This window comes from Diadema antillarum, unplaced genomic scaffold (assembly GCF_040938485.1).
Source record: "Diadema antillarum isolate AM-2024a unplaced genomic scaffold, OU_Dant_1.0 seq00000275_RagTag, whole genome shotgun sequence".
Lineage (NCBI taxonomy): Eukaryota > Metazoa > Echinodermata > Echinoidea > Diadematoida > Diadematidae > Diadema > Diadema antillarum.
The window spans coordinates 50,510-121,943 of NW_027271307.1; the positions used below are offsets into that span (position 1 = coordinate 50,510).

The 71,434-nt window shown below is 38.4% G+C and overlaps 1 protein-coding gene across 1 annotated transcript; it reads left to right on the top strand.

Moving 5' to 3' along the window:
• Positions 1 to 28,978: 28,978 nt before the first annotated feature.
• On the top strand, positions 28,979 to 60,736 carry LOC139729959 (PR domain zinc finger protein 13-like). Its single transcript, XM_071640877.1, has 3 exons — positions 28,979 to 29,227; positions 42,364 to 42,604; positions 59,241 to 60,736. The coding sequence occupies exons 1-3, from the start codon at positions 28,979 to 28,981 to the stop codon at positions 60,734 to 60,736; spliced, it is 1,986 nt and encodes a 661-aa protein (XP_071496978.1).
• Positions 60,737 to 71,434: the final 10,698 nt, after the last annotated feature.

Genomic DNA, 71,434 nt, shown 5'->3' on the forward strand with positions numbered 1-71,434 from the left:
AATGTACGATTTAGCGTTTCCGCTGGTATTGTGATGTCCGTGTTTTGTTTTGTTTTTTCACATGGATGAGGGAATTTATGTTGAACGAAACTTCTTCAAATAACATAAAGGGTAAATCTTAGGCTTTCACGAAAAAGTTAAAACCATTCCTTGTCAAAGTCTTATGACACCTTTCAACTCACAGTACGACTAGCTGAAGGCTAGGTGATGCAATTCCCATATTTTTTATTCTGTTATTTTTTCTTCTTGTTGTTTGTCTGTTATTTTTTTCTAACCGCCGCTACAAGGCCTGGTTCGAGGACCAGCCTGTTTGACGATGAAGTGCAGTAACCAAGGATAGGTAAACGCGACGAACAAAATGGGCAATTAAATTGCGGGAACACGCGCCAATGTTTTACCCGGCAATAGAAAATGGGAGGGCTGGGGGAAGGAAGGGGCGGGGCCGGTGCGCGGGACCGGGTAGATGGTGGATTTATGCTCCTCAGAAATCTGTCAAATGCAAGCAGTGCGCGTCGAATGCAAGCGGTGTCATATAGGGATGATTTAGAATGTATCATGTATCCAGTTAATGTCGTGGCAGATCTGCCCGCCCCGTCAGTGTCAGTGTTTGGTGTCACTTCACACACTAACACGTACACACATGGCGCGGATACAGTCATATTATTGTGAGTTAATGGCATCCTTGATAGGCTATGCTTAGCTATCAACTGTTACACTCCCCCCCCCCCCCCTCTCCCTTGCGATACCCGATAATGTGCAAGGATATAGACGTTAACACGTCCATTATAGGGGCCGAGGGTTGACATGATATTGGAGCAACTTAATTATACCAGCATCTGTTTCATTGCGTGTGATAATTTCCCTACATATTTTGTCTATCTCCATTATTCAGAATACCAATAAGTTGTTCAATTTGTCTGTTATTACTGCAGACTGATAAGCGATTTTCTACGCCATGAAGGTGTTATTGAAATATTGTTTGTTTGGATTTATTCTGCTTCGCAAGACAAACCAAATTCAATTATATTGCTGTAGAGAATTAAGCACAGCATAAATAGATTACAAAGGAGCAAACAGAAGTACAATCTCATGTAATACTACAACATGATTATATCATAAAGCATTTCTGGTTGTATAAATCATAAATGACGGTACATTTAATTCATCGAGCAAGCAGGAGATCGTCAGCATAAGCATGGCTTGACTGGCTTATGGCCTCATTTGGAATTAAGCTCAGGTTTGCTGCTCACAAAAAGGTAGGTTTTTGCGATATTATAGTATCTAGAATGCAGAGAAAGATGTAAGGTATACTGTGCGCCTGCGCGTGAAGTATGTGCACAGTTCCAGCCAATGCGAACAGGTGTTGACGATCAAGAGTTGCCATGTATACCGCCCATTCAATCGTATATATTTTATATGTTGAATTATGGTCGATCATTTCACAGAGAGAAGGGGGAGATGGCGGTACAAGCTCTAACTTTCCTTCGAAGATAACGATTTAACATGACTGAGGTAAAAAAAAAAAAAAACATTGTCACTTCTATTGTAAACAGTATGATCATGTATATCATGCGACAGTTTGTAGTCACCAAATGCGAAGAATTTTCTCAAAATCGAGTACCAGACATGATTCTAGTTAGAACTCTTGGTACCAACCTACCTTGTTGCGTCATGATTAATGGAATACCTTAAATATACTCCAAGTTTCTATTTTGTGGGGTTACCCCACCGTGGGGTTACCCCGGTCTTAAGAATTGATTCTTGGTATAATGTACTAGGAATTCATTTCGCCGATGATCGAGGATCGAACTATTTTAAGGAAATCACAATCGTTTCAAAGTTTGTTTAACCTTAGCCCAAGAAAGAGAAAACGCATAATAAAGCAATTTTTCCTATGCACACGAGCGGAATTTTATTGCAAATTTAAGAACCCACGGTGACTGAAGTTTTGCGTGTGGCCTTCTGTCGTTAAGCTATTGAATTAAATTTCTGCATTCTGAGTGTGTCGACGTCTCTATTCTAAAACGAAGATTGCTTTTCTTATTGTCGAACCATCCTATAGCGCCTTGGAATAAAATGATACAAAAACGCAACATCTCAACACGCTCTGTCATAAGGAGAATCGAAAGTAACGTCGCACAATGGCATCGGGAAATTAAGTTCTCCTTAACATGATGAATGATGTTACGTCCTAGGCATGATCATTGTCGCATCCCTTTTTCTTCTTCTTTTCCTTCTTTTTTTTCCGCGCGAATGTTTGATCTTCTCGCGCTATGATCGTCTTGGGCCTAGGGCGGTGTCACGTGCACAAGGATGGAAGCCATTTATCAAAATAGATACGACAGACGATTAGCAAAGATAATCTACCGTTCTTTATGCTATTTGTTTTTGGCGGGCTGGCCGAGTTCCACTCGAGTGAAAATCGTCACGTGCGTCTTTGCGTCCTAATGCATCGCAGCTCAGTCCGGTCTTTCTACATCTCCATCAAGCCAGGGATGTACGCCTTTTCTCCACTTTGCTGGAGGAGAGAGGGATAAAGAGGGAGGGAAAGAGAGGGAGAGAGCTGCTAAAAAGTCAAATGCATGTTCAAGGCAACTTCAGCACATATGGGTTTATTGGGTAACAGTCAGGCCCGTGGATTCTGAGAGGCTAGCTCCGGCGCTGTTATCCCCCGAACCATCTGGCGAGGAGTTCGTGCCGATGTACGTCGAGAAATCGACAGCAAACTGCGTCCTGTCTTCCCCCACTGGCTTCCAACGAGCATAATTGATGCCAGTGTCGGAAGAGGAGGGGGAAAAAAGGAGTGAGAAATGGCAAGTCCCCTCGGGGTAAATTAGCGACGAATTACCCTCACATATGCCGGGTTTACGAGACTGAAGTAAGCTCTGGTAGGAGGCCGGCTACTTCAGCACGATTCGCTCTCGCGAGGCGCGAAGTGTCGAGAGTTCGTCGCGCTCCGACGAAGACGAGTTAGACGAAAGGAGAGATGGTTTCTTCGCAATATCTCCAGAGGGCAGCTACTCGCCCAGCAACAAAGGTGATAGCATTACCTGAAACGTTTGGAAAACCATAATCCCTCCTGCTAACTCATTTTTGGCTTCTCTGGTTGTGCAAAACTGCCGATCAATTATTATTAGCACACCAGAGAATTAGATGAAAAACCTGCCACGGTCTTCCCGCTTCGTGCCGGCGAGGGTAACGGGGTGACGATGCCTAAGCTGACAAGACATTCTATAAGATTTTCGTTAAATATTTCGAACAGGCGACATTTTTCTCCCCCATTATGATTCGATTATGACATCATACTCTGTCACGCTCTCGTTTTTCTCGCCAAGTAGAAAAAGAGCTGGTATTAAACTCGCTTGCGAGTGCTGTTTTTGAAGGATCAGATTTCAAGATTTAACAAATCCTGTCAAAATCCGTCGTTTGTTTTTCGCACTTGGCAAATCATTATCCTCAAAACCTTAGCTTTCCGAAGGAAAACCAAATGTGACACTGTGGCAAGCTTAACCCCGTTGTAGGAAACCGATATATCCCAAATTATGAATTTATACATTAAAAAAGGTTCAGCTCCTTGAGTAACAAATTTAATCAAATTTGCTTAAAACTCACAAAGCTGGCAGATTCGTGTTTATGTTTTTAGTAAGTTTGATCTCCAAGCTAATGATTCTGTTTTCGTCATGTGTTTAGTAACATTGTGTAATTACAGCAAACTTAAAAGGTTTAAATAACAGATTATACATCATTTTTGTAATGCAGAACCTGAATAACCGTGATTTCATTGTTCAATTCTTATAGTGCAGCAATATCCCAGCTGAGACGACGTCCTGTAGTCTGCATCAAAATAATATGTGCCTTTGTCAGCATCTGAATAATGGTTATTGGTTTTCCTTCGTGTTTTTTTTTTCCATTCCTACCAATCTTTGCACTTATGACAATATTCAAAGTTCCTGCATGATTAATTATCACTTTGCACAACCGTATAATTCTTTCGAAAGATCTTAAACATCAAGTGTGTTTCACAAGGCTACTAGATACTGAAACCTCTGAGTGACGTATTTTCGGTTGTAAACGTTCCCCTTTCTTTTATATAGCCTCAGTTGAATTTCAGCTAGTCTTAAGATAGATGGAAGATTCTGAGAAGTCTAGGAGATATATCCTTCGAGACAGACGCCAGACGCAAGATCTGAGATAACAATGCAAACATAATTACATCATACAAAGTACATTGCTAACAAAGTGCGTTGTATGCCCCAACGTCTTTTACGCCCATACCGACCTTTGACGGAAAAAGGTCTTCTAATGAAGCCATGACACGACCATTACACTGGTCACGCGTTATCACTTTCGATGGGCAGCGGGTGCGGGTGGGATGGAATCGATTATCCTATTTGATGTGCTGTCTATCCCACAGCTGACGTCACAAGGGGATAAAATCAATTCTTATTAAGAGTTTTAACAGACTGTGCAAATGAACTCTTTGCACAAATCCTCGTTATCTATTTTTAGATTCCAAATCTATAATGCACATCATAGAATAATTTCAAACATTCACAGTGGCTCCTCGTATAAGCAAATTTAAGTTTACTCAAGATATCATAAATCACATTGAAAGTGATTATCCAAATACGAATGAAGATCATGGTGGATTCGGGTGTATTGCACTGTCTTTGGGTTTATATTTTTCTCTCCTCTTCTTCTTCTTTTTTTTTTGTCTTTGAGGACTTCAAAAAAAAAACCGAAGAAAGGCATTGCACTATTATAGGAATGTAGAGTGTAAATTATCATACTGAGTCCAATGGTCGGGGGAAGTGGTGAACGGCAAGTACACATATACACACACTCATCAAAATCGTTCTGTTACAACAAAGAAAAACACGTTTCGGCTCAAACAAAGATGATAGAGGGGGAAAATACACATTAGATATCTCTTTGTTAAGAACAACAACAACAACAAAATCCTAAACCAACGAAAACTCATGATCTTTGGGATTCTTCTTTCAAGCTCATCTCCTTTCAACCAGCATTGTCCGCGGACCCCAAGCAATGGCAGCAAGACCCGGTAAAGACCGGCCCCTTTTGCTTGTCAGTCCCCCCCCCCCCCCCCCCCACACACGCACACACACAGAAAGATTAACAAAAAAGCAACAAAATGAACGAAGACGTTCCACGGAATCTGCGCAGAGTCACTTGCAAGTTCTCATGCGATGATACAGTAAGCAAGGTCACACATTGTCACACATGATTCATAATGATTATAATAATAATGGTCCCCCCTCAAAGTTCTCTCAATCAAAGCAACTTAGAATATTACACTCAACATGGAGTTGTTAAGTTGCTCTTGTTCAATCCGGGATATATCGTTTCCAAGGAACTTTTATATCGGTGTCATTTGTATGTTTTTATCGAGTGTCTATTTTTATCTAACAATCGGATATCCTATAGATAATAGATTAAAATATAATGGGAGTTATTAGCGCTTTTGCTGTTGCTTCGATTTTGATTTTTTTGGGACATAGATAATCAAGATTATATGCCATGCCGTCTGAAAAAAAGAACGAAACGGTCAGCGGCTTCCGTGCAAAGTCAAATAGGACTTTTCGGCATACATACGTTTATGCCAAGAGAGCAACAGTGCAGTAATTAGGGGAATAAACACGTAAGGGATTGATAAATAAAGACGTTCTGAATACGAATGAATGAATGAATGAATGAATGAATGAATGAATGAATGAATGAATGAATGAATGAATGAATGAATGAATGAGTGAATGAATGAATGAGTGAATGAATGAATGAATGAATGAATGAATGAATGAGTGAATGAATGAATGAATGAATGAATGAGTGAATGAATGAATGAATGAATGAAGCAAAGAAAAGAGATGAGAAAAGGAAGAAGAAAACGACGAGAAAAAGAAAAGAAAGCAGACAGACAATAAAACACGAACAACAGAATTCTATTTGAACAAAGGATATCAGACATCGTTAAATATTTGAGAGTGAGAGTACTTCTTACTCTGCATAAACGTAGGCTGTAGGGATAGCGAAGATTGAGCATCGCGTAAAATTTGACTAGCTTTTTAGTCTTCCGCTCGAAGCTCCCCTTTCGCCAAAGGCTCCCTCAGTGGGCAGCCAACAAAGGCGAATCCCAGGATGATAGAGGGCGCTTCACGGCGCCTGATTTGCACTTTCAATATGACGTATCCCCAATGTCCTTTCTCCACGTTTTCAGGTATAGTGTCATACTCTTGTATACGACGAAGTGACCGCCATATTTACCCACTTGTGGCTATTTGTGCGCGTTCAAACCCAAAAACATATTCATGGCGAGGCGAAAACACTGCAGCAACACGTTAAGCAGCACGCCCCCTCGGGGACATTGTTACCCTTTTTCCCAACCAACTTTTGGCTGCCATCAAAGCGTTTAATTCCATTTTAACAAGGAAGGAATCGGCGATTTGGATTTAAGAGAGAGAAAAAAATAAAGCTGTTCTGTCAATACGCTTCGCGAGAAAGCAGGCGAAGTCTGCAGGAGGGAACATTGTCGACGTGGTGTTAGAGTCCTGAAGATGTTTAGTGACACCCTTCAGCCAGCCTCGTTTCCGGAGTTTGAGGGGCGCGTCGATCCCTGTCGATGGGTCTTTCACAGCCTGGGCCCAAACTCAAGCGGTGTTCTTAACACCCAGCAGATTTTTAATATCCTTTGATAAAATGGTTCTGTTTTACCCCATGTATAGTCGTAGGAGGTGATTCAAGCGAAATATCCTTCAAATGATCTAAAGTTTCTGTTTTTTTTATCCCATGCATAGTGGTAGTAGGTGTTTCAATCCTTTAAAAAGAAGAAGAAGAAGAAGAAGAAGAAGAAGAAGAAGAAGAAGTATTGGTTTTCTCCTTATATAGCGACTATTCAGATATGCTCCCGTATCAGGAGCAAGACGAACAATTTCCAATGTGTTTAATCCTTCATATTATATCATTCTATATCTCCAGATCTTGTCACAATATCATTTGGGGAAGAAGGCTTTATCTAAAAACAAATTGAACGTCAGTTTCGACATGTCACTCCCACACCATCCAGTCAGTAACTTTTGATAGCACACAGGCAATTATCAACCCTCTACACCCCCATTGATCAAATTGAGTCCCACGTGATATTATCCTGACATTGATAAATTAAAAACAACAACATATACACACAGTCACAAACACCACAAACATCTTCCTCATGGAAACAACAATGACAATAATCATGAAATCCTTAGATGTTGTTGTTTCATTCATTCATTTCATTCATACTGAATATTGTATTTAATGATGCTGTCAAAATACTGGTAATGTTCTATACTATAATATTCCGAAGGTTTGTTTATCCGAAAATGAAATAAGGCTCGTTATTCCGAATATTCGTTATTCCGAAACTCATAAGTTCCCTATACTTAGGTATTCGTTAATCCGAAAATTTTGTAGCGTTATTCCGAAGGTTCTTTATAATTCCGAAGGTCCATTATTCCGAGGGTTCGTTAATCCAAAAATGAAAAGAAAGTGCTTAAGGAACCTTGGGATTGAATCGCGAAACTTATTTCGTTTTTGGATTAACGAACCTTCGAAATAACTACTTTTATATTATATAGATTAGCGATCGCGATTTCGGGATAACTAACACTATCTCATTTTCGGATTATCTGATCTTCGGAATAATGAACGGTGACCTCAGAATACTACAATGTTAGACTTTAAAACAAATTTCAGGACACTCATTCCACCCTCAGCTCTTCATAGCAACAAGATGTTCAGCTACCGTGCTTCGATTAGTTGCATAAATGAACTGATATCTTAAAAAAAAATGCTTCCTTCCCCCTTCCCTAATGCGAACCAGCAATTCGAAAAGAACTCTGCGCATATCATTGTACAGTGTTGTACCTAATGCTCATACTATACTGTCGTTGTGGTTGTTGTTTTAAAAGAGATGAACTTCAGATTAAAACCAAACATAACAAATACATTGTACAACACGCGCTGCTGACAGAGAGACTGGTCCCTAGATGTTGCCAAAGAATCATTGAGTCGTCGTGGTCGTAGAAAATGAACTCTGTATGACATTGTAAGTGTAATTTATCAAGGTGAATATGATTGAAAACAAAAAAAGAAACCAACTCCCTATGACGGTCTTATAGCGAAAAGATGGCAGGGTAATGAGTAATTGGAAATTTGAATTCAGTTTTGAGGTTAAAGCCTAACCACAGGAGGTCTCGAGTTCCCCGCCTCTAAAATAGTGGCTATAGGCGAAGATCCAACGTTCTCGTGTGCGTGTCTCCCATCTCAGACTTGGGTCGCCGCCCCGTCCGCTCAACGGACCACCGCAGCCCAGCACGCCGAGAGTAAAAATAGAGAGATGTGGTCTCATGCGGCCATCTAGCACTGTCAGTGTGACTTCAGCGGAAGGTCGGCCGTCACTTTTGACGAACTTTTGACTCCTCACCATCATGACCATTTTTCAAGGGAGAAATGATTATCAATTTCCGATAATTAATAAGGTATATGTTTCGTAAATAGACACATTATTGGTTTGATAACTTTTATTTGCTGAGTCGAATCCCTATAATAGCTCTCTCCCTCTCTCTCTCCTTGAAATAGAGACTGCAGGTTTTGTATGGATTGATCTTCATACATCTGATACAACATAACATGCAAAACAAAATTTATTTCATTTTTCAACAAAACACAAATTAACAAAGTATGCAGATAAGACGACAATACAATGACGTCATTTTGCCAAATATCATTCTTTTGAAAGCCACATAGCAGGCATCCCTGAGGTATATTATACTATGATCAATATAGCAGTGTTTTTGCCAGTGGAAAGACATTTTTTAAAACACACACACGCACACACAAATCCGATGACCCGACGCTTTCATTCACACGGTTCCAAAATGCACCTGCTGTCTGTGAGTGAATATTGTATTCAGCACCTGTGATGATCAGGATTTTCGACACTGAATACACATCGCTATTGTGTGTGGGTTTTTTTCACACAATGCAATTATCTTTTTTTAGTAGATGTTGATTTTTTTTAATCCGTACACAAGCAGTCGCTGATTCGTTCCTTTTGTGTAGTATGTATTCTCTCTTTCTATTTTAATAATTTCAATTCAATTCAATTCAAATTTTATTTCATTTTTCGAAAAGAACACAGACATTTCACTTTCTTTGGTAACAGAGAATAAGGTTGCATAATCAAAACAAAGTAAACTGAGAAAATTGTAATTGCGTAACCTTGGAGTAACAATATTTTGTCATGAGAACTGAAGTGATAAAGACGAAATAACAGTACGCAACCATCGAAAAATGGAGGGACCCACTAAAAAGACAAAGCTTGTAGAATATGGGCCCCTTGGGTACAGAATGTCAAATAGAAAAATAAACGGATGCACAAAGGGAAGAAAAGGCTGCGAAAAAGTCTGAAAAAAAAGTCCGGAAGCCCACGAAGAAGACAGAGTAACAAACAGACACACATACACACGCGAATAAACATTAAACGAGACTGGGACGACGAAACTAATAAAGGGAGACCAAGAGACAAGACAGAATGAGAAAAGACTAACATAACAGGAAGACAATACAACGGACAGAAAGGAATTACAGATCCAGCGATCCTCGACAGAAATATATCAAAAAAAAAATAATGGGATGCATGAAAGGGACATGGAAATAAAGAGAAATAGATGCAGAAGTAATATGAATGAAATCAAATCTACTCTACAAGTGTCTTAGGACATCAGGGACGAGAAAATACGTGACAGTATATCATTTATAATGCAAGTTCTTCAAAAAGGAATTCCAATAAGCCAATAGGCTAATTCAATTCTGTGGGATCATAAAATTGCAATAGAAAGGACTTTAATCTCCTATTGAATGAATCTATAGCGGGCAGTTTTATATCATTGTTCAAAAAATTCCAATAAGTTGGGCCAGAATGAATAAGTGTGTTCTTAGCAAAAATCGTTCGTAAAAGAGGTAAATGAAATTCAATGGAACGTCGAGTGGGATACTCATGGAATGATCTTAGAAACATAGAATCGAAAATGGACGGTAGTCATCGGTAGTGAGTTGTTGCTGTACATGTACATAAATTGCCCATGTAAATTGCATGTAAATCAAACACAATTCAGCCATTGGGCTGTCAAATTTTGATAATAGATAAACCTATGCAATTCAATTCAATTCAATTCAGTTAAATTCAATTCAATTCAATTCAATTCATTTCATTTCCATTCCATTTCATTCAATTCCATTCCATTCAATTCCATTCCATTCAATTCAATTCAATTCATTTCCATTCCATTCCATTCCATTCAATTCAATTCCATTCAATTCAATTCAATTCAATTCAGTTCAATTCATTTCCATTCCATTCCATTCCATTCAATTCAGTTCAATTCAATGCTATATCGATCTATCTCTCCATGTTGGCACGATCAGGAGATGGATGCCGATAGGTACGACACTGAGAATGATGAATAACATTTCCCTTTCTCAGATTCCTCCCTGCCATTTTGGTGGCATTATACAAGCGATCAATTAATTAGACCCACTCCACGTAATAAATTTCGTCGATCTTCACCAATTTCACTACATTCTATGTCGTTGTAAATAGTCATATGAATCCTTACGCGTAACTGTTTGATATGAAACATTGGAACCTCTTTTTGACGGTCATTATCATGTAATAGTTATCACCTATCAGTGTCATGATTGCACTACCGGTATCCATCTAAGAAGAAGCACAGTGGCATAGTGCAGTGCTTCTTTATATTCTAGATTCTATATTGTTATTACATGGTGAGTTGGCTCAATCGGTAGCGCGTCTGCCTCACGATCCTAAGGGCCCGGGTTCGAACCCGAGTCTGGACTGAGCAATGTTGTGTGTAAACATACCGTCTCCTCTAGCAAGAGGCAAAACACTCTGTCCCTCGGATAGGACATAAAATGGAGGTCCCGTGTATGAAAGAGTCACAAGTCATACACGTAAAAGATCCCGCTTCATTCATTCATCGCAAAGAGCAGGGTGTTTAACCCGGTGAAGTGGTCCCACCTCACATCCAACTGGACCCCATGGAAGACCAGCTTAACTTAGCTGAATATGGGCTATCCAGCCATCTTCTCAGATGGAAAATGAACTAACAAACATGGTATTGCGAATGTATTCCTGTCAACGTCTCGCTGAAGAACAGTTTTAGCTGATTTGATTTATCGTTTGAGAAACTGAATCATCTGAAACTTTGACAGAACCCCTTATTTGGTCCTGTACAAGCTTCAGCACGACCACCTGGTCTTCCTCCCCTCCGATGGAAAGACCAACGTCACTGTGATACAGGATCAACCCTATACTGAGCCTTGAAAACCATGCAAGGGACAGGAGAGGTTGGAGTGAGCTCACCCGGAGGAGCGCAAAGGGACACACCGTCCTCCGCCTTTAAGTCAGTAAGTCAGTCCCGCTTCACCAATTTAAATCTATCAGAACCGTGATATCTCTGATATGATATGGTCGTTGTTATCAAAATCAATTTGAAAAGCAATCACTCATGAATACAACTGTGTATTCCTTCGTTTTTGTGGAAGTTTGTAAATGGAATATACGTTCTCTGTCCTTGGCGACGTGATTATTGAATGTAATGTTCTATCATAATACATGAGGGAGACATATATATATATATATATATATATATATATATATATATATATAAATACATAATTATATATACATATATATATAAATATATATATATACATAATTATATATACATACATATGATTATATATATATATATATATATATATAATGTGTGTGTGTGCGTGTCTGTGTGTGTTGTGTGTGTGTTGGAGAGAGAGAGAGAGAAAGGGGAGGCCAATGAGATATGGACAAATGGTTCTGTGTGTCCACGTTATGAATATGTCATAGTATTCTTTAATGTACATTACTGTGTTGTCTTTCCATTACAATGCTCTGTTGTGAAGCTAAATTGTTTACGTTACCGTCAGATCGATCAGTGCAGCTTTCAAAATCACGGTAGATTTTTTTCTCTCTTTCATCTTTTGCTTTTTTTCCCCTGTAATCTGTCAGTAAAAGACAAGTCCACTTGTGCGATAATTTCTCCCTTTCTCGGCGAAAAAAAAAGAAGAATAAAAGGAAATCCAATAGCCCCAAGGATCGCAAACTCCACTTGGCGGGAAGAACAAACACGCCAACAGGTGACGCTAGATTCAGCGAGTGTCTGCGACAAAGGGCAGATTCTCCCGTCCGCGCTCATCTCGGGGACACGTCGCCACCACCTCCACCTCCTCATCCTCCTTCCTACTCCTCCCGCATCCCGCGCGTCCCAGAGTTAAAGACTCTCATCTTAGCCTGCATCGCAGGTGGGTCGATTCCCACTCGCTTCCTCATGGACGAGTCTCACGCAGGAGACAGTTTTGCGATCCTCGTATCTGATGGAAACAAAAGATGATTTAGTGTACCGAGGTCTCAAACATCAAAAAATCTTGGTTGCTCCTCTCCATGGCTATAATAATAAGATGCTTATTTCAAGACAATTTGAGCTCTTTCTTTTTCGATGCCATGAATATATTCCCTCCAAAAGTAAAGTAGCTGCAACTTTACGCGTCGACAATAAATCATAATTTTGAGGGGCAAACGGTTTCTTGAAATCAGAACGCATGCTGCCTGTTTATATGATTATGAAATCGTGACTGAGCGGGATACTGTAAGATCACAGGACGCAAACAGTCTGCACTAGCTCACTTTTTATGCAGTCTCCTACTTTGTATTCATTTGCGTTCGTTCTGCTTTTTAGGTGTTCTCCATTATTCGTTGTGATTAATCAGATTCCCTCTTGTATCTCCCGAACGTCGTTAGAAGTCATAATGGCGACTTTCTTTCAGTCTATAACAAACACTCTCATTAGGATTGGATGCCGCACACAACCATGGCACATTATGATATGGTGGTTCAGACATAACGTCTATTGGCCAAAATCGAGCGACCTTGCTTATTTCGTTTTCATGTGCATGGGGGCATTGTGGAATAGTTGATACGACCCTTGACTTTCAATCATTGGAAGTCCCGACTCTCGAATCCTGTCAAGTGCCTACGTGCTTGGACAAGATGTTTTTACCGGGGTCATCCCACGAGACCGACACCCATGAGTCATACAGCCCACGAGTTCGTCATTGAAAACAGGTCCATGAGTCATACACCTCACGAGTCATACAGCCCATGAGTTCGACACTAGGTAAAAACAGTCCATGAGTTCGACAGATACAACATGGGGCTTAATGTGTCGGTCTCGCGGGCCTTGTTAGCGTAGTGTCGAACTAATGGGCTGTATGACTCGTGAGCTGTATAACTCATGGGCTGTATGACTCGTGAGCTGTATGACTCGTGGGCTGTATGACTCGTAGGTGTCGGTCTCGTGACGTGCACCCGTTTTTACCCACCATGCCCCTCTCTACCCAGGTGTATAAATGGGCACCTGTCAACAATAGGGTATTGATAATGGCAGAGCCCACTGGTAGAGCAATGACAACACTGAAGAGACTACCCTGGGTACAGAAAACGATATTGCTATTATTCATGAGAGCACTGTGGTATACATGGGTGGGCTCCTAAAAGAAAGCTCCTGGTTTCGAATCCCGACTGGAGTACACATTATCGGACAACCTTTGTGTTGTCCCACTATCCCTCTCGACTCAGCTATAATGAGTGGATACGTGACAGCGACTAATATTTTAAACCATTGAAATAGAGTCATCAGGTAGAATAATTCTGACATAATACGGATTATCAAGGTGTAAGTCTATACCCGTATAGGACTAAACAAAAAACAACTATTAGCATCATTTGGGACAGAAAATGCGTTTCACGAGTCACCATTATCATTTTATGTATTTCATACAGTTATAGGTTATGACAGTGACGATTGTTATCTATGTTCTTAATCATTTAGCTAACTGTAATCGTGTTTCATTAGCATATTGTCATCTTTGTCCAATATCATCACCCCGTATTGAGAAAAGAATGGATTAGCCGGTCCATGTCGATAGCACACAAGGATGCAGTTGAGGACAACTGAACAACAGGAAAATATAGCAACCTATCATAAAACAAATTATGTGATTGGTACCAATCCCTATAGCTGATTTTCGTTTACACACAAACTTCTAATTTTAACGAAATAAGCAATTACCGGTAAATGTCTAGAAATTTAATAACTTCATGTTCTGACGCTGGCTGTGTATCTTATTAAAACCAACAATAGAAAATCTAGCGAAGAAGGAAAAAGCAGAAGGGAAGAAAAAAAAAAGAGGAAGAAAATTACCCAAAGAAGAAGAAGAAGAAGAAGAAAACGATGACGAACAAGAAGAGAAAGGCATAACTTGCATCAAATTATAATCATTCTAATCAAGATGATGTAAAATATTGAACACTGAAACATATTGCTTCGTAGTAATCGCTGCATGCTATGTAAGACACGTATTAGGCACCGTGTTTTGCCGAAACAAGATTTTTCTGCCCTGGGCAACCCGTTAAGTTAAATACACATTAACGCCATGCAGCTAAATTTATGGTGTTATTCTTATCCGAGTAAATTGATTTTTAAGGACCTGTTAGGCTGTACAGAATGTTTTCATAGTCCATGTATGTAGGTGTGTACACTTTCCTTTTAGCATTGTTGTGGGAGAAAACAGAAAGTGTAGGGAGGGAGACGCATTAGAAAGTAATTTGGTCCCTTTGTCTAAAAAAAAGACCTTAAACTGGCCACATTATGGAGCATATGGCCTAAATATGGTGTTGGTAACACGAAATTCATTCGAGGGAAACTTACCAAAATTTGTTCTGAGTGATTGCTTTCGTATATAGTAGCAATTTTACGCTATTCATAGGCCTAAATTATGACCAAATTTAGAGCGCCCGTCAAAAGAAACAAAAATGATTATTGTCGTCTTGGTGTTTGCAAGAAAATTTATTGTCATCTAAACGCTACCCATAAAAAACGGACAAAAAAGAGGTGCAAAAGAAGATTTGTGTTTGTTTTTCGTCTTTTATCTCCTCTTCGTTAAAATACATTTTGACAGGTGGTCTTTAATTTCTGTCCTATATCTTTTTTATTCGCCACACATCATCCATAAGTTATTTGGTAATACAAATCTGCGCTGATGATTAAAAAAAAAACCTTAAAGGAAGCTTATTTTTGACAAATTCGAAGCTTCAAATATCACAATGTCGTAAATGGAAGCATATCTTCTTCTTCTTTTTTTTCGTGGAATTTGTGTGCCTCCACGTAATGATAACGTTATCACATGCATGCATATCCTCAGAAAAAAAAATGATGCGAAAGAAGAGTATTAAGACTCCAGCTGGCTGCAATTTTACTATACACATCTACCATGTTTGAAGGTAAATAGACAAACAGGAAGCTTTGTTTCTAAAGTGGCATGTATCCGAGTTATTCTTACTTTGATGAAATAACTAATGAGAGCAAGAAACACCTCCCGCAGGAGCTGGGGGGAATTGCAACCTTGTATCATTAATTTATATCATGAAGGTAACATTCGACATGAAAGGATATCAGCTTGTTATACAAAGATTCGTTAATCCGAAAATTTAAAAAAAAATTGTTATTTTTAAGGTTCGTTAATCCGAAAATTGTAAAAAAAAAAGGGGGGTCATTATTTAGAAGGTTCGTTAATTCGATAATGAGATAAGATTCGTTACTCCGAAAATGAAATGAAGGTGCGTATTAACAAGCCTTCGGAATTAAGAACCTTATCTCGTTTTCGGACAAGTCGGATTAACGAACCTTCGGAATAACGAACTTTCGGGAATAACTGAGAACCGACACGCCGCACCATACGACTTCAGATAATAATGCGTCAGTATTAACAAGACAAAAGAAAAACGAACAAAATATGCTTGCCTCAAGTTGTTCATCTTAGAGGAATCACCATCAGCAATTGACTACGGCCTTTACTTGGCACGAGAAAGGTGTATTCATCGGTTGTGGTGGAGTCTTCCACGGCGTTTCTGCTTTCAAGATGGTTTGGTGCGAAAGAAGATTGGAACAGCAGCAGCTTGAAATAACTGGTATTGAAGTTAGGTGTGTTTGTCCCGGCCGGCTGCGTCGGGAAAAATAGAAATCACGACGTTCGGAGATTTTCCCGGTCCGAAAGGAAAAGCAACAGGTGAAAATAATTGGTATTAATAAATTTGATGTGTTTGTCCCTACCCTCGTCGGGATCAAATGCCAATCCCGACGTTCGGAGTTTTTACGTAATATACCGACTGGCCTCAAGAATTTTGATGAAGTTGTTCTTGTTGCTTGACCTTTAGGGTATCACTTCTTGGTATATTCATCTCGCAGAAAAGAGATAACTTTGGAACTAAAAATGTGATGGTGTAGGAAGTGAATTTGATATTGAAATGACTATACCATGTATACAGAAGACGATGTCTTATACGTGTCTCGACTTTCGAAGGATTTCCCTCAGTATCCGAATGCCCTAGTAAATATTTCCGAGGGAATATTCAAGCAGATAGATTGATACGACATCCTGGCATCCAAGCAAAACTATGTCAGTTTTTATGTCTTCTTTTAATCCGCAAATTTTAATGTCCTTCCGTTACGGTGATATGGATAAGTGAGCTCTTCTTTGAGATATGCGAAGGTGAGAACAGAGACAGAGTACTAATAACCGACTGTTACAAAGTGATATGAGTGGCGATTACAAAGAATTTTACATTCAATTTACGCAACCTTTACCTAACCTTAGAAAATATTTTGAGGTTGTAAGAATAGAGAGAAAAGAGCGTGTGAATGGAGTTTATTATATGCAAAATCTTATACAGATATGTTTTGAAATTCCCTAAATAGGGATGTAATAATTATTACCCTTTTTTTCTTCTTCTTCTTCTTGTTTTTGGTTTTGGTTGTTTGTTTTTTGTTTTTAACCAGGCAGCATTCGCGTGATATTGAAAACAAAATTAATGTCAAGGCAAGGCTGGGGGGATAAAAAAAGTTCACTTCACATGAAGCAATTAATGTTCGGCATCTGTCTTCTCAAATGAGCTCCTTGGTAAAAGAAAGAAATACCAAAGAGAAAAGAAGAGGGAGGGAAAAAAAATAGTCAAGTAAGGTTTCCGAACCAAGTGTTTGTCACGCGTTCCTTAAGAAATTCCAGCTTGAAATTAATAACTTTAATGGTCTGCGCCTAATGTGTTCGAACCATCACTTGCGTCTTCGACGAACGAGTTAAACCAAAGAGAAAAAAAATGAATCTCCATTGTTCCACAAGCTCCAATATGTTTTCTTCGAGATTGTATCACTCTGTATTACGACCACCACTTCATTCTGTCGTCAGCACTTGTCATGTTAATGCTTAAGCAACCAAGATCGAGACGCCTTAAGTCTATACATTTTCGCACATATGGGCTTGTTTTGGTAAGTTTAATTAATCGCCAATACCCGTTTCCAAACTGCCGGGATTTTGCTTAACTTCGCTCTTGAATCCATCCGTGTAGAGAGTCCAGATTTTGGCTACACGCTCATCCAAGTGCAGCTAGAAAGTCCTTGATTTCTTTCCTCCTTTTTTTTTTCTTTTCTTTTTCCGTTTTTTCTACCCACCGACTGTGAGGCATTAAGTGGAAGCGCGTAGCTTTACAGCACGGTGATAGTGTGTGGGAATTTTGCACAAAGACTGCACATGTTGACTATCCCAGTACAAAAGGTTGACAATAGCGCGTGCGCCCCATACAATGGGGGCGCAACGCGGCGCCTTGGTCTCGGGCTTCTAGCCGCCGGGGTGCTCCGTGAGCGCGGGGGTACCGCACACCGCTGCCGCGCAAGCCATCAGCCCGCGCCGCGCACTGAGCTATTTTCCTACGATTGTTTTAGTCCGTGAAATGGCGGGGAGCGATGCTCCTTGCGATTAATATCCACAGCAAACAAGATTCGTTTTCAAAATCTTGATATAGCCAGCTTGGCTGCGTCTAACAATGGAACGAACTAAAGACTTCCCCTTACTCCATTTCTTTCCACTTCGCTTTCTCTCTTTCCTCTCTGTCTTCTTCTTCTTTTTTTTTCCATTTCTGCATCTTCTTTCTTTTTTTCCTCCTGCAGTGTCCATACCATTTTACCCGCAGAAGCGAATTTGCAACCTGTTCATTTGATTCACAGTCAGCACACACCCATGAGCCTAAAAACGTGTCTGCTGATTGGTACTAGACAGGCATGCTTCACAATCGTGTTAGAGCGGTAGAGCTTCAAGTTTGGTTTGCCAGATGAACTTATTAAATCCTATCTCCATCCCCCCTCCCCCCCCCCCCCCCCCGCTCCAAAATGGAGAAGACAACTGTGCTGCAATTATCATGTCACAAGACAGGTGTATTTGCCACTGTAAGACATAGGAAACAAAATAATGATATAATTCCCATGTCGTTAGATTACAGAACACAACGAACGTGTCTTTATATTTTTACAATTATTTTGTTGGTTAAACCTGGCATGTCAAGTAATTATGGGGCTATAAAACTCGCCTCCTTTGATGGTGAATTTTCCACTGTTTCAAAATATCTCCATTCCTCTCCCGGGGCGATGACGGGAGGAGTGTGGGGGGCTTGCATGGGCAGACTCGCCCCCCTGCGATACGCCTACTCGGCACGCGTGAGCAGCCATATCGAGCAGTCCCGGGTCGTGTCGGAAAGGAGCCACAATATTTTAATCGACCATCGTCCCCTACGGTTAACCAAATCCTTCTTCCATTAGACATTTAAATTACAGCGCCTTTTTTATTCCCCTTATCAGTCCACGTTCTCCCTCTTCCTCCTCTCTCACCGTCTCTCCGCTTACTCTTTCTCTTAATAAGATACCCTTGAAAATGGCTAAATCCGTCGGAGTGAACGTGTGCGAATATCGAGTTAACTGCTATCTTAAGGGGAGGAAAAAATCTCGACCAAAATTTGGGCATCTCCAGGTTTTGTGTATTCCCTTGTTTTTTCGACATAAAGAAGAGTTCGGTGTTTCTGGGAGCGATGAAAACTACAAATTAGCGCATGACTTCCCCCTTGTTAAGCCGTGTCGCGCCGGGTTCCGAGCGCCTATTCTCCGCGCCCTTTTAAACTCTGGCAACTTTTCCCGCCGGTTTGGCACACGTAATTCTACACGAGCAGACGACATGAAAAGTTGCCGTTCGGGGCATAGGCAATTCTGTGGAATGACTTCTTGTGTAGGCCTAGTCTGTTATAAGTCATTGATACCCTTTCAAAGGAGGAATTAGGGTTACTTTATTCTTTTCTCTCTCTCTTTTTTTTTTTGTGAGACTCTTTTTTACTAGCTGCATGTCCAAAATACGAGATTGCAGTCCCATTTTCTCACAACTTGCAACCGAGGACCAGAATAACATAAAACGTAATTCAATAGTGCCATCGTTGTAATTAACCTACTTTATAGAACTTGTAACTTGTTATCTTTCTATATAATTAGCATCACAAGACAAATAAAAAATCAAACACAATAATGTTCATTCATAGTGTATTCCCTGTTCTTTAAGACATCACTATGTCTTTCATATTTCATCTTATTCTACATTGTATAAATATATAACTCTGGTCCGTATGAAATCAGTCCCCCCCCCCCCCCTTCTCTGAGGAACTCTGTCTAAAGTTTTTTCTTGAACATGTTATTGCAAACCTATTGTGGTGGCAGGTAATCAAGAATTAAAGGAATATTCATCGGTGCTGATATTGAAGGGCGTCATAAAATAGCATTTTGTTAGAATAGAAAAACAAACCAACGAAAAATAAGCTGACATACCAACGACGATATATTAAGATAGGGAAAAAACCTATAAGCACATTGCTTAAGTTTACAGCTACACATACTGAAGATCGAACCAAAGGGCAGCTATTATACAACACGCAACCGACTTCAGATACGATTTTTCTTTGCGCACTGCAGCAATATTCCGTGACCATAACACGTTACGACGGCGGAAGCATGCGACACGCGCGAGCACGCAAATCAGTTTGAAAGTTCCCGCGAAATAAAGATTTTTTGAAGAAAGACCTGATTGAGTGTGTGTCGTCGACGGATTTCCTCCAATATTGTGTAGCTGACCGAACGGGGGTGCGCCATTTCACTCCGTCACAAAAGAAATGGTTGGGGAAAATGAGTAAAAGAAATTACCAGCCCGGCAAGCAGGCCGTACACGCGCTCCGGCCGCTCCCCGCTTCAATCCCTCCTTCGCCTTCTCGCCGCGCGTAGAGTCCGTCAAGTGGGCAGCAAGAAGAGCACGCGCGCTTTTGCACAAGGGACTTCTTAACTCCATTTTTTTCTGTCTTTCTTCCTTTGCTTTTTTGTTCTCCCTCATCACCAAAAATAATTATTATTCCGATTTGAAATCATTCTTCTTTTATTTCTCAATCTCGCCCTTCAGCCGTTGGGTCACTTCTCACGCTATTTGTGTGTGTGGTTTTTGTTTATCTTTTATTTTTTTCCCCCAGCCGGTGCCATACACTAAGTACGGGTTGTCGTTCTAATGGTGGTGACGGGTTGTAATCGTCCGGGTCTTACAGAAAAAAAGAATGGGGCCGTGTGCTACTTTTTTTAAAGCCACAATTATGTCAATTGACAGAAATGTGTGGAATAACAAAAGATCGATGGAATAACAATTGACCTAAGCTATATGCTGGAGAATAGCAAAATAGCGTAATTGGAACAAAGCGTAGCTCAGACAGAGAAATAGACTGACGCCGCAGGCACGGATGATGTAAAGTGTTATGATTTAGGTGGGTTTCTTGTTTAGTTTTGCTTTGTTTTATCTTCATTCATTTTATTTTGTTTCTGGTTTTAGTTGAATTATTATTACTGATTATTTGCATGAAGTCCACCACCAAGAATACAAGCATTCTACAAGCTTTATCTTCTTAGAGGATCCCTCCATTTTTCGAAGTTTGCGTATATTGTTATTTCGTCTCTATCACTTCAGTTCTCATGACAACGTATTATTACTACGAGGTTCCACAATATCCTTCTCACTTTACTTTGCTTTGCTTTTGCAACCTTATTCTCTGTTACCAAGGAAAGTGAAGTGTCTATGTTCTTTTCGAAAAATGAAATAAAATTTGAATTGAATGGAATTGAATTGAATTGAATTGAATTGAATTGAAGAATGCCTGGTGAAGTCATCGAACAATTCTTGATTCTGGTATCTCTATTATTCTCCAGAGTCTAAGCGGATCAGCGGATATTGCCTGCATCAGGTTGTAACATTGTAAGATTTGTCTGAACTTCCTTTTCTTTTCTTTTTTACTCAATGACGACCGTTTATAATGATGTTGTTTAGTGACATCTTCCTATATGTTTTGAGTGATCCATGTATTACAAGCCATGCTTTTTTAGTGGATCGTTCCTTTTTCATCCTTTTCGGTCAACCTTTCAAAGTATGCATTGATTTTTTAGTTATTCTGCTTTGTTTTACATTTCATATCTTATTGAACAGTTTACGATTCATATTGAGTAATGTATTTTCTTTTTCAAACTGATCAATGAGGATGTAATGCATACTCTGTATTTTGTTGTACATTTCGTTGTATGTCGGATGGAAAATAAATGAAACTTAACTGGGAACTGAAAAAGATTTTGGATTATCATAGATTATAATTATCTCAATTTATTAAAATAAAACAGAACAAAACAACTAACCCTACCAAAGACGAAGCATCACAGCCCTCCACGTGATAAACATTTAGTGTGCGTGTGTGTGTGTGTGTGAATCAGAAAATTGGCTTTGTAGTTTGTATGTTCATTTAGCATGCAGGAAATTAAATGCAAAATATACATTTTCAAAACATAGCGAAATGCTTAAAAAAATGAAAAATTATAACCAAGAAAATGTCCAAACTTGAAAAACAAACACACAAAAAACCACACACACACACACACACACACACACACACACACATTAATGTTTAGACCACGATATGTTCAGAGGAGATTATGATTATGATTTTCAAAGAAGCTCAAAAGGTTCAAACTTCACACCAGGATCTTATTATCAGACGTTTTCTCTTTTCAAAGTTTGCGACTTTATTAGATTATCTGCCATTATATCTGGATAATCTTAGATAATATCCCTTCAACCTGGCTGTAGATGTTAAACTATTAACACAAACATTGTTTTCTTTCGTGATTATCGATTGATGATTATTGTATATAGCTATGTACTTTCAATGTTTTCGTAACTTTCTTTGTAGTAATACTTCCAACAGTCCAACACCACTGCATTCATCAGTTACGTTTTACTTTTTGAGTGATCCACGTTTTACTTAACAACGCACTACTTTTTAGTGGACCACTCTTCCATCGTAGTGCTTAGTTTTCTGTCAAATTTGCAAAGCATGCATGGTTATCCTATTAATTGATTATTCTAATCAAATGCACACATATTCTATTGTGTACCTCATGATCCACACTGCATTGTGTATTTCTTAGAAATTGGTAAAACAATACGATTTGTGTGACGTATAATTTGCATTTTGTTTCACTCCTTTGTTGGATGGAATTGAATGAAAATGGAATTGAATTTATTTGAATTGCTGGCAGAACACAAACTAACAATGATCATTTACTTTATAGTATAAGTAAAATAACAGAATTTCTTCACTTCAAAATCAAAATTAGAAATCTCAATTTGATTTCTTAATCTTGTGATAACTTATGACCTAAATTGGTTTTACAGGTAAAAGTATGTTCTTTTGATATTTGTGAAATTATTTCTCCAAATGTCTACATGGTCGAGTCGCGTTTTGCAATTATGTTGTTATTATCCATGCAGGTGGCGTAAATTTCAAACTCAGTAAAGAAAAGAAAGGAAATCTGAGCTTGAAATTTGCTAAATTAATGTTCCAGTAGTTGCAGTATACAATCATAATTGTCATGCAAAGTATGAAATATGAAATGAATATGCATGAATCTGTATAATATCTGTATGTGTTTGTGTATGTGTATGTGTAGATGTGTTCGTGTGTGGATATGTGTGTGTGGATATGTATGTGTGCGTGTGCGTGTGTGTGTGTATGTGTAGGCCTATGTGTGTTTTGGGTGTATGTGTGTAAATACATCCTATACATAAATACAAATAAGTAGAAGTGTATGCATCTATATTATTGTTGATAAGAAGTAGATTTAAATTAAATAATATACCCAGTGCCCATAGATTCTAGTTCATCTATCTTATCATCATCATACTTTTATGGAGGAGATTCCTTGATACTATTCCCATGTTCAAGGTCAGTGGTCATTAATTCGGTGAGTCTGTTTGTTCAATATTGCCCCAGGTCCTTTAAAAACATTGAACTTTATTTCCGTAAAGCAATGAAGAATGAAATAATGGGTCGATCAAAGTAACATTCTAGCATATAGGAGAAGATAAAGACTGCAATCTTCTATGGCATGGTGTAGAAGTTTGAATGCTGGACAAATTGAAATTTGAGTAAAATAAAGGGATTTTATTTTACTGCTGATTCAAGTAACCTTTGCTCTTTTCGATTTGTATTGACGATGTCGTATATAAGTATACGACTCAACGACTATTTTCCATTCCATTATGTGTCCAGAGGAACTTGTAGCCTGCGTCCTTCCTTGTGGCCTTCCTTGTAGCCTTCCTTGTAGCCTTCCTTGGAACTTGTAGCCTGCGACTATGTAAATAATTGGCTTGTTATGTCCACATTTTTATAATATATCCTTATAATTGCATATAATCATGAAATGATATATAAATAAAGTGGTATATAAGTATTTGGCAGAGTAAGCAGCAAGCTTTGATTCTAAATGATAAGGCAGCCTGTCCTACGAGCGCTTCCATGGAATCGCAAAAGCGTTTCTACACTTTCCTTCAGATGTTGAACGGAAAAAAGTCTGGGATATTGTCTTCAGAGTGAATATACCGCATTCATTGCATGTTTGATGTGGACAAATATTGTAACATGAATTCGAACAGAAGTTAGGCGTGCATTGCACCTTCATTAAATCGGAATTTTTATCGCCCTGCGCGTCACTTGATTCATCCCAGGGGGGACCTATTTCCAGTCTTGGTTTGTTAGCTCGGAGCGTAACGGTGGAATATAGGAAGCGCCAAACGTTGGACATATTGTGACCCACATTGGCTTCAAAATGGACCGCAGGGAGACCTACCAGCGAAAGAAACGCGAACTAAATTGAAATCAAACACATCAACGTGTACACCTTGTTTTTTCCCCCCTTTAGTCTCTCTGCGCTCTCCTGCAAGCTGTTTCTTCCGCCAGAATGATGGCGCATGAATAGCCAAATGTCGCCACTGATGCATCTTCTCACAGAAAAACGGGCAAAGCGTGTTCTCTCCCCGTGGGCTGATTTAGCGCAGGACAAACTCCAGGACGACCCTCGCGATGTTCGACGTACGTGCAAGACAAGTGCAAGACGCGTATAATCATGCGCGAAGTCGCCTCACATGCCCGATGCCACACGGAGTACAAGAATCGGGAGGAGGGGGGAGAATATAGAAAACAAAAATAGAGAGAAAACAAAAAACAAGAGCGGCAGCAACAAAGAAAAAAAAAAGAGCTTCATGAATTGTCCCCTGTCTACATTCTACGAGGATTCCAATTAAGATCTTAAAATTTGCCAAAGCTCAAGTTTTATTCCCAGGTGAGTTCGAAATCCGAAAGGCGACAAGACGAGGTTAAATTTGCCGAGAGATTAGTGATGTTTGCTCTCCATCATAAGGGGTATCAGCAGACGAGCCCGTGGGCGCAACCAACCCCGGCCAGAGCTCCGGGTACTTTGGTCTTACGATGGGGTGGAAAAACCCGCCGAGCGCGACTCCTGTCAACGCAACCTCACTATTACGGCATACAACTTGCGGTCATCATTTTTGCGTTTTGATCAAACGAACAGTCATATACCCATCTTAAAGCAAGTTTTTTATTCATTTATTGCCTCATTCATTCAGTTTTTCATTCACCATTTTGATGATCTCTCTATCCGTTGATATCTAGCTATCCATATTTCCCCTTTCTTCTCAGTCATTACATACTAAAACTTGGTGATTTATAAGATTAATTTGTATTCTTTTAGATAAAAAATAATATCATGTAAAATTGACGAAATATATTTTGTATATTTGAGAGGACATGAATACACTATTGTAATGTCATCATTCATTGATGGAAGAAGGTTATTGTCTCATGATTAAATCAAATCAAATCAAATCAAAACAAGCTTTTACAAAGACTTTAGTTTCATTTGTTACACGGTGACAAAATGTGGCTGTCTTTCCATCCCATCTGTGCCGTGCATACAGTCTTGTATCACCTGTCCACACGGTAGCTGTGGGCGGAACACTATACGGGGGAGGGGGCGGGGGAGGTCTTGACCACATGCTATGGTCGTGATGGTGCTGCTGCTGCTGCTGCTGCGTCCTCTGCCAGAACGGCCACATCGGACCACTCGACACACCCAGCCCCGTCATTACTCGCGTGCCTCGATCGGTCAGGGCTGCTCTCTGTGGGGTGAGGGCGGAAAGCCAACAACCATCTTTTGGCTCATTTTTTTTCCACTTACAGACGACTTGAACAACAGAGTCGCGCGAGGCTAGTCAAACGGTAGTAGGTAGATGGTGGAAAACGCAGATCTACTAACATTACACGCATATGAAGTGACTGCTGTCAAACACAACGAAGAGCTTTGAGGAATTTCTTCTCCAATCTATTCCTTTAATTCATTTAAACTTGGTCAATTTATGTTTAATTACAATTGCAACCATCTACCCAAAGTTTTTCACTCTTTATTTTATCCCCTTATCGTAAGAGGCACGTACATAACTATCCCACGAGGCAAGCCAATGAATTCCATCTTCTACTGTATTAATGAGACTGTGACTGTACGTACTCAAAATACATTTGTTTATACTGGACCCAGATTTTTGAATAGCTTAGAGAATATAGTTTATAAGAATAGGTTAAGTTAATTACATTCAAACATAAACTGAAAAAAAAATTGTTCTCCACATATACCAGTTGTATTGTGTTGTTTATAAAAAAAACTCCATATTTTCACCTGTTCTTAAAGGGGCATTCCAGACGATTTTCATAATTTCACATCATGTAGTACATAAATCGACAACTCCATGTATAGATTTGTGGAATTTATTGTGGTCCTTTAGCAGAGAAACAATACTTTGAAAAACCTTAAACAAATTACACTGAACAAGGATGATGACATAGGAGGTTCATATATTTCAGAAATGTAGCAGTGTAATTCCATTACATTACTGCTTGCCTGCGAGTTCACCTGCGTATATGCATGCCTTCTTCTTTTGTTCTGCTTCCCTGAGCTCCAACTCATGCATTCTTATAGTGACTCTGCCATGTCATCATCCTTGTTCATTGCAAGTTGTTCTAAATTTTGAAAATATTCTTATTCTTCATCCCAAGTATCACAAATTCTGAAACTCTGTTCTCAGTATAACTAATTTATAGTCATTCAAATGTAAAAATCTGAAAATCATCGGGAGGTCTCCTTTAAGATTGTGTAGCGTGTCCACAGACCTCTTCCATTCCTTTTCTCTTCATTTCCTTTCTCCATTCTTCCTTGCCTCTCTTTCCTCCTTCTTAGTTGTCCAGTAACTGTGTATACGTATGTTCTTCATTTCTGTTACTTCTGTGTTTTGTTGTTGTTGCTGTTTTTGTCCTCGTCGTTTTGCGTGACCGCGTGTATATCTTCTCTTTTGGTCACATTTTTCCTGGTATACACGGCCAAATGAATAGTGTCTGCGTCGTAATAATATTGCTATGTTACCATATATTTCATTTGTATTCTACAACAAGTATTGTTGATACTATGCTTGTATTATCAGCATCATATAATTATTTCAGTGACCAAATGTACAATGGTAAAGAGATGAATTTAACATGAATACATCTTATTGGTACATTGGTTTTGCAATTATTTTCGTTTCAGTGGTCCACGTCCTACAAGCTTAACTTTTGAGTGGAACACCCTTTTCAATCGTTATGATTGCTTCTTCTTTTTTCTTTTTCTTTTTTTTGGTTACCGTGACAAAGTGGGAATTGTTTCCTCTCTTTTGTTTTTTTTTTGTTATAACACCATTCATGCAGATATTTCATATTGTGTTTAATGAACTATACTTCCCATAGCAGCTGGATGAAAGGTAAATTGACACATGTACCGTTTGGTATCATGTATTTTTATTTCTATGGAAATACTAGTAAATAACTATTGAATTGAATACAGAAAAGTACAATAAGATACTTGCATGTATTATAGTAGCTCAACATTCTTTATTTTGTCAACAAACAATGTCACATGGAAAGCATTATGTTCCTGTATTAAGCAGGTGACGCACCCACCCCCATAAATAAATGAATGAATAAATAAAGAAAGGAAGAAAGAAAGAAATAAGTAAATAAGTAAATAAAATGAATATTTTTGTGGGGGGGGGGGTTGTGTGTTTGTGTGTGTTTAAACAAGTTTTCTTATTGGTGTTTCTTATTCACAGACCTAATGGATTTTTTCAATAGATTCCCAGAGAAATGCCTCAAAATGTTTTGTTTATATAGATGTTAATTTGACAGCACATCAATTCCCTTTCCATTCAACTCAAACAAACCTCTTTGTTATCAATGATTGAATTTTCTTTGTGAAATGTAATATCAAGCGTATACATATCTCATTTATTTCCGATATCATTGTACAATATCTAATTTTTAACTTGATCTTGAACTACGCACTCGAATTTCAGCGAATTATGCTCTTGGCTATTAGAGTTTTGGTAAGCTCTGTCTTTCATTATTAGATTAGATGGAAGAGCAAGACAGTGCAGATTTTGTGTAAGATACTTTCCTGCTTGATTAACGCTATTTGGTATGATTTACCGTTAATCCCTGGACTTTAAAAGTGAACCATCAACTTTCGTCAAGTGTGATCTTACACGATTACATGGTGAAATGATACGAATGCTTTCAAATAATAGTGGAAAGCATATGGCTTTGTAATTAAATTGGTGGATTCAAGACGAAGAAAAAAAAATCTATTCCAATACTTCTTCCCACCTTGCCTGCGGCACTTCAATCCCAAGCTTTCACTTCATTTGTTTAATTGATTTAATATAGGCAACCAACGACATTCGGATTAGGTTTTGATAAAAGGGCGATGGGAAGCACTAAGGGTGCTGGGGCATTAACTTAATACACTCGTGTAGGATTCACTGCATATTCATGGTCTTGGCCATACTTTGAGTACGATATTAAAACCGCAAGACTTGATATCAGAACTAGTTAGCATGCAGCCGACCCTCACTACACTCACACCAGCCGAAAGCCCGCCGAAAAGCTATCTCCGTCGCCTGAGCGCATGCGCGTTCTCAAGTTTGCCGCACAACCATTGGTCCGCTTGTCTGATGCACATGCGCAACAAGTGTGCCGAGCGCAGATTGTGTGTGCGTGAGTAGTGCGTGTGGTGCTGTGTGTGTGTGTCTTGGGAACGCCGGGGAAGTGAATGGGATGGGGCGCGGTGTGTGTGTGTCCCGGCTTCTCCTTTTAACGAAACTCTTGCTCTCATCGCATTATGAAAATGGAAAAAAAAAAGTGAAAACCAGTCATCGCAAGCAGGACTACTAGTATATGGTGCGCCAAACTGCTCTTTGTTGACTTCACTATATATCCCAGCTGTTGTCAGCCCGTATTTTCTCACCGTTCCTCGTCGTGTCCGGTCGGGTTTTCAGAGCTCGCGATAAAGTTGGAACCCGCTATGTCTCCTCACGTCATTCCAAGCTACCAATTGCATGCACCGGGACCTGCTAAAGTCCCGACTAGTGCGCTATCGTTTGCCACTGCCGCCACCAATACACAGGGAAGTCGGACGACATGTTATCCGCACCAGAACAACTGGCTCCCACCAACCCCACCACGGGTAGGTCCGCCGGCAGGTCCCGCCCCTCGCTCGAGCCGTGGGATGCCCGCCAGTCGGGATCTGTCGGGCAGCCGTCGGTCGCTGTCGGAGTTTGGACGTCGTCTGAAATTCCTCCCGATGTCATCATCGGACCGCACGACGACAGCGTTCTCAAGTTCGGAGATAACATGCTCGAGGAATCTATTCATCCGATCATGATCGAGGTATTTTTATTTGCTTGTTTGTTTGTTTGATTTCGTCCAATCAGTGGCCGATCTTTCAAATTGTCATGTTTGTTTTGTTTTTTTCCATTTCAGCTTTTAAGTTCTTTCATAAAAAAACTTTAATTCAAATAATCTTTTTTTTTTTTTTTGCTCGTCAATGTTCGTTAAATATTATTTAATAGGGCATTTTGTTTTGTTTCATAACTTCCGTGTATACGTCGCGGTATGTTCAACAACACTAACAATTGCAGTTTGGTGTGATTTATAATGTTATTTGGCGTTTATTTTTCAACTGTATTTGAGATTTAACTTTTCTATTTCAGTTGCGTGTAGCTTAAAACCATTTAGATGATTTCATTGTACAATATTGTACACTATATGCATTCGTTTCTGAAAGACTTAGTGTATTATCTATATGAGTGAATACGTTAATTTTTGGTTTGTTGGTTCATATCTGTGTTTGACGCAAATTGGCCATTGTTATTTATTTCAATTTTCGACTTCTTGTTTGGAGATCAATTCTGGGTAGAGTGACCATAAAAGTTCTGATCAATTAACCATGATAACAATGATAACAATCAATGTTTTATCACATGCTGGGATTATATTATATTTTATGATATTCTACTATGTTACACTTTACTATTATACATTGTAATCTCTTTCATTTCTGTGTAAACATTATGAAAACATACTATATCATATTATATTTCATTGTATTATGTTATATCATATATCAAATCACATTATATCATATTATATTATATTATATTACGTTACATTATGTTGTGCTATATTATATTATATTATACTATATTTTCACATACCACACATTACATTATATGAAATAATATTATAGAATTTTTTGCTTAGTTTCAAGAAATATAGAAAGCAAATATTCAATCATATTTCATACTTACGTATTACAGGATCCAGTTACATGTAATCCTTTATACACCAATACACATAACATGAAATGGACAAGCACACCTCGTGCGCACGCGCACATGACACATACACAAACACACACTCCACTCAAATCACACATTTTTATACACACACACCCACACACACACACACACACACACACACCACACTCCCAATACCAGATACAAACACACACACTTCACATATTGACACAACGTTACATTCGCACACATACCACTATATATACTTACACCTATCACGTAAATGCAACACTCACACCTCAGATTTCTCATACACAGATTTCTTAAACCCGATAGTATCTCTTGCATAATTGCCTGTCTTTTTTTTTTTAAGTTTATTCAGCATCAAATTCGTTGAAGTTCCTTTGATATTCGAATACAATCCCGGCGTCTCCAACTACATCTAGAAGAAGTTTGATTTATTTCGATATCTTTAGTCTGTCCCTGTAATCAGGTTTCAACAGTTTTCTTTAATATATTTTTCTTAATTTGATAATTCTATTGCTGCAAACACCCCTCATTCCCTCTCTACCCCCCCCCCCACCCCACACACACACTCACACAGGGAGAGAGAGAAAATAAATAAGAATAAGAAATTAACATTTTGACAAGGCTGACCTTCAGAGAGTAAATGAAGCACCTTATTTCTACATTGTACTTTCATTATCAATAAAATACTGCTGGAGTATATATTATATTAACAATGATTTATGCTAATGTAAATTTACGCTACTTTTTGTACGTGCATAATTTATATTTTAGATATTGATGTATATATGTGTTTAAAGTATACACAAGTGTATCTATATTGGCTTAAAGTTAAGATTATTTTCACGTTCATCATAATAAATTCATATTTTGTATGAATTTAATCGGCACTGCAGTTTTTTAGTCCGTCAATTTACTAGCTCCACACGATAACCACATTATGCACGTATGTGTCTATCAATGGGATTAGTATTTCTAAATTCTGTAAATACTATGGATAAATTTCGCTTGTATACAGAATGTCTATCAAAAGAATGCTAAAGAAACTTCAACGAAATTCTAAGTGATTCTGAGTGATTCTTTTGAATTATTTCTTTTCAGTCAGGTGACTTAATTGCAAGAGATTATGAATTTAATTATTGTGGTTCAATGTCCCAAAATGATGCACAGGTTTAAACAAAGGAGCACTGTTTTTTAATAGAAGCAAGAAATCTGTGAAAGCTACATCGACATCTCAGACCAACGTCATACAGTTGCTAAAAGGCAAACGTCTTAAATTAATTATATTGTCTTTTGTGACGTCGGTTGTTAGTCATTCAAGGTCACGTGTCCCCTATGTTGTCAGCATATCATTATTCCTTTGATTTGGGTAACTGGTGCCATTTATTTTTTTCTATATTGGGAAGAGAAGAGTGTCTCTGTGTAGATTTCCGACAAAATCAAAGCAAAACAAAACAAAGCGTAGTCTTAGTCTCTTTTAAAGACAGAGGGAGTAAAACAATCTTGGATACATGAATTAAAGAATGAATTAACTAACGAGATTGAAATAAAAAAAATATATACAAATGTGAAAAATTGAGGATTATAGCTTCATTATCAAAATTCCCGTCAATCAGCTCCCTTTTGTGAATCAAAACAACTTAAGCAATATTTAATGTGATCAAGTGGGAATCAATGAGAATACAGAAGTCAGTGAAATACTCTTCAGACACGATTAAATGCAAAATACATTTTGGAAACGTTCAAGAGTGGTGCCTATGCGCCTATAGGCTCGACACCCAATCCTCTCCGCCTTCTCTCATTGGAATTAAGTAAACATGGGTGTTTTGAAGGACAAATTTAACCACCTGTGCAAGTTTTTAACGCTACCAACAACCGTTCTGGTGTTTATCCAAATATCAATAACGAGCTGTTTGTATGAAACCCTAGCCCGAGGAAAATTTGTGAACAGAGAAGACAATATAACATCATGTTAATGTTCGAGTAAGTTGCATATTAGCAACAACGAGTAAGAAAAATTAGTATTCAAACTTCACAGGTCTTGAAATAAGTAATGTGAGGATTTGAATTTAGAGGAAAATCACTGCTGCGGCGACATAACTGTGTAGAGTCTAAGTTTGTCGTTTGAAAGGAAAGTATGACAAAAGTAGACGAATATAACATGAATGAAGAAAGATCTGCAAAATACTTGTTGAAGAAAATCGAACAATCGTTTAAAAAGTAACGAGTTTTACGACATTTTTTAGATAACTTCCGTTCTGCCGTATGTGCTGAACGATATTACAAAAGGAAAACGAAAAGAAATTCACGAGGAAAAAAAAAAGACGTCTAAAGAGGATTATCTTGATCTGCTCTTCTAGGAGGCATAGAGAATTATTTTGCCTCAGCAACATGTCACTAGCAAGTCGAAGGAAGGATTGCCATCAATACAACTATTTTTGAAAAATTTAAGGTAAATAGTTCTCCATATGGGTGTTTTATTCAATGTGATCTGTGTCTTTCTTTTCAGTAATGGTACGCACTATCCCTGACAGAACTCGCGATGCGGCAAAGAAATGGGTGCCTTCGTGCTTTAGAAAAGTGCTAAATTTTGCTATTATATTTTTACTCATTTCATTTTGTATAATCTTATCTAAATTTCGCTATTATTTTTTTCTTATTTTATCCCTTTTTTCCAAAGTACACGCTTTCTCAGTGAGGCTGGGCAACATAGATCGAACAAAATGAACGCATTTGGCGTGGGGGGGGGGGGGGAACCATTTAAAGTGCAATTCTGTGATATTACAGCGAAATCAATGTTCATACACGAATATAAAGCCGGCTTATCACCGTTGGTATAGAACCAATCAATATAGCGTTAAAATGATAAAGAGAAATAATATGGAAAATAAGACACCAGACAATGACATCATATTGTTGTGTGCTCCGAAAGAATAAGAGCGATTTTGTATATGTGTGTGTGTGTGTGTGTGTGTGTGTGTGTGTGTGTGTGCGTGCGTGTTACGTGCAAAGTACGAATATCGACCGAAATCTGGCGAAATTAACACGGGTACCAGCTACCTGTCAGTGAGTGGAGAGGGAAAAAACAGAGGCTGGGAAAAGAACAAGCAAAAGATGTTAAACAGAATGCGATGGTACTCAGAAGGTCATGGAGCTGAGATATTGGCAGGAATATCCTCGAAGCAACTGGTGCAATTTACACGACTCGTGGCCCATTCTATTATCTTAAAATCCTATCGCATCCAGATCACAACAGATATCGGATTGATGTGCATCGATTTTGGGGCTGTTTGCCGAGGCGGGCGGGGAGAAAGCGCGTGTACACAGCGTGGGAAAAGAACAACTGGGCCCCGGTCTGCCATATGAGTTCCTCCTCCGCCCTACCCCCCCCCCCCCCCCCATCCTTTCCATTAAAGCAATCTCACTTTCATACAGCTTATCTATACATCTTAATGATTTCAATGTCACAGATTCACACTAAAAGAAACACCATAGGGAAACGGAGACCGACGGAAAGACAGACAAACAAACAGCCGAAGAGACAGTCAGGCAGACACCGCGATCTCATACAAAATGAAACGATATCATACGTCGAAAAAAAAAAAATCCGTGGCATATGATTGCAGTAGTCCTGTTCGTCTTCCATACTTTCCTGTCATCCTCCTTAATCCCCCCAAATATTTTCAAGTTTAAAATCGTAGCTGTCCTTACCTTGACTTCAGTAATTGGCATAACCCAGTAAAAGGGAAAAAATATATAATATCCTGATTAGATGCAAGCAGGAATATAATCATTATTAGTTACATTCAGACGGTGATCCTTACCTTCTAGGATAAGTTCTATGAGGCGCCAAGTGACGCACTGTCGATTTGTCAACGAAATGACTGATTTCGTAAAGAAATCGACCGTGCGACATTTGGCGCCCCATAGAGCTTTTCCTCGAAGGTAACTTATCCTCAAGGTTAAGGATCACCGTCTGAACGTAACTATTATCACAATTGTTAATTACGTTCATAAAATCTTGTACGTCATTCTCTCTAGCGACCGGCTATTCCTTGAAATTATGCTTGTATATGCCAGCCATCTGCACTTACCGGCATCTGGTGTTGCCTTATAATGCAAGCTATGATAGATTAATGAAGTCTACTTATAATACACTTTTATTTTTAGTTATGGACTTCATAATTTTTGTTCACTGTTACACTTATTTCTTTATGCAGCTAGGCAAATGAACTTTATGTTGTAACATGCTCTGAACTATCAATTGCTGTACTATTTACTGAAAGTGCAGATTTATCAATCAACACAAAAGAGCGCACATATAATAAATGTACGTTGATATATGAATTAAACATATTGATTATATAGGTAGTGTCATGCATCTATAGTCATTTCTTTTATTTCAGCTCAAAAAGCATACTACGTAATCTATTTGATACATTTAAGTCCTATTACGCGATGCTCTCTTGTAATTACCTAATATCTTCATTCAAATTACTTTGTATTATCAATGAACAATATTGGTTCATTGTCAATGAATCATCATCACCTTAAAGATATTGAAAGGCAAATTCCTCACTTGTGCGATACATTCTGTACATGAGTTCAGTTAACAAAAACAACTAAAAAGGGAAAAAATCTCATCAGATTAGATATAACGAGAAAATAACGATATTCTACTCTTTGGTATGTGATTTCATTGACATTGGTGACAAGCAAATTAAGCTTTACCAGCTTACTTAAGTTCTGGTCGCCTTACAATCTTCTGATGCATTTTTTTATAATTTTTTTTTTTTTTTTACAGTTTTACTTGTTTTGGTCGATAACCTAGTAACTATAATAGAGAAGCGCCCTTTTTAGGAAACTTTCAGTGCTAATTCTTATCATCAACTTAAGGACGATTAGATGGAGGGGATATGCCCATAAACAGTTTCTTCCTCTATTATACAATTACAAAAGATATATTCTGTAATGAAGAAATGCATGTTAAAGTAGCTGACGACACATTTACTCCATTCATTATGCATAATCTCTCTGTGTTTGTCAGACCGGTATCAAACGATTTGTGAAAGCATGTTATGAAATAGTTAAGTTACTAGCTGCTGCAGTACCCGTACACTGTATCAGAAAAATAATGAAGGGAAATATGAGGGAAATGGGCGGGGCTTCCAGCGTCAACAAGCCAGAACGTCAGAACTGAACAGCGCCATCATGAAGACAACTTTCGACAGTTTCCATCGATCTTCGAAGATAACTGTCGCTTGAGGTCCTCGTTGAGTTTGTCTTCTTTTTAGGCCTCTCCTCTCCCCTCGATCCCCCCCCCCCCCTCTCTCTCTCTCTCTCTTTCTCTTTATCTCTCTCTCTCTCTCTCTCTCCCTCTTCCTTTCTCTTTCCCTCTCCCCTAAGAGTCAATTGAACATCTAGCTCGAATGGAGTTGTTCCTTCTCATCCGTTCAAGTAGCACACTAGATAGTATCTCGGGTAAGCTGAGGAACAGAGCGAGAATATCAAAGTAATTGATACGGCACACATGCAGTGATCATCTTAACGGGCGTGATCTCTATTCAACTGTCATCAATATTCTAACCTTTTTTTCCTCTCACTCTCTTGTATACTTGCATATATACATTGCAAACATTATGCTTATTCATATATTTTTCGTTATATTTTGGGAGTAATGCGGCTGTGTGGGGAGTGATCTGAGCTCTGGATCTGGACTTCTACAGAGAGAGTCCAGCTTGTGCGTTGATCGATATTCATTCTTATGATATACCTAAATGTATACATATTGTCTGTGTTAATTCTTTATACTAAATAGATATTATACAACATATGGATATGTTTGTTTATATAAGTAGGATAAGTATATAGGCCTCTATGTATATGTATATAGTTTATAAAAGCATGGTGTATTTTCATTTCTCTTACGGTTGTCATCATCCTATCTGACTTTCCATGTTCTTTTACAAAATTCTGTCCACATATTTCAGTTTTGTTCGTCCTTCTCTCTCCCCTCTTTCTCTCTCTCTTTCTATCAATCTATCTTTCAGTAGATATATATCTATCTCTCTTTTCAATTCTTTTCGTTTTAACCACTCACTTTCTTAAATTCTTCAAATCGTCACCCCCTCATCTCCTCCAGTCTAATCTGTGCCATTCACTTGCTCCTGACAATAGCCCAGCAATCACCTGCAGCTCGATGGCCCTGTCCCATTCAGCCGGCTTGCTGGTCCAACATGTCGCACTCCGTCTAATTGTCGGAGGCCCTTAATACCCCCCAACCCAAATCTCACTTAATGCTTTGCAATGTAACACCAAGCGATAATCTGAATCTCTCTCACTCTAATCCGTCCTCTTATCCACGGATTAGAAAAGGCAAGAATGTAGTGACCTTTTTTTTTTTCTATTCACCACTTTTCTTCTCTTTCCCCCCTTTCGTATAAGTTTTCCATTTCGTGTTCAGACTAGTGAAATATTTAATTTTATCCCCAAATGTATTGCGTCTCGAAAAGAGGTGTTTCTGAGTAAATAAAAGAGTAGTTTCCTCTACATTTAAGTTGACTTAAATCTGTAGAGACAAAAAAAAAACAGACGGACAAACAGGATGGTAAAAGCTTTGTTAAACTATAAAGAATGGTCATTACGATTATGATCATGATAACAGAAATTCATTGAGATTTACAGTTTCATATTATGTTTTAATCAATAATGATATTGACGATTCCAACCACATTAAGGTCTGATTTAAGCTGATCATGAACTCGCAACTCTCCCATTCGATTGTGCGCAAAAAAAAGCAATTAAAAGATGCTAATGATTTGGTCTACTTGATGAAAATTTGTAAATGTGAACATATATTCTATAATATATTTATGATTTATCATATTTGGTCTATAGATTAGCAATTCCATCCTTAACACCCCTGCAAAATCATTATTGCTAGACTATGGGTTATACAACATAAATAATACATGGGATTGTAATCAATACAACACAAATTTGAAGCTAAGGACACAGGTTTCTTTTTTTTTTCTATTTCGTATCCCAAAAGCAAATTTAGTAAAAGGTCATTCTGCTATATCAAAATGGTGTTCCTTTCAGGACTTTGTTCTACATACCGCCACAAACTGCAACATCCCTATCGAGTCTAATTAACCTCGTCACCAACAGTCAACTTCATCACCATCTTCTGCACAGGAAATACAGCACCAGCTTAGTGTAGCTGAATATGAGCTATCCACCCTTCTTTCACAGATGGAAAATGAACAACAACAACAACAACAACAAATTTCCCTATTCAAATGAGCGCTCACGATTTACCGACCATGACATGTCGCGAAAGCTGGTCGTGTGCATCGTGAGCGTATAGTGTAATAATCATGGGATGCCAGTCGGCAGGTTACAGCTTATATTAGTACTACCAGTTACTCAGAGCCATTCCGAAGAATCACGAGGCATGTCTCCTTATTCTCTTTGCGCAAATACAGATTTTTATCTAGGTTTTGTCTATTCTAAATCGGCAGGAAGAAAATGGTAATCACATAACATTTTACCCGACGTAAACAAATCTCTCTTGAGTGTACGTGACTTTTTTTTTATAGCTTATGCCCGACAAGTATCATATAATTTCCGAGTGACATTAATGTCTTAACCCATTGAAGACGAGTCCCGAGAATACTCGGGCAGGTGTCTATGACACCAGTCCGTCCTTAACGGGGGATGGTGCTACATCGTAACAGAAAATCGTTGTATGTAATTTACATGTAAGTGATGCGCATAGCCTGAAATTTGATTTGCTTCCATCACAAAATGGTGAATATAGGGGCATCTTTTTCTTAAGGATTTTTCAAAACTTACTGTACTGTGGCGACACGAACGCCGTGCAGCTTCATTACAAACATTCAAAATACCGCAATGACACAAACAAACTATTCAAAAAGAGGGAAATGTTTGAATGAAGCGGCAGTTATTTCCGACTTCCTGAGGTACTTTCTGAAACCCACACCAATTACAAGTCGGCGGGCAGGTACTGGTCTTGAAAGATGAACGCACTCTCACACATGAACAAAAAGAGAGTGAGAGTGGGAGTTAAGTGTCGAGTAGCGGTACTGGATGAAACCAGGGTCCATGTCGAGGAGAACACTCCAGCGCGTAACTAACACTAGGCGGCTAGACCCGGGGGAGGGGACAGGTCGTACAGGGGTCCTGGCTTTATTCAATCTTTTCAAAAGACACACTGACAATAACCCGTTCTGAGTCCTGTCTTTTTATCTCCTTTTCTTCTTCTTTATCTGTCTTTCTCTCTTTATTTCCCTCCATATCTTTCACTCTTTTTGTGACAACCCAGGGTCCATCCTTTTCACGTCGAGAAAGCGGATTAATTCCGAAAAGTCTTTGAAAGTGATAAATCAGATTCGCTAGTTTTTCTGTTTTACATTGAGGAGGATTTTCCGATTGCTAATCGGATTGTAAAGGCTTGTATGGGACTCTTAACCCGCCATTATCCGGCCGTCCTTTCTTCTGGCTAAGAATGAAATCCCAGTCGCAGTCGTGTTTTACCAACAAGCTCCCTTATCCTCAAATATTTTGACAGCTTTAATGACGCGGTCCCGCGGGGACCATGAAGGGGGAAAAGGAAATTGAATTTCTCTCCTGATTTGTTTGTTTGGTCTTTTTTATTTCATGGTTTGGTAGTTCTTCGTGATTTTTTTAATCCTTCTCTAGCTCTTTTGCCAGTTTTTCTTCTCCCCTTCAACATCCTTCAGTTTTTTGCAGTTCTTCTCGTGTTAACATCATCATTAATACATGTATCAAACACGGTTGAAATCTATCCTTCAGGAACATGAACAACTACCCTTGGTGACAGGGCGTTCTATTGTATGCCCGTTCGAAATTATGGAATAATCGCCCTCTGTTTGTAAAGAAAGCAGCTAATACAGCTAAACAGTTTAAAACCAGGTTAAAAACTCATCCTCTGAAAAATGTTACTTAGGTTTCAATTATTGTGCATGTCATGGCTACAATTAACGTGTAATGACTACTGTTTCGTAATGCTATGTTTGTTAATATGTTATTATAGTACTGCGCAATATGCATGTCCTTCATTGTTATCATCATTATTATCAAAATCATTTCCCAACTATCGTCATCATCATTTCAAGTATCATAATCTTCGCTGTATTATCATCGTTATTGTCAGAACTTTACTGATTCTTCAACCTCGAAGTAGTTTCTGTCCTAGTGGTATACTGTCTATTTCCATCTATTATTTTCGTAGAATTATTTGAAGCCCCGTAAACTTTAACAAGAAAATAATTACATTTGCAGTAACTTAACTTTAAATTGCTATGACACTGTGCGATGACATGACACATAAACAGATCACAAATGGTAATTTGATTTGATTTGATTTGATTTGATTTGATTTGATTTGATTTGATTCGCTTTAAAGGATACATGCCAATATCATCTGGTCACTCGCAAAGGTCGATGTTTTAAACTCTTCTAAAATCGTTGATTTTTATTCAATCTGTAATGATTTATCTTTGGAAAAAAAAATGAGTGTCTGAAACTTGGAGAGAAGGCAGTTCCAAACAAGACAAGGTGAAGCTGAAAAATATATTCCCGTTTCAAGATGCCGCTATAGGGGGCGCCCCATCAGCTTGCCCACAGGAATCTCATTTTTGTGCTGACACTGTGTAAAAGTGAATGAAGACATTAAGACGACGAAAAACAAATGTCTCCATCAGTGAAACTGGGCTTTTCCCTTTGTGCACCCAACCCCTTCTCCAGCCCCCCCCCCCCCTCCCCCTGTTTGACTAGCCAGGATTTGAATGGATCTTTGTGTTCATGTGCATTTTGTATTCATCTTCTCTTTCCCTCTGTCGTATTATGTATATGAATGTGATTATAAACAATCATTGATTCGTGGTAGGCCTACTTCATAACACACACACACACACACACACACACGCATATATATATATATATATATATATATATATATATATATATATATATTAACTTATATATATGATATGATTATGTACATAATAGATAGATACTTCTAAATTTTATATCTGTATCCTTACAAGAGGGAGATAAGAGAAAAAGATAAGAGAGGAAGAGAACGCTGTAATGCAGCAATTTTCCAAACCAATTACTCCGCCCTGTAGCCGGATTTCAGCTGCGGCGCGCAAAGTGAATGCAAGGCAATTTCACATTAATGACTACAGCTTTTCTCGCCTTTTGTGCCGAATTCAACCGGCATTCCATACTCGCAACGGCTGGTCGAAATTAGATTAAAGTGCACAAGGCTTTTTTTTTGAAAATGTATCGCAGATGTGTATCAACAAAAAAAAAAGAGAAAAAGATCTAAAAATCACCAGTCTTTATGAAAGGTTTTGTACAAGGGGAAATTAAATCTTCAAGAACGTCTGGGTACAATTACATGAACAGATGATACAAATCTTCTTCTCTCTTTGTCTCCCTTTCCCCCTTATCCTTTCCTCCCCAGATGAAACAATTATTACATGTAATTTGACAAAATCTTAACCATTTTTTTTTCTGAGTAATACTATAACATCTTCTGTCGTGTATTCCGAGAAAATGGCGAACAGGATGCAAAGTGTCAAGAAAGTTTCATTTCACAGCTTTCTTATTTTCCATAATTCATTGTCATGTGTTGTTGGTGTTCAAGTCTTCTTGGAGCGTGGCGTAAAATAGATGTAGGCTACACTTATGAATGAATGCAAAATGTGCCAATTGTCATGGTCTGATTGGCACATATTACACAGTCATGCTTGTAGATCTTCTTTATTTATTTATTTCTTTTAGTTAAGTGGGGTCTCTTACTAAACGCCGTTAAACACCCTCAATCGAGTGAGAATAATAGGTTACAAACATAACTCAGAAACACGGAAAGTTCGGGTCTACTGCAGTAATGAGGAGTCTTATTAACCTCAACCTCACTGAAATTGATATTACACACTTACTTTTTACAGCGCAAGAGAAACAACTCAACTGAGCTAAAAGCTGCCTCGTCTCTTTTGTTGTTGTTGTTGTGGTTGTTGTTCGTGTTGGTGTTGATGTTGTTGAAACAGTCCATATCTTATATTGAGTTATCTCCTTTAGAAAAAGTTACAATGATTTAAAATGAGTTACACCCTATAGTCCATGGTTCATTGATTATTTCCTCTTCAGTAACTGGAATAACCATATGGAACCGACCCAAACTAACAGATTATGCACAGTTGTCTGTCTGTGTATGAGTGTGTGTGTGTGTGTGTGTGGGGGGGGGGGTAATAACTTTGCGAAGACTTGCAAAAGACTACTGTGACGAGCATGAACGTTTGCTGTTATCATGGACCCTTAGGGTCCATGCTGTTATCAAGCACTGTCAAGCAAGTGAATGAACCGACAGAAACTTGCATCTAAAATCTAAAGAAAATATCGGTGACGCACTGTTTCGCCATTTCAAAACTTCGACTCCACAGCGACCTTTTTTTTTAAAGAATCATATCAATGTACAACTACTTTACACGTCCAATTAAAAGAAAAAATAATAATTGCTAATTGAAGAGAAGTGAAAACAACTAGCCAGTGAAATTGCTCATCAAATCAGTAATGTCTTCAGTATACGATGATTTAAATGAAATATTAATGCCGGAATGCAATATCAATTAATCGCAGAACAGTGGGATCTTTTTATTTTATTGTTGCACTGTTTGTCATAGAAATTGGTACTTTACATGATTCTGTTTCACTATATCTTTTCTCCTTTTTCAATCATTTACTAAATTGATACATTATCTCAAAAACTTCAAAAAGAGTTTTTTTTTTTTTCTTTTGCACTTCCTATTCTTCTGTCATCAGGAGGAAACTTGAATGACTAATTATTACTTAAAGAATCTTATCAAAACAAGACAAAAATGCCCTGGCATGATCAAGTTGAGTTGCTTAAGTTGCACTATTTATTGGACATAAGTTATGCAGCATAGATACTTAATTTTTAAGAGAACAAACTCTCCAACATTGTCCAACACACAAAATGTTCAATGTAGTAAAGCTTGGCTTGGCCTTGTTGGCTATTGATGACCGATCGAATATGACAATGTCTGACATGTAGCGAATTTCGAATAAAAAAGCAGATTTACAAAAATATACAGTAGGTGAATTGATGTGCATTTCTATCCGCTTCAGGTAAGGGTGGAGTACGGGCGACTGGTGAGCGCCAACGACGCCAACGCTATCGGCTGGATACAGAGCATAGCGGCGGCCAGGCACGACCACGAGCAGAATCTGACGGCGGAGCGTCGGCCGGACGGACTGGTTGCGTTCCGCACAACCAGGCACGTTCTGAAGGGGGAGGAGCTGCGAGTCTGGTACGCCCCGGCCCTGGCGAGAAAGCTCGGAGTCCCCGCCCATGTTGGATCGTATGAAGGTAACTTGATATTCTATCTCTGTTTCATATTTCCTTGTTTTTCACTCATTCGCTGCCACTTCTGATAATTCAATCCTTTAGCATTTACCAATTCTTTCAATCATTTTGTCTATTTCTTACTTTCTTCATGAATTTTCATGACAGTTGTCCAAGTTTGCGCACTCCTTCAACGGCAATCGATCTTTTTGGGGATGAAAATGAGCATAAATTTACAGTACATTTTGAATGATGATTTGAAATCAGTCCTGCTGTACTATCTCCATCACGTTGTGTAGTTAGATGTTCTCTCGAAAGTTAGTCATGCAAAACTGAATTGTATTCATTTTGAGTGTTAAAGGTAAGCTCTTACTCTATAAATTCTTTAGATTGAGATGAGGGACCAATCCACAAATTAGATAGAAAATCTCAATCTAATCAAATTGAGAAGTCAATCTTTTTCTCAATCTGATTTTGGATTGGTCCCACAACACAATCCTATAGATTTATTTCCAATCAAAAGAAATTACTGAGACCTTTCTGTCATAGATACTGAGGGTCTCGGTTAATGGAGTATTTTCAAAGCAAATTCACGTACATAATAAAAGCCTTCGCGTTGAGACAACAAACAAATATATATAAGGGGTAAAAATCTAGTAATATGCTGGAAATAGAAACACCCAGAGAGCGCAAACCTCCGCCATGACCATAAATGATGACCATACATGGTCATTAACGCCATAAATCTGTGAAGAAAAAAAATTGGATTGATCAGCACCAAACTCAAGATCACTACCAAAAGCGAATCACCTGTTCATTTCACCAGAATGGACCTATCCTGAAAATACATTTCATCAAATTCCTACAAGATAACTTTTAGAGTTATTCCTCACAGACAAACAAACAAAACGCCGGAAGAAACATAACCCATTTGGAGGAGTTGAGGACTATATAATCGAGCTATACAATTTTCCCCCGTAGGCCTATTTATACTCAAGCCCACCTTGCTTTCGTCGAGTTTGGGAAAAGAAGCAACTTAACTATATGCTGTAAACTTATCATAAAGAACGCCGTTATCATTTGCCTGTCACTTACAACACAGTGATATAGTACGTTTGAAATGGCGCGCACTCTTCCAATACTTCGATAATAATAGGGAAGCATCTACCAGGATTTAGTGACATCCATGACACCAGTTCATTCTTGGTTTAGAGGTAGTGTCACTTTATTTTGCTCTTTCAATTTCTCTTTCCACACGCACAAAAGCGTTATGGATTGCAAGCAAGAGCATTGGAGTTTCTGTTTAGCTAAATGTCTTGTTGTGATTGTTTCTTATTCGTGTTCCTTTCTTTTTCGTTTGTTTTGATTTATGTTTCAATCTCTCTCTCTCTCTCTCTCTCTCCTTTATTGTGTCACGTTCTCGTTTTCTCTTTCTTCTCTTTATTTTTTTTTTTGTGCGTTCCCTTAAGCAATTGTTATTGGAGATTTTGCTCTGTGGGAAAATGTCCCCCGCAACTCCAAGTAGCGACCTCAACGATAATCAATTAAATTTGTCATTGATTCTCATCACAATGGAACTCAACAACGACGCTTCTCAATTCTTGTGTACCATAAAAAAGAGGCAATTGAATGAGGCAAAAGCTGATATTGCCATTTCATTGCGAAATGATTCGGATATCACATTTATGGGCTCCTGATTGTGGGAGTATTTTCTTTCTTCCATTGATGGGTTGTCGAGTTTTCTTCAGCTGGCGTTAAACTGCCAAGGATCTACCGATTTACCGTTCCTAAAATGAAAGAAAAAAAATCTCTGTCTTTCATTTTGTTGTTGTTGTTTGTGTTATTCGTTCATGACAACGGTCAGCAGCAATCCGTGTCAAATAGAATGCCACGACAATCGATGACGGCCAGTCTATTATATCTTGCAAACACATATTCACCGGCTTCTTTAAAGGGAGAATATCCTCTAAACGTTCGCTATAGTTTTCGTTACGTAGTAACCCATTCATAAATACATTCATTCATTCATTCATATATTCATTCATTTATACATTCATACATTCATTCATTCATATATTCATATATTCATACATTCATTCATTCACTCATATATTCATTTATACATTAATTCATTATCATTCGTACATATATTCATTCATTCATACATTCCTTCATTCATTCATTCATACATTCCTTCATTCATTCATTCATACATTCCTTCATTCATTCATTCATACATACATTCATTCATTCATCCACTAATACATTCATTCGTTCGTTCGTTCATACATGCATTCATCCATTCATTCATTCATACATTTATTTATTCATACATTCCTTCATTCATTCTTTCATACATTCTCTCATTCATTCATTCATACATTCATTCATTCATACACCCATTCATTCATTCATTCATGCATACATTCATCCATTCATTCATTCATACATTCATTCATTCATACATACATTTATGCATACATTCATTCATTCATGCATTCATACATCCATCCATCCATTCATTCATTCATACATTCATTCATTCATACATTCATCCATTCATTCACTCATTCATACATTCATTCATTCATAAATTCATTCATACATTCATTTATACATACATACATTCATGCATACATTCATTCTTTCATGCATTCATACATTCATTCATTCAAGGTCTTATTAAGTTCTTTGAAGTAAAGACTATCCAGCACAGTAAAGGGTTTTTGTTTTTATGATTTATAAATGCATTCACCTCTTTACTCTTTCATGTATCCTAATGAAAAAGTCTTTGTTTGCGATAAAACGCATATACATTTGGTTTTTCGAATTCCTTGCTATAAGAAATCGTTTAATAGCGTTTTTGCTTACTTAACAAAAACACTTTTATGCTGTATTTGTTCATTTGTATTATTTATTTATTCATTCATTCATTCATTCATTCACCCACTCATTCATTCATTCATTCATTCATTCATAAATGCATTTATTCATTGCTAGTCTACATACTCATCTTTCCATCTATATCTATCATTATAATTAATCATACACTCATTTATTTTATCTGTGTGTCAGGGAAGTTACCCCGGGGAGAAAGTTCTCGAAGGTAAAACTGGAGAATATAGAGCAAATCATCTTGGGCCTGTTTTTTAAGAGGTTTACTATAAATCGTGAGTTCCAATTCAATTTGATTAAAGTTAAGTATCGTTTCTTTCCATCCAACAAAAGAGTGAAACAAAATACAGATGATTAATGACACAAATAAATTATCGTTTTATCAACTTGTCAGAAATATATCATGCATTATGGATCGTAAAGTATACTATTACGAAAACTTACATGATGTTGGCGTGATGAGAGAATTAAAAGCATTAGTGTAGACACGTATATAAATGAATATACACTTTTTATATACACATGCATATAAAAACATATACATTATTGACATCTAAGTAGGTATAACTAGATATCCTATAGAATGTAGTGGTGTGTATGTGTGTGTATATGTTTATGTGCACTTGTTTGAATAGGCTTTTCTCTCTGCTAAGTTCAATTTAATTGCTCCACCTGCTTTCCCTAAGGAAAAAGGTTTGAACAAGAGACTCTTTCTGCCAAGTGTATAACACATCAGAGATATTTTAGAACTGCAGTAGATGCTTATGCAAACGCGCAAGTGCACATGCCATCATCATAACTGACATAACGGCACCAGAATGCGATAACCTTCTATTGTCAGCTGTACAAGCAAAGCGAGTAATCGCATTCACCCATTCAGTGGCGCTACGAGTATTTAGTCGTGCAAACCAAAAGGATTCACTTTCCACAACTGACGATAACCCCGTATAAGCCTATCAGCGCGCGATGATGTTATGCTTTATGCGAATGTTTTAAGGAGGATCGCAGAGGAGCATTCTGTGCGCGCGTCAAAAGAAGGGCGCACCACCATCGGGTAGACAATACCCCTTCCATGTTAGACCTTGTAGGGGAATAAAGGTGCCAGGGAGCGTACCTGCACGGGTAACACTCCAATCCTATTACCTACGGAGAGTAGAATTACCTCTGTGCGCATGGTTCGCGATGAAAGGACCATCACATTTTCCAGAGCAAAGGACCCTGTATATACACGCAAGGAATGTCACAATATCACTTTATAGACACATAATCGCGTGGGTGTTTTTTTTTTCTTCCATTTCTTTTCTATTTCCTCTCCCCAATGCTTAAAGCTGCTTTATTCTGTTATGACAACACGTTCCCTTTCATATTGTCATGTATTAGTGGGTAATATCATTACTTTTCTAATCAGCGTAATAATTCTGGAAAGGGAGAGAGAGTAAAAAAAACCGCTGTTAGGTTGGGGTATATATTGCCCAAGCATTTCCATCTTCGGTTGCCAATAATGACTGTACGCGTGTGTCGTTTTGTGAAAAACGTAATGAATCAACAATAAGGATGAAAAGGTTAAGAGTGCTAGTGCATGTTTATTTGACTCTCTATAACGTTTCAAAGAAAGCGGAGCAAAATAATGTGGCATTTTGCAATACGATGTTTTTATTTAGGTTATTCCAAGCGGAGCTAGATGAGTAAAATCTATGGTGATCCAGGGATTTCTGGAACACTTTTACGTGAAGAGAATACTTCAATACAAACGCTCACCAAGAGTTACTAGTAGGTGTTACATCCATCACATGTAGACAGGTTCGGGTATTATCATCAACCATTACAAACATGACAGTGATAAACCTCAATGAAGCTCTTGAATTATTGTATTCATTTATTAATGAATTTATTGTTATATCACAGGAAACTACTACATTCAAACATAAACAAAGCAAATGTGTACACCCTTTGCTTGTGTACATCGACAACGTTGTCGATGACGTTCGATTTCATCAAAATACGAAGTGAAACTAAATCGTCTTACTGAACTGAAATACAATGCTTTGAAAATGGTGATAATTTGGTGATAATTTGGGGGTTTTAGACATAATGAGAATATAGACATATCAACACAACGAGGCAAGCAGGCTCGATTGCAGTCTAACTCAAACGTTTGGTGTTTTAATGATTACGCAGATTTGTTCAAAACAGCTAGGATCACGCAAAAATTGCAATCAAAATTGACTTATTGTTTTGCCTGAAAAATACGAACATATGAATTTCTGAAATATGCAATATCATGCACTAATGTGTCATGTATAGCCAAAAGGTATAACAATTGTATATTCAATGTTTGAAATGCGAATTTATGTCTTATACTCTTCCGTGATATTAGAATAAACTTATTTTGTGATTATTTCTTTCTTAAAACAGTGTATTCACCTTTCTCTTTTAACTGATTTCTACTTGGGCGCTGAATGATCTTGGGTCATGACGAATAAGAGGTAGGGCAGATTTTTTATTTCCTACTTTCACACTGACCACAAGTTTTTAGCACCCTGCGAGCAAACGGTCGCCCGTTAACCGTCGGGAGAAGAATACGCGAGAAGATAAGAATTCAAAAGAGAAAGAGCGAACGGACAAACTTGTTCTTTGCCTTGCGTCTGGTTTCTCTTCTCACATCCTTCGAAGTATCTGGTCAGATACTTCATTGTCCATAATCCACCGACAATTTCTATGGGCGAAAGAAGGCAGGGGTCCCTAAATCCGCTACGTTAGCCCAAACAGTTATTACCACTTGAACAAAACGTGCAAATACAGATGCCCCAGAAGTGAAAGGAACTGGTCAGCTCGTACTGCGAGCTGCTTATGGTATTAACGCGTTAAGAAGATTTACCACGAGTGAGGGGGCAACGGAACATGTTTTAAGCTTTTTTTTTCTTTCGAGCCTTTTCTTTTCACTCTCCCTCGGGTTTTTTTTTTATCAACTCTTTAACCCTGTTGGATGATGGATTTTTTTCCCCTCTCTCTCTTTCCCTTGATGACAGTTTGGGAAGTTAGAGTCCTTTGTGGACACACCGGTGTGTAAAACAGGACAATTAGCGTGTAGCGGCAGTTAGCTGGGAATCAAGCCCTTGTAAGCCTTGTGGGCACCGAAGTGAACAGAGCTGAAGGTGGAAGATTATTATTTTGCTTTTACTTCTTTAAGAGAGAAATCATAATCTGAGACTTTCTTGTACCGGTAATCCGATTGGCTAGCTTCTCTATATTCTTCTTCCCCTCGCTCTTCTATTCCTTTCTCTCTCTCTCTCTCTTTTCTTGGCACGCCACAAGACGGCTAACTTTCTCACTTCTCTCTCTCTACCCCAATTTGCGAGCGACTTGTCGTAGATGAGAATATACTTAATTACGAGTCTTGTGGAGGGGTAGTTCATTACGACACCAGGAGGCAGGGGGGCATGAGAGACTCTTGAAAGTCGACTGGTAGGCGGAAGTTGGTGGCTGTCATCCTAGAGTCTGTGCTAGTGTCAACGAGCAGCAGGTAAGATACCACTCAGACTTTTGGTTGTAATGTACTCAACAAGTGCACCCTAATAATGCCTTTCCACCACGACAGCGTATACATACACCGAGACAGAGGTGTTACATAAACAGGAATGATAATATATTTTCATTTTTTGGATCGCAAGATCCATGATTTTACTTCCCTTCTTTAACTTCTTGTTCTAGAGCGTCTTCTTCCCTGTTAACAGTTTGGCATCTCCTCTTGTTCATTCTGCTATAATTGCATGTATGTGGTGAGGTAAAGTGTGACATGACTGATATTGCACCCACGTGTAAAAGTTGTCATCATATTGACGCCACAAAACTGTAATCTGATCGTCCCTGGATATATACAAACTATATACATTTTTGTTTGATGGCTCTTCATCAGATTTTTGTGTTGTTTCTGTTGTTGGTATATCACGTGCTTGTCAGTCATCTTGACGCTGGACTCAGACAACTGTCAGGTGGGATTTTCTTGGTCTGGTTTAACGTTCGAAAAAAAGTGTCCCGTGGTGGGGGAAGACTAGAAAAATTGAAGTCGGGGACAATCTCTTCCTTACACGCTTTTGAGACAATTATCATTTAGCAGTCAGACTCTTAGAGGAAATTTGCAAAAGTTAAGCTTTCACAACACGGGCTTTTTTGTTCATTCTTTTGTTTATTACTTACTTAAATAATTTTTTCATAATTCCATTTATTCCACTGTACGACAAAAACGTAAATGTTATGATTACCAGGGTCTATATACTATCAATATTGTTACTACAGAGGCTATCAATATCCATTGTTCTCGTTATTGTTTTTATGTAATTGAATATACCTGAATATAGGAACGGCCCTAGTCCAAACTTGGTTGTCATCTTTGGGATCCCTTACGAAGTCATGCAAATATAAATAATCATTCAAGTGACGTTTCACATTTAAACTTGCATACACAACATTCCAATGACTGAAAAACTGAAAACATTAGAAAGTTATTTGTTGATTCCAATTTTTTTTTTTAATTCTCTCTAATGAGGTCTTGGGTCTTTCTTATATACAGGTATTCAGTTGTCATTAGCTTCATCGGAATAATTGTTTTCCCTCTTATCATCAAGACTATTCGTTTTACCAATACCACAACCATGCTGCCGGCTTGGCGGCGCCATTAGTAAACTTGAATGAGGTCACTTAGCGAAAGTCTCGTTTATGGAATAATGCTCTCGTTAGACCCGAGATGCTAAGACCTCTCCCCCTCTCTCTCTCCTTAGTCCCTACGTTTCTTTCGCGCCACCATCGATGCATGTCTTGCCGTGTCTCGGAATAAACAAGCCACCATCCCGCGATCGAAATTAGTAAGGGGATGACATGTTCCCTTTGTTGCCCAAAGTGTTTACCACCAGCTTTCTGGCCAAGAGTGCAATCGATCGATCGATCGATCACCTAATCAGTTGTGCCGGAGCTTCAGCCATGCCAAGTCAGTGCGCGAGTTCGGCAGTGGGAGAAAGAAAAAAAAATACAGGAGAGAGCGTTAACAAAAGCGAGTAACATTGAAGTTGTGCCTACCAAGGAGAGTGCGTAGACGTAGTAAAAAACTGTTTTCCGTCTTTGAAGTAAAGCTTGCTCTGAACATATAGCATAAAACAGAACTGCGACAAATCCTTGGTAATAACGAGCAGATTACCAACTTCATTATATGCGAGAAGTATTCTGAAGGGTCAGATTATTTCTACGTTATTATGGGAGAAATTAGTCGAGATAGAATGACATTAATATTGTCTGTTCTTCACGGTGCGCTGTTAAAGTTCGAAAGACGGGACGATGACGACGTCGACTTTTCTTTCTTTCTTTTTCGACGTGAATGTGAAAAGGATTTGTTTGCCCATGAAAGTTATCTATCATGTCTAGAGCGACCCAGCGTTCAAGTTTACCACTAGAGAAAACGATGCGATGGCTAACACACACACACACACACACACACACCCTCACACACAGACAGAATGTCTTGATTTCCCTATGTACTCGTAATAGTCCATCGTTGACCCATATAGCTGTTCGAATTTTTCAACCACTATTATGATCATGCTGATATCAACGTGCTTGTTTTCCTTCCTTTTGCAGCACTTAAGACTTGCATATGTTGGAGCAAAATATCAGTAAAATTAGTGATGTGAGCTTGCCTAAATAATTTTCTTTTGAGCGAGGTAATACTTCCTACCATTCCCAGAGTAACACGAGTTAAACTCCTCCGCTTACCTGGTGCTTACTGAATGCTTATGGGCTGTGGAATGTGATGATACAGTCCAAGTATAGCTACGCGCAGAAAGCATATTATACTTTTATTACTGAATTCGTTGCTGTTTCGGCAAGTTTCGGGGGGGGGGGTCCTGTCTCAAACTTTAAGATTGTCCTAAGATTTTGTTATACCGAAGTATCATGCATTTTCATTTCATTACATGAAGGAAATGAGTTTTAGCGAAGACATTAAAAGGATGTGCTTGCTTTCGTTATTAAGTGGGTGTGCAATGTACTTGTTCGCGCGCTTTTTAATCAACCTAATAAATCTTGTCATGATGTGTGAGAGTCAATACATATTTTATTTTCTCGTAGGAATGTACTCGAATCAATACCATCAATTGCTTCTGTTGAGAGAAAGTAGAATCAGTTAATTTCTGGGTGCTGCAGCGCAATTAATCTTTGAAAACTCTCTCCATCGCTCCCCGTACTGTCTGCGGGTCGCCGCTCACCAAAGCTCCGGTAAAGTCGCTGCTCCCCATCCCTCTCTCTCCCCCATATACTCCCGATCGATCGTGCCCATACGTCACTGGGCCTACACACAGGTGAGCTATACTCCCGGGATGACACAGGTGGTGATAATGCGGCGAGGCGGTGGCGCGCAGGACAAACACGGCTTCGATTTTGGCCTCGGGGCAAACTTTCTCTAGACTCCCGTTGAGCTATTTTTTTTTCTTTTTTCCTTTTTTAATCTCTCATGGCGTTTAGTCCTTTATTCATTATTTCGCTACTTTTTTTCTTTTTTCTGCTCACCATTGAGTTGTCTCCAAATGAATGTAGCTCAGCTATTGCAAAACTCATTTGGTAATGTATGCTCCTCTTTGGAGAACAACAGAGTTAAAATAGTAAAAGCAATAAAACATTCTAATGTCTTGTTATCAGCAAAACCCACGACCTGGCAAAGAATGAATTGATATAGGTTTCCCGGCTTAATTTGTAAAATTGTTGTCCACTTTCATATTATGTGCATTTGATTTCGATTGTTTGAAGCGGTGGAGTGACTTTGGTCAAACGATTTCACGTTGAGTGCTCTCAATTTCGTTTTTAGGCACCAAATAAATGGTCACTGTATAGTTCAAAGTAGGATGTAAGCATTCAATTTCATGTTTCGGCATGGATTTCCAAGTTTGTGCAGTCAAATTAGTGCAATGGGCAATTTTTACAATTTGAGCATTCAATTTTGCAATGCACGTATAGTTATGAATAAGCAAGAGTGATCATATTTAGCTAATCATTGAATGTAACTTTTACTTTTTATCTTAAATCTCATCATCATGATCAGCATATATTTATCTTCCATATTATTTAACTTCCATACAAAATACTAATTTCGTCATGTCATCACACGGCTTTCTTTATCTCGATCTAATTTACATCTTTATTCTCTTTAAGATTCTAAAAATTGTGTTTATAATCTTCAATTTGACATCTTCATTTTAATCACCATCATCAAACTGCTTTGTAATCGTCATTTTACATACTTATTTGCATCACCATCATGAGGATGCAAATACCATGTGTGATTCACGTGTATAGACGTTTTTAACATTCTGTTCAAATCGCGGTGTACTTTTTGATCCACATCGTATACCTACAGGTTTGATTTGAATGCTCCTTTTATGAACTTCTTTGTCTACATGCGAATGTGAATACTCGGAAAGAGCTGTCGACAGGTCGAGACGAAGTTGAATAACCATTCGACCATTGCCGAAAATGTTTGCGCAATCAATTAATTTAGAATGCGCAAATGACAAATCGTTTGCCAAATTAGTCAATTTTAAAGAAGAAAAACGATTTTGAATGACGTTGTTTCAATGCCTATGCAAATCTGACTAAAATTAATGTTTCTAATATGAAATTGAATGACAAAACAACGAAATTGGCCTGGAAATATAGTATGTAAGATTAATATCACAAACACAATGTAATGATCATAATGCAATTTAAAGCTGGAGATGATTCATCATTAATTTTCATTTTTTGTTGGTTTGGTTTTTTACTTTGTTATTTGCTTTTCATGAATTTGTAACTTTTCTATTTTTTCTCGAATCTTAGGACTTGATAGAGTGGTTTTATACATCTTGGGTGTTTATGTTACCATCATGTTTGAAGATCAGTGTTGCCATAGCGAAAATGTTGAAAATGAATTTACATTCACTTCATTAAGATATTGAATGATCAAGTGATCGAAACTCCTTTAAAGCTTCACTAGTGCGAGGCTCAATGTTTCAAAAGGTTTTGACAAGATAGCCTGTTGAGTGTCATTGACTCGGCTTTGATTTCTCTTGAACACAATAAGTGTTTGTTAAAGAAAAACAAAGAAAAACAAAAAAGCGGGACAAAAGGCATAGTATGTTCTGTACAGCCCCCTCGGGCTAGGTTGGGGTTTTCTCCTTTTTTTTCATTTCAGAAACAAAGGTAAGAAAATCGAACAAACCATGTCCTTGCTCTATATCATCGTGAATAAGGTCTCGAAGCTGTTGGAGCGAGGTAACGGATAAGGGTTCTTTTTTTTTCTTTGGTACTAGTAAACAAAATTGCTACATTCTCGCGACATTATTGATAAATACTGCAGGGAATGACATGTACCGCCCGGGGCTGTTCCTATTACACCTTCACGGAAAGAAAAGAAACAGCGAAAAAATCGAAATAATGTTGTTGGAGCTTTGAATACCATCCGGGCAAACTGGGGGAGAATGTTCGGGGTAACAAAACTCTTTGACAATGGCGAATCACTTTCTGGTATCCCCGGCGGTTTGCAGCTTGGCAGAAAACACCGATATATTGCGAAACAATGTGAGAGCAACAACCATGTGAGCAACAACCAAGCTGGGGAATTTACTACGGTAGAAACAAAATCCTGTGAAATATTGATATTGCTGATGTAAATTTCCTTGTTTTCAAATTCCAAAGCGCAGAGCGCGAGATCTAGACCTCATAGAGATCTAAAGACCATGTAAAGTCGATCATAATAATTATGACAATGTACATTATTGATTAACTTATAGTTTTTCAAAAATCAGCCCAAAATTTGTGCAGTAAAGTTATTCAAAGACAATACCAACACGAAATACAGATTGTTAAAAAACAGATTTTCTTTCAGCACTTTACAACTTACTGTATTAGATTGTTTTGCTTTGTCGAGCAAAGCAAAGAATAAGGCAAAAAAGCAAAGAATGATTAGTTTTCTGGAGGTGAGCATAAAGGACATTTTGTTGATTTGTTTGAGTAAGATTTTGTCGGACCCTCTCCCGAAATCCCAGCAGTAGTTTCCCCGTCTGGTGCTGGTAGGTGCTTGGTATTTCGTGCCAATGAGATTGGTTCTCCATTCTTCCGTGTCCTCGCCTGTTGGCGTTTGCCCCGCGGGCTCAGATTGAAAAACAGACGATCAATCGATCGCGATTTTTTCTCTCTCCTTTTTTCGACGAGGGCAAAAAACATGCCGTGGGATCGATAGTGGTCGATAGCGCGGAAAAGCCGACAGTCAGGTGGTGTATTCGCAACGCGATTTGCCCGCTCACGCCGAACTGCGCTAATAGTCACGTAAAATAGCGCGCCGCGAAGATTACACTTAGACCCAAATTCGTGTTTTATCTGAAAACTGAAAACAAACTGGTGAAATGCCTTACAAACATTCAGATTTGACCCTGGTTGACTTTTTGAGGGCTTTCCGACAGAATCTTCATAGATGTGAAAACAGGAATTAAAGATTACGTTTTGCTCTCGGTGACTTTTGTATAACCTTTGTCACCAGTATAGAAACTATGCATCATTGCCTTTACTTTGCATTGAAATTATCTGTTTGTTAATTTGCTTGTGATAATTATTGTCAACATCTGTCATTGGAGAGCGCAAAGAGTGCTTGCTATTAGTATCAATGCAACAAGTTTTTACGAAATGTAACGAGTGGTAACTTGTTTGCTTGTTTGTTTGTTTGTTTGTTTGTCTTGTCTTCAGACACATTTTCCCATGCATTCGATGCGTTATCCAGAATAATTTTTTAGTCATTTATGACTCTAACAAAAGTTGGAACAACACGGCAGGTTATCATATCACTTATGGCGAAAACCAGGTAATTTACAAGTAGTTCAGCTGTAGTCACATTTCTTTCTTCAAATCTCAGTGCGATGATGACGAAAAAAAAAATAGCATCACATTATTGTTGGAGTTGGATATTTCAAACTGCTATTTTGCTCAAAATAGCTTCAGCCAGTGTTCTTCAGTCAACTGTCAGGCCTGAATGAAATGGACTCATAAACATTGTCCATTTCAAGGATGCGCAGAAGCAGGCATATTACGGAACACGAGGCGTTAATATCTGCTATTGTTGTAATGGTTGTCAAAACACGGAGTGAGTAAAATCTGTTTCATCCTTTTTCTTTCTTTTTTCTTTCCTCTTCATCTATTTTCGATCATCCCCTCTTGTAATCTTTTATCATTCATCAACGGTGGCATCGACATCCCAACGTGTCCTGGGAGAAAGGAAAGTTTCGGGAAGAATGCAAAAACAGTGGACGGCAGTGTTTGATCAATCGAACAAGTGTCTTTTAACCCTTGCGAAAATCGATGCCTCCCCTTTCTCTTCCGTACCTCACTCATCTCAATCTCCATTGAAGAAAGCATGTAACTTTTCGTAAACAACTTCCTATCGGGGGGATCGCTTGAATAGGAAGGGTTCGCTACTTAGAGACAAGTCAGGGGTAGGAGCGGGACACTTTTTTCTCCTCACCTGTCCCCGGATGGTTGCTTGAAGGGGCCGACTGGCAGGTGGTACCAAAGAATCTGTTTTCCCCCCTCCATCCATCTTGGAGAGCAGACACGCTTCGCAAACTCAGACACCAAAACAGAGGATTTGGTCCGATAATTTTTTCGAAGTTTGTTTTCGGAGCTCGGCTGACCCGTTACACTTTCATGATTTGACTTTAGAAGGTTCAAATTCGGAAACGCAATTTTCGGCGTCGTTTATGACTTGATTTACGAATTTCTCGGCATGCGTGTGTTACATTTCTGATGAAAGAGCGTGGAAAAAAGTCCCAGTTATCATTGTACAGGTAAGACAACTTAGATTGCTGGTATACGTGGCCATGTCTTTGCATGGTAGGAGCTTGTTGTATGAAAATGTCGCCGGAATTCGTTTTATGTAACTTAACATTTGCCGTTGTTGTTTTCCTTTTTTTTTCATTATAGCTCAAATATTCATACACGTATGGAATTTAAAAAGCGATGATCAGTTATTTCTTCTGTGTTACTGAAATTTTGCTTGAGATATAAATCAGGCATCATTTATCAATTTATCATAGCATGATTCCAGTGTTTATTTCTCTATACATATTCATTCTCTTTTGTTCAAAGAAATAACAAAATCCGAGACTTATAAAGAATGCCAACACATAAATTTGATTAGCAGAATGTATGGCGCGTATGAACATAATTATACTTATCATCTATCTACCAATCTATGTTATTTTTTGTCACTTATTTATCCACTTATTATTTAATGAGCAAAATATGACCCTAAAAATAATACTGTCAAATCGATTGTGATTCCAGAGCGTCTAGTGTTTTTTTTTAATGATTTCTGAGTTTTATTTCGAGATTAATAACTTCCTTTTTTTTTCAGTATCTTATACACCACATGAATATTTCATCAAGACCATTTCATCAACGGATACAGGCATTTCAATTCCGCATTGTTTGTTATTATAATAATGCGCCGTTTAGAAACAAACCAAAACATCCACTTATCTCTCTATTTTTCTTTTTCATCTTCCTTATTAATTTTCAGTTCACTCACTAGCTTCCAGGATGCAGTGGAATTTTCATTCGAATGTGAACACTTTGAAATCACAGAGTCAGGCATTTGACTGAATTCGTACCTTACAATCACATATCATTGAAACAATATTTCATCAAAAAATAAGAAGACGCTTTGGTATCAGCTATACGAAGAATTTTTGTGCAGATTGCCACCTTGCCCTTAGCTGTTAAAAAAATAAAAACGATCTAAAAAGGGTTTAGCAATGTTAGTCTTCTGTAACAGCATGATATCATATTCTAAATTTCGTTTATACTTACTCGAATAAGATATTTTGGGATTAGGCAGCGATATCTTGATGGTAAGAGGAAACATAGCTGATGTGGATTTTAATCAATAGCTTTTAACTTCTCCACATTGAAATTCAGATTCAAATCAAATTTTATATATCCAATATCACATTTTGCCGATACAATCACAAAAAGTAATACGAAAATGTATAAACTTACATATAGGCCCTATGAAACTGTTCATTCAAAATCATATCATCATTGAGAAGAGCGGCCTAAGTTAAGGACAAGCATGCGAAGCTGTATTTTAGTTCCAAATTTATTTGATAGGGAAGTAGCATATACTCACACTTCATATGTATGCAGCATTTTTTACGAAGAGAATGTCATGACGAAAAAAAAAGAAAGAACAATTTATCAAAACAGCGAGACGACATACATTTTGGGGGATAAAGCAAATGAGGACTCAAACCATTTGTTGTGAATGACACATGGTTGTTTTTCAAAGAAAAGAAGCAAATTTTTTTTCTAAAGGAGGGACAATAAACATCGTGTAAAATAGGAATCAAATCAAATCAAATCAAACCACAACATTTTGTTTAATCCCGACTTGCACTGCGTGTTGATTATATAACTCATCACAATTTCATTTGATGGATTGATTGATTTCTTTTCTTTTGATCTTATTTCTGCATTCATTTTTCATGCAAGAATATAGCACAAAGTCAATTGAGCAAAGTAATTGAGGAATGATAATTACATATAAACAAGCAACTGGTTGACTTAAATGTACTGCACTGTTTTTCTTGATTATATAAAGACGAGTGGGTGTCATTTTACGTATAAAAAAATAAGAAGAAACTTTTAGATTCCATGTAGCTGCTGTTCAAGAGGCAAATCTAACTTTGATAGAAATGGAGGAGACCGTTATCATAAATAGGTGCTTGACGAGGATAACATCCACAAATAGAGCACATTCTCATTGTATCACTCGTCTCTGATTGTTATTTTTGTTTCTTTTCTTCCTCCAAGTCTCATTTTTTCTTTTATGTTGTTTCTGTATCTGTTAATCAATCGAGTTTCCTTCTCTTCCCCTAAGGCCTTGTAAAAAAGCTATGTCGCAATTGTTCTGTACACCCAGATGACTGTTGGAAATATTTGCGATATCTTTCTCATGATCAAAATTCTGAATCTGAATCTTAATCTGAATCTGATTTTACCTTGTAACTGAGTACAGCTTGATTGTTGGACATCGCTAGTGTTTGTTGCTCACAGATTTCTAAACCTCGGCAATCTTTTCCACAAAACATACTCTCGATATCACTTACACATTTCTTATATCAGCAGCATTTGAATTCTTCATAATCGTTTCTATTGGAAAAGACTGCCTCCTTTCTTTTAAAAACGTAGTTCCCTTGCCATTTGTCGAAACCAGTTTATGTTCCCTGATAAAATTCCCATGCATGGAATACCCTTGCCGTCGGAATATGACGAAGCGCTACAATTCGGTATAACAAGGCATAACCTCTTGGTCCATATTAAGTAATAAAATTGAAGACTTTATCATTTAGAAATAAGAGAAATGATATCTCCGGGTCACTTTATTTCTGCCATCAGAAGTCTTCTAGGTCTCTCAAAACAGATTGTTTTATAGTAATTCTGTGAGAGATGATATAAACGATAACGATTAATACCTGAAATATGAGATCACCTCAAACCCAAGATCACCCCGATATTAGCTACAAGCTAATATACGACGAATTGCAAATGATGTTTGCAAAACTGTAATGCAAGTTGCTACTACTCTCCGATTGTGATGAGCCATGAAAATGAGAATATCTTGAATTGCTTTAACAGATTTCATTATTTCCATTCGTTTAATGCCTCGAATCATTTGTGTTTTCTCATTTACATACAGACGAGGACGGATTCTTCGCCTGTCCCTTGTGTGCTCGAAAATTCCGATACCCAAACGCCCTCAAGTCACATCTTAAATCCTGCAGAGCAGCGTCGCATTGCAACACCGTGACGGTCAGACCGATCTACCGACACGACAGGGAGCAGCCCGACGCAGGAGAACCGACTCGACTTGGAAGCGCCTTCAGGAGAGTCACGCCGAGATCAGTGACCGAGTCAACGTCATTATCAAGAAGCTCGGGTGATGATGGCGAAGGCAGCGTGAGTTGGGCGGACCAGCGTCCCTTGAGCGGCAGCAGCGCCTTCGTGTCCAGCAGTCGAGACGGAGGGAGTGCGTCGGCGTTCAAGCCTCACACGAAGACAAACGCGCTCGGCAACGCGGCGTCATCTGGCGCCCGAGAGAAAACAGGCTTTCGCGCATTTCGCAAAACCCACTCCCCATCGACAACGAGATCGTCAGATGATTCAGTCATGAGTACAGTCAGTTCATCAGAAGCAACGAGAAAGGACTCAGGCGTTTTGTTTTCGGTCGACAAGATGCTGAATAAATCGGGAGGGGCACAGGGCGAAGGGCAAAGTACGAGTGGAGAAGCCATGAAGTCGCCGACTGGACTCGACAAAAATGCCAACCCATTCGACCCCCTGGCATACAAATCCCAACTTTCGATCCCAGCTAGCGTCGCGCAGTATCAGCCGCTCGATCCGTACGCGCACATACCAATTCGCTGCTTCCAACCCATGTTGCCGAGCATCGTAAGGTATGGCAGCATCCTCCCTCCGGTACATCATCGCGAACTTTTTAATGGAGTGAGCCATCCCTATTTCCCATACAAGGTCCCCATCCCGACACCGTTCAAATTCGTCCATCCACCACATCCCCTGCCCCCTCCTAACGAACTGGAAATGCCGAAATTTGCGGGACTCGAAAGAACACACTTGCCTCTTCAGGGTTCGTCTCCGTCATTTCAAGTGGGCGAAACACAATACTCTTACCTACAGGACTCGGGTCGCAAAAACAAGCGAGGGCATTTGTGCATATACTGTGGAAAGCTCTATTCGCGAAAGTACGGGCTGAAGATCCATCTCCGAACCCACACCGGCTACAAGCCCCTCAAGTGTAAGGTCTGTCTGCGTCCCTTCGGAGATCCCAGCAACCTCAACAAGCACATCCGCCTCCACGCTGAGGGTGAGACGCCGTACCGCTGCGAGTACTGCGGGAAGGTGCTAGTTCGCCGACGGGATCTCGATCGGCACATCAGATCCCGCCACCCGAACGAGGCGGCCAAGCGAGAGGAGAAGCAGAGGCAGGAAGCGGAAGGGAAAGAAGCCGAAAACGAGAACAGTCGCGTCAGCTCCGCGACGGAGGAGGAGGAGGATGAAGAGGATGAGGGTCTCCATGACGACGCCGAAATGTCTCCGCTGAGTAGCCCGGATGCTTCCAAGCACTTAGAGAGCAGTAGGCCTAATGACTGTATTGATGTGCAAAGTGCAAGCTGATTGGCTACCTCTCTGTCCACGCCATTGATCACGTGAACAATGTGAAGAACTGTAGGAAGAAAAATGATGAATTTCAAATACGTGTATGCTAGTACGTTGTGCTATTTTTTTCTCTCTCTCTCAAAGACACTGTCATACAATGTGGTTACTTAATTTTAGAAAATGTGGAACGCTGCATGCTGGTTTAACTGTTTTATGATTATGTTGATAAAGATTAAACCTGTGTACAGAAGTTTTGAAACTTATGTAGCACAATCAATAACTCTATAAATAAAGAGCACCACGCTAATAGACTGTTAATTCAATGGTTAACACTACTGTCCATGGGAAATTAAAATAAAATGTTAACCCGGTCACTCAGATTTAGTGATTATGTTAAGTTTTAATGTTCTCTAGCTTAATATTCATAAAGTCAGCCTCACGTAAGTCGACCTCACGCAAGTCAAATAATTCGCTAAGTTATGTAAGTCGAAGAAAAGTTCAACCCCGGATATTGCCATTCGTGTTGATGATATTGTTGAAAGTCGAAATCACGTTCAGTTAAAGGATTTTTCACGGTTCTTTTGGATTCGACTTAGGAGAGGTTAACTGTAAAATATTAGAGATTCCTTTGTCATGTAAGTTCATGCAGAAAAAAAACTGCAAAAATTTGCTAAACAGTGCCCTTCATATCAGTCAAAACCTGTTTTTCCACGCCCCCCCAAAAAAAAGAAAAAAAAAGATCGTTTCGTGGAAAAATATTAACCGCTTTAATTTCCTCGTTATGTAACTCATCACAACAAAGCTTTTTACGGGATTTTAGTAAAACTAATTGTACTTTTAATCCTGCACAGGTAGATTTAATGACCTCAAACTACATAAGAGAAAAAAAAAGAAGAAAATCGCTGTTCTAACTAGACCCGTACTTATACTCATCACGTTGTGTCAATGCACTGCACATTGGAACATATATTTCCGAACGAGTATCGGTATTCACCATGTATATCCTGACAGCGAACACTTCAATAGTTCTTCACAGCTAACTGATATTAAATTGAACAGCTATAACATTTCGGCACTTCTCGATCTCTCTCCAAAGACATGAAAGCTCAAAATTTGGTCGTATTCTTTCTTTTCATTTTTATTATAGATAATGGATTTTCGGCGAAGTACATGTATGACATTAAACATATTCTTTAGGAATGAGGTAAACAAAAATTCCCCTCCTGGTATACATTGATCCCAGAAATGGAACGTCATAATATTTGTAACAAAGTCATTGACTGGCGATTCGAGGAGAAATGTCGTCAAGGAAAACAAAATTATACAATTACCAGTTTCGAAAAAGTTGTCAAATAGATGTTGTTGTTTTGGGGTTTGTTTGGGTTTTTTTTTTTTTGGGGGGGGGGGGGAGGGTAAAGAAAAAGTCGAGCAACATGACAGGAAATCTCATGAATTGATTTAAATACAACCTTAACAATGTATTCTTTTTTGAATATTTGAGAAATGTATTAATGTAATCTACCGTCAGAGAAATGTGTTTTACTGGCGCATTAAAAAAACAGCAAAGTTTATCGACAAGCTCAGTTTTTATATATCGATTATGTACTACAACATGTGCTAATTTATTTTTTTATAAATATAACGTGCAATTACAAAATGACTCGTGTGTAAATGTGGCTTACACCTTGAGTAAGACTGTGGAGAATTCAAGTCTTGTCTTTGACGCGACGTCTACACGCAATATAGAAGTCGAGGAGTTGTAAATAGTGATTTCTAACATTGTCAATAAAAGCAATAACTTATTGCGCTTCCATATTCATAAAGAAGAGAGTGTTAATGTGATATTTCTTTTCAAAATTCCTGTCTTATTCCAGCCTGCTTTAAGCGCACTCATCAAGTTCCATCTGAGAAACAACCAAACAAGATAACGTGTTACGTGAGAATATGAATGAACACTTTTGGTTTCTCAGATTTTATCTAGCTGTTTTTCAATGCCTTGTCGTGAAAATGGTGCAAAGAAAAAAAAAGAACAGCCCCAACATATACGCTATACAAAACGATTTAAAAATGCATGAGTGCAATAGTATTACCGTAAAAAATGTGATAACTTAACTGAAATTGACGCTTGATGCTGAAGAGAGTGAAAATGAATTGTATTGAGTGTACGAGATACCAATCATTATCGAGGAAAACATTGGGGATCTACCGGAAACAAAACGAAAACCCTATATTCGTTTGGTTGCTTTATTAATCAGAAAAATGAGATAGGGCATACAGGACGACATCTCAGGGGGACCTAGATAAGATCGTCAGTCATATCACATACCTATATTCTTTTTAAACCAGGATAATTTACGAGCTTGCCTAAATAGCCCTCCTCGGATGCTTTTCCTACTGTGTTTCATTGTAACACACATATACATACAAGATTTCCTTTATGAATAAATCAACAAATATATATATATATATATATATATATATATATTCATATTTATATATATATACACACACATAAAAGTATATATATATATATATATGTATATATATATGTATATATATATATATATGTACTGTATACACATTGATATATATACACATATAGAGTTTGATCGCTAAACTCATTCAGCGCAATTTTTAAACATTTTGAAGTAAGTCCAACAACAGATAGAGCAAAAAAAAAAAACCTTCCCAACGAAACCTCACTTATTGCATAACAAAAATGTTCTCATATTTTCTTACTATTTTCTTTGTTTCTAGCAGGTTTGATAGCAAATACCCAAACTGACAAGAATGGAGCTACCTCGTTTTAACGCTTATATAAGTGTGTGTCTGTACATATACAGTGCGAATCAAAAAAAAAAGGTAATCTAACTTTGGAGGGCTACTATTTTATAATTGTCAGCTACGGAGAGCTGAATGATGGCTGTATAGAAAGGGGAACTCTTCTTCTTTCCATTGATACATAAGTGCAATTTGCTATCATTGTCTCTAAAGTTTATGTGCTCAGACATGCATGACATTTGTCGGCATTATTAGGTATCAATGGAAAGAGGACGAGTTCCAATTTCCATACAACCAACATTGAGCTCTCCATAGCTGACCGTTATAAAATAGTAGCCCTCCATAGTTGGATTACCTTTTTTTGATACACACTGTATAATGATTGTGTAATGTATGTGTATGCACACAAACGTACATAGACAGATCAGAAAGATAGACAGACAGATAGATAGATAGATAGATAGATAGATAGACAGATAGATAGGGATAATTTGACTAACACAGTACGTAGGAATAATGTAAACAAATTAAACTCTTTTGTAAATTAGACATTACTTATCAATTCACAATGTTGCAATAACAGGCAAGAGTGCTTGTGAGATAAATAGAAAGATATAGATTAATAGATTAGTAAATACTGATTAGTAGATAGGGAGAACGAACAAAAAAAAGATCACAGTATGTCATGGCCTCAAATGTGTCCCAAAACCTTGCACACAAACTTTCAATAAAGTTTTGTTTGACACGAGAGAGCTAAAAAGAAAAACACTGTTATTCTATACAAAAAATAAATAGTTATAGCCCTGTCACGATGAAGTGATGATGACGTAACTGAGTAGAAGGGATTACAGCTAATGCATCATTAACGAGAATCATGATTACATTATTATATTCACAATTAATCTAATATGCATTTGAGCGCTTGGTTAAAATTCCATAACGACAGTCAATTCGACTTCAGACTGTGGTTTCCCGTTTTTGATTTATGATAATCATGTGTGATTACCATACATCTTCAAAATGTTCAAACGGTAAATAGAAATAATATAATACATATTCATGGGTATGTAATATACATAGCAAGGTAGAAAAGTATGTAAACACATTTCCAAAGATATGATAACATATACAAACACATACATAATGTAAATATATATATATATATACATATATACGGTATATATATATATATATATATATATATATTTAAAATATATACATACATATGGACATACATCTCTTTTTGTGTGTATGTGTGTGTGTTTGTGTGTTTCTTCTTCGTCCGCCTTCCGTCCACCTTCTATTGCGCTCTTTAAGTACTAACGTACACAAAAGAATAATAAACTGTCAGCACGTCATGTGAATAGATGGTTATACAGATTGCTAGATGCGATAGAATTGGTTTCATTTTATTCTGTTCACTCCTCATCGAACACATAGATCAGTGTCAGGGAAAGAAATATTCTTAACGCCAAAACATAGTTCTCGTATGCCTGCAGAACTGTCAATTTTCGCTCCAAAATGAAGTACACGCTTGCACAAGCAATGTATGGAATAACGCTGTATGTAATCACACGATTTCAGTTGGGTAACGACGAAAATGCGAAATATTAGCCGGAAGTCCACAATCTCACCCGATCGTGGTTGCTACGTAAATCAATCATCGATAATCGACAAATCGGACCACAACGATCATCACGAATTCCGCGCTAAGAGTGAATCGCATGTAGTTTGTTGGAAAATACGATTGCATGGGCATGATCGATTATCACGTTATGTTTTACCTTCCCACAATGTTCAATGCGAGGTTATGACGACGAGGGCTCTTCTGGAAAAAGTCGTGTACCACGATCGAAAATATTCTACACTTTTGATCTCAAAACACTCCAAAAGAGCTCATCATCCTGGCAAATCGCGTCAGCCAAGTAAGTTTCTTGGTAGACCCTTCAAAAGCAAGTTGTTCAGTGTATTGGAAGCAAATCACAAACGATGGAAGATGAATTTTGAGCCCCTCCGATAACTATGTTTTGGCTTTAATCCGAAATGCACACACAGACATGATAACATACACAAGTACATACCACAATGAGTCGTTCTTCATGTGACTTGATTATTTGTATCCGCGTCAAACTTTCGCTTACAAGAGCTGTGTTTGTGTTTTCTGTGTGTCGCCTTTTAGAGGTCATATTTCTACAATTAGTGTTGTAGATTCAGTTAGGTCTGACGTCCATGATATTGTACTTCAGGAAATTCGTTTAATGTAGTTTGTTATTATTTACCAACCAGTGTATAAAACATTATTTATTCAACATTGCATTTATAGGGTATTGTACTTGTTACAAAAAAAAAAGAAATTCCCCGCTTAGGGTGTTTTACTTGGTACCATAACGAAATAAGCCATGTAGGGTAAGTATCGTCTGATTAACGTTCCTGGTGACGCCACATAGGGTATATGTTTTACATAATCATTATGGTGTCTCCATTTAGAAGTACAAATTTGTTACGCCATTATACGATATTTTCGGTCCATTTCTGAGGTGTTTGGACGCCGGTGGGCATACTACAGTGCATTTTGTCTAGAAGAGACAACCCCCCCCCCCCCCCTCCCCTCCTCGGGATCATGCATGCATGCATTGTTGCATGCAGGTATAGGGGAAGGTAAATATTCATTGAAAATTTTGATCAGGATATAGTACTTAATGTTGAAAAATATGTATTTTGAAAACAAGACAGCGTATAATAATGATCCATACAACACATTGGCCAACTAACGATTTTTTCAAGCTTGGTCTTGGGTAGGTAGAATTTAAAGAAAATGAGAGAGAGAGAAAAAAGAAAAGGACTGTTCACATTGCTGAGCGAAGGGCAGCAAATTTGACAATGAAACGCAGAGGCGAGCATACATACGAGTCCAAGGTTGGCTGGTTTGCACAGTGAGGTGAGTGCTGGAACAACCTGATGGACCAGTATAGACCGAATCAGCAATGATCAGTGTCCTATGATTTACGCGCGGCTTGTCCCCGACAATAATGCGCCGTGCCGGCACGCGCGCGCGTGAAGGGAGATACGCACTGGCCGCATACATACAGCGGCAGACCTAACGACGGCAGTTCTGCTCATACGCGGGGCAAAAAGGGAAAATTTCCTCAATTTTCTTTGGCGACAAAAAAGGGGGAGAAGAATATGAAAAAATAATAGAGATTGCCCAATAAAATATCAACGTATTTGTCTGTGAAATTTTCTTTTTCTATAGACAACCACATCAAATATTGGTGGAGCACCAGTCTGAAAAACCCACCCACGCGCGGACTGGATGAGCAGAGTTGGTTGCCCGGATGCTGATGTGTATCAGCTGGGTAGGTTCACATACGCCTCTTTTGTTTTTTGGACTTTCTAGGGGAGGAGGGGGTGGGGAGGAGGAGGAAGGGGTATCCCAGGCATTTTCAAAGAATATCCCTCAATTTGTCAACGTGGGCGTATTTTTTGCCTCGTTGAATGGGGGTGTAGGGCTCATTTTTTGTAATTAATAAGGCATTTGTCTGTCATCAATTTTAGTCGGCTGTCGATATTACGGTCTGTTGGTTGATTCACTGCGCGCAGCAGGTGTGGCGATCATTCACTTGAAATCAATCGCATCATTTTCGCGCGTTGTCCGAGCGCCAAAGCAATTGACTGCTGAGAGAGAAAGTGTGATGGGTAGTGCGGTGTTTGATTTACGCCGTGATTTTTTGTGTCTCATATTTAAAAAAGAACCAAAAAAAGTTTAATCTATCTTCTATATCGACGAAAGCCGCTGAATTTCTACCTACTAGTAAGACCATTGCATGCAATAGGCCTACTTTATCTCGAAGTAATAACACAGAGATTGTGTGGACAATACTCATTACACATCTCATTATCGTATGGTTGTACATGCCACGTAGATCTGCAATTATACGAGAACTACCATCCACATTAGTGCCGGCATTGGGAAATGCACTCTGCGTGATTACATGATCCTGTGTATCGATTTTTCATAACTTTCAAAAGAATTACCTTTCTTTTCCATCCAACGGTACACCAACAACTCATTATAAAGATTAAAGCGAAGCTTTGTTCATTATTGTTATGTTATTTCCTTTTAAAAAGTCATTATGTAAACGCATTTTATTTCATTCTTTTTTTCTTCTTTTCTTTTTTCATTCTAGCCGAGAACCAACGCAAACTCGTGGGCGTTGAAATTCTCAGAAAAGACTTCGCCCCTTTGAGAACAGATTATGGTTTGAAATGCCAATTCATTTAAATACTGAACAAAATGTACTTGTCATTGCTGTACTTTGTCTATTGCACTAGACAAATTAATTATCACTAGTATTTCTTTGTGTTTATTCCAAGGGATCCAGTTTTCTCGATACCCTCTTTTTATGGAAGACACACAAATAAAAACACAGGTATGTAGGGCCTATACACACATACACACACAAGTATGTAGGCCTACACAGTCATGCAAACACAGGCACTAATATGCAAAAGGGGGGAGGCTACAAATCGAATACTGTAAATTGAGGTGTTTTTCTTTATTTTATAGAGATATCCTACAACAGTGGCGGATCCAGGCGGGGGCACACCGGACGCCTCCCCCCCCCCCCCCCATTTTCTTTTGTGTTAAAACAAAAGGAATAAAAAGAAAACAATTGGCGGGGGGCACGTGCGCCTCCCCCACCCGTTAAATTTTGTAAAGGTGCTGTTTGTCTTTTCGAAATTCCGCCCCTGCTACAACTATTAGGACTATACAATACGAGTATCTCTCAGATATGCAACTTCATCATCAGTTATCACAGTTTCCCCATTATTTTGTGACTGTAGATCTTTAACTGAAAATTTAAAAAGCTTCTTTTTTGTCTTCGTGTGTGTGTGTGTGTGTCTGTGTCTGTGTGTCTGTGTGTTTATCAAAGATGAGCGTAATGTACCCTCGTAGTACCGACGCAACACATTAAGAGTAACATGTGCCGTGATGACCAGTTAGTACCGTGAGAGTCATTGCATGCCCGAATACATAGCGGCGGAGATCCCGAGCGATACGTCCCCGAAATCACGCCCTCCCCGTGTTTTTCGGCGCCCGGTAGGCCCTACGCGTCACGCCCTGCACCACCCTCTCCCACCTCTAGCCGCCACTCCCAGTCATCAATCTTGCCCTTTTCTCTTCCACAACTCGAAGAAGTCTGAGAATATGATATTTATTGTTCCACACATCTTGATTCTACATACCTATTGTTGTTGAATCATGGCCCTATCGCAATAATCGCGACCGATTTGTCGTATGAGTGGTAGACCTCGCGTTCTGCATACATGAACCCTTTATGAGAGTGTGGTGATTGATCGCGCGTTTTGAACGCTGAAAAATCACGCGCAGTATTAATTTTGTTTGTTATCTTGACATGAATCATAATAATATTTGCATAACGGGTACTTCGTCAGGCGTTACAAGGAATCACCCGCAAGGAAGCAACACGCGGAGAAAATATGGAATTTTCTCAGGCATACAGTTCCAGCGATTCTATACTCTTAACAATAAGGGCATCACTTTCAATCATTTCTTCGTCGTTACATGTGAATACGCCCACACAACACACGTACATATACACACACATACAGAGGCACACACATACACATGCACAAATACTGATGATAATTACTACAACCTATTTGGGCTTTAATCAAGATGCGCGACATAGCACGTTCGCTTATCGAATAAGCTAGTTCGGAGTTACCTCATGGGCACATTGGTACGAATGGCCTTTCTTTTTTTCTCAGTCGGTTAGGGGCACTTCACTCGTTTTTCAGAGCGACATAATGCATAAGCTTTACGTAAAACTTTATGGGATTCATCAATCTGTTCAGACAAAGAATAAACTTCGACCAGATGACCAGAATGATCCGTCAATTAAAACTTGGGAAATCATCCATTTCATTATTTTGCAATGGTATTAACAATCTCTTTCAATTGATATCGCCAAATACCACTTTTGCTGTCAGGATGTGCCTGCAAGCAGCATTTCAAATAAAACAAGAGAAAACAAAAAGTGGTTGAAATCTGACATGATTATGTGCTACCATAAGAGTATAGTAGGCCCTATGTCTGTTCCATAAAAGCACAACGTATCAGGTGAAAAACGGATATCATTAAAATGATAATTCTCAATTGACCGTCAATAATTGGAAAACAAACAAAAAATGCAATAAACTATATTGAGAATAGGAGAAGTTTCGTTCACTTATTGTGTAATATTTTATGATGTAATATGCTATCATGCAATATGTATCCATAAGTGCACAGTCATTGATTCAATCAAAACCCATCACTGACAGGTAAAGTCATCAAAACATTTTTATGATGTGCTGCGGATGCTACATACCTTTCTGTATCATGGTTAAATTCTTGAGAAGCCAACTGACCGGCGTGTAAGGGATCCTCTTTTAAACTTTGGCTGCATTATGAGTTTAAAGGGATAGTACAGTATTGGTGGAGATGAGAATTGGGCTTTTAACTTTTTGCGAGATACCAAGAAAACACTTATGATATAGTACAGAAAATACCATTTTAAGATGAATTCAAAGTTTATTTGATGAAAATCACGTTTGGAATCACTGAAACATACAAAAACAAAGTGAAACAAAGCGATCATAATAAAGTGTGGGTCCCACACTTTATTAGAATCGCTCTTTTTTTGGATATCTCAGCCATTTCAGAACCAATCTTCATCAAATAAACATTGAATTCCTCATAGAATTACATGCTCTATCATATTTCATAAGAGGTTTCTAATTAACTCACCAAAAAATGTTATAAACCTGAAATTAGGTCTCAACCGAAACCATACGATCCCTTTAAATGAATCGGACTGAAAGTTAACGACATGATGCGTACACCGACAGTGCTAAGGGCGAATGAAACTCATGGCCCGAATTCACGAAGGCGGTACAATCTTGTCCATGGTTTAAACCATGGACAAAAACCATGGAGCGCCAAGTGTCGCATGGAATATTTCGTTACGAAATCAGTCATTTCGTCGATGAAATGATTATTTTGTAACGAAATGACAACATTTTGTAACGAAATGACAACATTTTGTAACGAAATGACAACATTTTGTAACTAAGTGAACATTTCGTCTACGAAATGATAATTTCGTTGACGAAACGGTCATTTTGTCGACGAAATATTCTGTGCGACACTTGGCGCTCCATGGTTTTTGTCCATGGTTTAAACCATGGTTTCATTAGTACCACCTTCGTGAATTCGGGCCAAAGTGGATTGAGGGAGTGCAGCAATGATAGCTGATCAGTTGAATGCATCAGTGAAGTTTGGGGGAAAATCGGACATCCGTTGAAAAGCTGTGAATTTTAAAGTTCCGGCGCAGCCATCGCTGGATGAGAAGACTACAACATTTTTTTTCTGCATAAAAGAAAATATGAAGAAAATATAAAGAGGATGCGAAGAATATGTCGGCGGAGCAATAATTTGTCGACGGAGCAGTTGCCGGCGGAGAAAATGTCGGAGGAGCATTTGTGGCAATTTTCGGGGCAACTGTCTGCGGAGCATATGTCTTGTCACCACTATACAGTATTTAGATGCATAGTTGTTATACGAGCAACCTCTTTCTCAATTTGCGAACTATGATCGTTTATAAAATTATGGTTATTCTTGTGAGGTATATTAATTGAGCCAAAACAGCAGGCCAATATTTTGCAAGATTTAAAGGGCCCCTGAAATCCAAATGCATGTTGATTTGTGTTGATTTATGATACCCTCAACATCCTCGACTCAGCATAACTTGCTTGTTCTGTGATATTAATGTGACTTACAAAAGACATGGCGAGGGAATATGCAAGTTATGCTGAGTCGAGGGGAAGGTGCACTCCAATGTCTTTTGTTAAACATTTCAGTACTCGAGC

What these genes read in the sequence shown, in the direction of transcription:
- LOC139729959 (XM_071640877.1), top strand. Translation starts at nt 28,979, where the DNA reads ATGTTATCCGCACCAGAACAACTGGCTCCCACCAACCCCACCACGGGT. An exon ending in TTCATCCGATCATGATCGAG is followed by an intron (nt 29,228 to 42,363) that starts GTATTTTTATTT and finishes TATCCGCTTCAG; the next exon opens with GTAAGGGTGGAGTACGGGCG. An exon ending in CCATGTTGGATCGTATGAAG is followed by an intron (nt 42,605 to 59,240) that starts GTAACTTGATAT and finishes ATTTACATACAG; the next exon opens with ACGAGGACGGATTCTTCGCC.